This window comes from Poeciliopsis prolifica, unplaced genomic scaffold (genome assembly GCF_027474105.1).
Source record: "Poeciliopsis prolifica strain line A6 unplaced genomic scaffold, Auburn_PproV2 SCAFFOLD052, whole genome shotgun sequence".
Lineage (NCBI taxonomy): Eukaryota > Metazoa > Chordata > Actinopteri > Cyprinodontiformes > Poeciliidae > Poeciliopsis > Poeciliopsis prolifica.
Genome location: NW_026562427.1, coordinates 2,393,044 through 2,465,132, shown reverse-complemented (window position 1 = coordinate 2,465,132; position 72,089 = coordinate 2,393,044). Strand labels below are relative to the sequence as shown.

Here is a 72,089-nt window from a genome sequence, read left to right as displayed (position 1 = left end):
GAAAGTGAATACATTTCTTGGTCAGTATTGTGACCGGTGGGTCTAGTGTACACTAGACTTCAAATCTTTATTTGTAAAACTATTTAAAATGGCGATGCTCAATTTACAATGATGCACTGCTTTGATTTGGTTTACTACTTAAAATCACAATGAAACAGATTGAAGGTTTTGCTTGTAACATCAAAAACTGTGATGAATTTCAGAGGATATGAATCCTGAGTCAAGGCACTGCAAAAAGCAATGAGTTTTGCAACAACAACAAATAAAACTTTACTGCTGTTGACAGCTTATTTTGAAAATTGCAATTTACTATGAAATTCTAAACTATGTCAGAAGATCAAAAAAAAAAAAGGTCCACAGAGTTTGGTCCCAATTAGCAGAACAATGAAGTCTTAACATTCAAAATCAGCAACAAACACCCAGATAATGTTTGATAAAGGCGTTTGAAAAATTGGTTTCAACACATGAACTTGTTTCCAGAATTCGCGTTTCATCACTCGGAGAAGAAAGCAACAGTGTCCAGATAATTCCTGCATTTGCATACAATACTTTTGGGCTGAGGTCTAAACAAACCCCTGTCAAAATAAACTGTACAGCCGCTTGGGCTAGAGTGCTTCCTGTTTTTGAAAGTGTGGTTATCATAATATCCTGCTGGGGAACAGGCGCAAACAGCAAATTGGCCTTTTAATTACACCAACATCTGAGAGGGAAAAAGGCCCTCGGGTGAGAAACGGTGAGCCAAATGCATTTGTTAGTGAGGGTTGAGATAAGATGTGACTGCAAAACAAGAATTAAGAAAAATAAACCTAGTAATGAAGAAAAATCATAGAAATTCATTTAATTTGCAGGACAGTTCATCACATCTATGCAAATAACTTTTGTTTTGTTTTTTTAAGACATTGAATAGTGTAACTTCAAAAACAAATGTGGTTTGCTTTTATCATATTAGCAAAATGATTGATGAAAACATCACAAAGCAAGAAGGTAATACGGTTAAGATACTGCTCTTGCATGCAGCGCGTCGTCCGGTTCACACAAAGCAGCCAACAAAACTTGTTGCCTTGATACTCAAGAGTTGCTCCACTCTTCACAGCTGAAATGACATTATTTTTCATGGAATGTTGCATTTAATTTATGTCAAATATAACCTCCATTCTGAAAATATCAATTGTTTTCAATCACCCGTCCAAAAAACATTACTCCACAAGTGCAGGAGTGAAAATCGTTCACATGCACAAAACTGTGACTTAAACTATTTCGACATGATAGTTCAGATGTACGGATTGACCAGAAAAAAAATCTGTGCGCAGCCGCACAGATACCTAAGACGGGCGTACGCAAGTTACCGGTTATACACTCACTGAGGACGAACAGTGCGAATCCTGAGAAACTGCTAATGAAGTGAATTTTCTGGCTCACAGCAAAACTTATCATCAGCCACTTTCGGTTTCCTTCTGGAAAGGTGCATGGCCATCTGGAGGTTGGAACATGACACAATGGGAAGCCGTATTCCCCATCCGTTCAGCTGTAATGTTTTGTCTCTCACAATTGAGATGTGCTTGATGATGACGATTCCAGACCTCTCCAGCCTCTGTAAGTGGGAAAATGAGAACAGTCGGCAGTGTACCAAATGCTTACCTACAGCCTGTAAGAGATGTACAATAAACTTCAACCCACATTTTGGTTAAATCCTTAGTTTGACTCCTTTGCAGAGGTGAACACCAAAATAAAAGGCAAAGATGGTCACCCTGCAACGGGGTCTAATGTCAACCACTATGTCCCCAAAATGTTGTCAAGGCTAAATTAAAAGCCCACTCACAGCGAAGGACAAGCAAGGAGGATTGCAGGAAGTGAAGGTGGACTCGAACAAGCCAAAAAATACTGTGATTAATGGAGATGTAAATGAAAGAAACTCAATTCTGTTCTCTAATATCCTTAAAGCAACTGAGGTGTTTTCAATTTCAATTGAGCTTTTGACTGAAAGCAGAAGGTTTGCAGGAGAAAACCAGCAACGCGCGCAACAGCCTTAACATTCTCACACGTCCTTCAACTTTGCGGCTAAAGTTCCACCGTTAAATTTATCATCAAGAGCAGCAAGCGCCCCTGAAGCGGATCGACCCTGACCGTGTACGCACACAAACGCACAAAGACCGAAAGCGTGAGGGAGCTAATAAAGGAAATCAAAGCAGAGAGCCTCGCTTGGTGATGACAGGTTGCCCTGGGACATTGTCACACAACCCCTGAATGGACTGTCTGCTTCCATGGCAACCCACTCGCTCTGATCTCATCGCGCTCGAAAACAGCATCCGATACCTCAGTAAATACAAACATGACAGCCTGCATCCGTCATCCAGTGGCCAGAGTACAGTCTTGATTTACAGTTTACTGCTTTTGTGTGCGTATTTTCCTTGTTGTTCCCAGAGTTTTCCCAGTTCATTCGGTTTCGCATTCCTGTGCCGTGACCCCTCGCTGTGCTGAAAGTTTTGTGTGCGCTTGCGAGACAGTTCGTGACATTCATTGTGATGAATGCCCCAGCACCTGGGAGGGAGCAGCATAATGAAATGTAAAATTCACTGCGCTGTAAATGCTGGTCTGACCTGTGATGGAGCTTAATGGTGAATGTTTCTGAGGCCAGAAGTATGTTAACAACTACAAGGCGAACCGAACGCAAACTTTTACCTCATCAACCTTCAGATTAGACATGAAACAAATATAGAAAATTGTTTGCATAGAGAAAAAAAAATCTCGAGCATGGCCATTTAGAAGATATGTGCAATTTTAGGTTAGAGATTAGAGATTAAAAGTAATCAGAAGAATGAATCCAGAGGATTAAAATAACTAGAGTACAATATTCACACGAATTGAACTTTTTACAAGTTAAAATAAAACATATTTGTTTGTTGTACGATATATCATAGGCCGACCTTTAGCTGCAGCTACAGCTGCGAGGGTCTTAAAGTCTCTAGGGAGCGAATATTTTCTCCCATTCTTCTTTGCAAAACAGCTTGATTGGATGAAGAGTGTGTCTTAGCATAAATACTGAACTTTTTATAGGCCTCCACTTTGACTTAGTCATTCTGACACTTGAATGTTTTGATCTGCACCTTTTCATTGTTGGTCTAGCTGTAAGTTGAGGGTCATCCTGCTGGAAGATTAATCTTAATCCCAGTCGCAACCGTTGACACGACCACTGTGTCAACAATCGCTTCCCTCTTGCCACTCTTAGCAAATTTGAATCTTATTGTATTTTTTAGACTTTAAAACTATACATTTGTGCTGGCCAATCACATAGCAGCTATATAAAATGGCCTGGAGATTGTCGTGGTAACATGACAAAATGTGAGAAAGCTCCAGATGTAAGCATTTGTGTTGAAGGTACTGCAAATATATAAAAAAAAATAAATAAAAAAGTAGAAAAAATGGCAACTTTGAAAGAAGGAATACAGTTTAAGGGCTTTTTCCATAAAGGCAAAATTGACTCGCAAGAACCAGTGTGATGTACAGGGAAGCTGAGCCAAGTGTGTTTCTCAAGATACAGTATCCACAATTATTTTGTGCACTCTTGGCTCAAGATCCCTCCTCTCTTCATCGTTTTCCAGGACAGTGTGTGTGAAATTCTCACCGTTACATGCTGCAAGGGTGCAGAATACGCATTCCTGCCATCTTAAAAAACCGCACATCGCTCTGCTCCCCCGTCATTAATCACCAGTTTCTTTGGCATAAAACAGAAGGGATCATTTCAGGGAATTCACAGTGTTGTTTCCGCTGACCTTTGTCTCTTTCCTTCATATCCTTTGGCCGATTGTTTGTTTAGCCAAAAAGAGCAAGAAATGCTAGATCCTGGAATAACAGGCAATCTGACACGTTAGAAACAAGACAGATCTCCCAGAAACGCAGCTGCAAACATAAACTTTGTGAATACTTGATATTATATGCTCTCCTAAGTAGAAAGCCTCTGAGTCTGGAATATTTGCTTTCATTTCTGCTTAGTTTGGTGCATTCTCTCCTAATTAATCCCAGTGGTAACTGCATTCTTTATTTTTCCCCAAGTCAAAAAATTCTGAGTATGAATTCAAAAAAAGCGATGGAACAACATGACATTGCAGCTATGTTCAAATTTAAATTTGAAATTCAACTAAGTCTCTCTCTGAAATGAGAAAAGCGTTTCTCAAAAAATGACAAAAGGATATGAACTTCGAAATAATCAGAGGAAAAATATTACTTGCATCACAGAAAACACTTCCTATAATTGTTGACGAGCTTCATGCTTCATGTCTCTACTGGTATTTTCATCATTTATATTCGGTGATGAGCTCCAGGTCCTTAAAGTCAGAAGCCCTCTTTGCCATTGCCCTAATCTTCACGTCGCAGCACAGGTTTAAGTTGTGTCGTTTAAAACACATTCCTTAAAGAAACATGTGCAAAAAAATCTAAATATTACCACAGATCTAAATCGCTACATTTTTTTCTGAATCAGGAATATATTCCCAGGCAGCCATATCAGTCTCAAAAACACGAATAAAGACACAAATACAGCTCCGGTTTGATTGGATGACAAAAAAAAAGAAAAGAAAAATGGATCTAGAGAAGTCAGACGCAAGTTCAAGTACATCGGAAATACTCCTTCCCAACTTTCCCACAAGCTGAAAACATTCCCACATGGACATTTACTAGTATAAACCTGCTGCAGCTTTGTTTTTGTTCCCCATTTGTGCTTTCAGCACTAAAGGTCTGAGCGGGAGGCTGAGAAACGTATTCAAAAGGCAAACAGCGAAGTGGGAAAGTTAAGACAAATCACATCAAATCACGCACCGGTTGTGCAAAACATGTCACTAATTCAGCCAGGAAGTTTAAACATCTAAAATCAACCCTAGCAACCAGGCTATTTGTGTACGCACACGGATGAAATGGCCAATATTTTTAACTAAACACCAAATCAGGCCCCCCGAGTTTAAATTTTTGGGGAACAGACAATCACTTTATACATATTGTGCTACCGCAATTTTAAAGTTATGTCAACAAATCTGGACGATCATGAATAACACATGAACAAAGCAAATCATCTGGGTTCTGAGAGAGCAAACGCTTTTCTTGTGTCTCTCCGCATCATAAATATTTATACCATCACACAGGCAAAAAGTCAATCACCTGGCTCGGCTCTTACAGGTCTTCACGACTGCCAAAGACTCAAAGCTCGCATGAGAGGCTTAAGCTTGTAATCAGCACAAGGTCTGGTTCTTGTGCTAAAAATAAAAAGAGAAGTCGGTGTTTAAAATGCGCCCTTTGTGCTGGATGTGGTCGATTGCTCGGTAAAATTTCAGCCCTGCAAATTGTTGGGAGAGCCTGGCGTTTGCACAGGAGTATAAAAGCATCCACCTGTTCTGCATGCAAAATATACACACACCGACATTTTGCAAAGCTGAAAGCACAGATGGAAGGAGATGAAAGGCATCCATCTATTCGTTTCTAAATGGTTTATCCTGTTCAGGGTCATCTTATCTCCTATAGGACCCACACACACACGCACACATGCAAAATGCTGAAAACTAAACAGTGCAGACATCGCCTGAAGGATTGCTCAGCTGGAGCGCAGATGTGTTGACTAGTGAGACTAGACAAAGTACAACTTACACACATGAAAATATTCACACACACGTTTTTGACCGCAGAGATGAACCGGGAGGCTTCAGACGACAGACAAGTGTCGCGCAGAGATATTAAAGGTAGGCAGTCGGTGCGGAGGGAAGGTTAAAATCCAGGGAAATTCTTTGCTGAAGAAGAAAAATGACACTCCTGGGTCAAGACGAGACAGAAACAGGGAAGTCAGAATGAAAGCAGAACGGCAGCATATGAAAGGAAGCACACTGGATTCAGACAGTGATGCACAACAATGAAAATCTTAGTGGCAACCACTTATCGCTTCGAGAAAGCTGGCAAAATGTAGCTCCTGATATTCCAAAGAGGTTTGACTCTCAAGAAGCTCCAGGCCGCTTTGTAAGAGAAGGAATCCTCCACCAGACTTAACATGAGCTTTTCCATATATTTAGTTTATTTTCTTTTTTCTTTTCATACTTCATTAATTGTCTTCTGTGTCATATTTAACCCCCAGTGGAATGGACTTCATTTAGATCTCCATTCAGTTTCAGAAAAGCATTGATGTTATTTTTTTGTGTGTTAATTTTTTTAAGTTACATTTCACTGAAAGGGAATTTTAGTGGTAACAATAATTAGGTGATTTTGTTAAAAACATTGTTTAATATTAGATACTGCTTTAGACACTGAAATTGAAAGTTGGATTGAAAGCAAGTTTTTGCTGCTGCAATAAAATTCATTTCAACAAACCTTCACCAGTGACGTCAATGACAGAGCCATTGTAATCAAGTTATTGGATTTATTTTTTACCTTATCTCCTCACGTGGCCTCAGTTCTGTTCAGCTACGAAAGGACCGAGTTACTTCTCAAAGCATCATTCGTTTTTTTTTTATTGTGTTGCGTGAGGAAAGCATGGATGTTACTTAAAGGAAACTGCAATTCCTGGCTGTCATTAGAAAACGCAGTAAGCAAATCAGTCTGAAATTATTTGTAGTTTCAACATCCTAATCATCATTAATCAAGTGGGCTGGGGGTTCTGTGAGGTTTTGGAAAAGTTTTGTTCCTTTCAGGGTTTTTTTTTATATTTAGCTTAGACACATCTTGTTGAACAAATAATTCATGTTTTTTTTTGGGGGGGGGGGTTATTCCTGCGCTCCTTTTATGCCACGCACAATAAATAATTAGGCCACAGCTCTCATCTTGAACCAATTCAAAGTGAAGCAGCTTTTGAGTGTTTGCTTAATGGGGACCTGGGATGCGTGAAGGCTATTAAAGAGTCTGTTTCTGATTTCGAAGTAAACAAAACAAAAAGCACACAGAGAACGTCAAACGAACGGGAGGAATCATCCGCCCGTCCCTCATGATGAACTTTCTTTCTATTTACACAAAAGCAAAACGTAATTTGCGGCATTAACCACGCTGTGGCGTCTTTTGATAAAACAGCCGCTCCTCTCCTCATCATCATGCTGTGGGTACGCCTTCTGTCAGCAGCAACAGAAAAGCTCTTGGTGGCTAAGAGCTGAAAAATCCTTCCAGTTGCTCCAGACGACTTGAGAATGGAGACACATCTTCCGTTAGGGTCTTCTTTGTGTTAGAACGGCTCAGTTAAAGTTTGCATTGAAATTGTGAGCCAGTGGGGAGACTTGAAAATTGATATGCCCATGTGACTAGAAAGAAAAGGCAATACGAGTTTCTGTCTTTAGATGGGCATAGCCCAAACCACGTCCAGAGGTGGTAGCATTTATTATTGCCACAGAGGAAGTGAATACAACTCCACAAAATACTCTGAAAACCATGTTCACTTCCCCTCTATAACACTTCGATGTGTGTTCCTGAACACTTTAGCACGGTGGTGTAGTTTCCCTCTGGAGTTCAGATAAGCCTCCAAACGGCCATCCCTCCAGTCTGCAGCTTGCATCCACACCTGAGGAGTATTATGGACTCAGACAAATACTCCACGCACATTGGGATGGACCCCACCATCCCACAAATATAATCATCCCTGCATGAAGACTCTCCTCTAGTCTGGTTCCCATTTCAAACCTCACAGAATCCTATCCCTTAAAAGCACACAGGCGCTCACACACCGTGGCCTCCGGAGAGGGTTAGGGCATGCTTGCCGTATGTGTGTGTCAACTCAGTGGAAGATTTCAGAGCCACGGAAATGAAGCCGTTTGGACGACTTGTGAACAGGACCTTTGGGTTGTAAGTCATTTGTATTTGAACAAATACTTCTCATGCAGAGGTATTTTGGTGTCCTGAAGTAGGAAAGAGCTGAATAAATAAACGTAATAAAGAGTCTTGAGTCACGTTAAGTGACTTTTCCACTCAATGCTTTTTGATGCAAATATAAATCATGACAAAAGTCCAGGGACTTGATTTGAGTCAACATGTTATGTTAAAAATTTTTTGCAAAAATACAAAAATAAATAAGAAATCAGTTTGTTGCAGTATAGACAAAAATAAACTGCACCAAAAGTTAGCAGCGGTTGCGTTTGTGCTCTGCTCACTTGGGCACATCCAGGTATCCTCTGATCTTTCCTTTTCCATTTCGCAAATGACAAAAAAAAGGAAATTGTGTTTGCAGGATGTAACATTCGGTCATATGTGCTTGTTTCAAAAGAAGTCTTGGCCGGAGCCGTGTGTTTCCAATGTTGGTTCCGAGGATGAAAATGAAAACACATTGATGGGCCAGTACCGATCCAGCTCTCCTTCAGCTGTGTACATTCTTCACCGGCCCTGAGTGGTGCTGCTGAATCAGAAGAAGTTACGTAACACAGCGTTGCGAAACCAGAACTCTGAAGGCAACAAAATACTCCTTGTTGTCCCATTTGGGTTACAGCTTTAAGACCAGAAACGTCTGGATATTCTGCCTCCTTCAGCTGCGAGAAGATGGTCAGATCATTTAAACACTGAAATGATATTGTCCTCTGTAAAACTTTATTTTGGCGATGGCATATCATGTTGATCTGCAAAAGCCCAGCGCCGCCAGTGTGGCTCTGTGTGAGACTGGTGGGAATGACTATCATTAATGTGAGCCGCAGTTACAATCTGATCCAATTTCCAATCACAAGGTAAGGAGGTCAAATGGACCAGAAACCCATATGGACCACAAAGTAGGGCTGCAAAATAGTTTATGCTGATTGTGCCGAAAATCAAAACATCCACCATTTTTTATTTCTTTCTTTACTTTCATGCATGTTCACACTCTTTGTTCCTCTTTCTGTTATAACTTGGTAATATGGATTATTTCACTCTCTGAATCTTTCATTTCAAAATTTTGGAATTTCATGTTAAACGAGCAGAAGTGGCGTTCCAGTCTCTAATCTTTACTGTCTCTGTAGTAACTAACTGAGTTGTGCAATGTGCATGACTAATTATTTCTCAAGCTTTTTCCTTCATAATCTCATGACTTTTTTGTGAAGATTCTTCACCATCAGTCTCCTGAAACGCTTCTCGGTTATCTTCCTCAGTGCGATGCACAGACGTGTGATCAAATATTTACTGGAAAGATATCGGAACACCGGCGTTCAAATAACTTTGGTGCAGATAATTCCCTTGGAATCAACCACAATAATTTTGACAAAAGTTCATGCCATTATTCAAATACTATGTTACGAATAATTCTGGCTTGGTTTTGATGGTTTTGCTTATCATTTTGTTTGATCTATGAAGTTAAATCGTGTTTAGCTATCATTCAAGAATGTGCGTAAAAGTACAATGAGCATTAACTTTAATGTGGTGCAAATTTGCTTTGGTGCCAGTTTTCATCCACCTGTGAGTGATTAATGAGAAACTTTACAAAAACCCGTTGTTATTAGTCATGCGCATGCGTTTTGTCACTGGTATTTGCCAGGAAGCTGTCTAGCAAGAATGTGTCTTTAAAAGAAAAGTCTTCATCAAAACAAAACAGTGAATTAATATCTACATAATGTACTTAACACGTTTGACAGCCAGAACCTATAAAGTACATCTGCAATCAGGGAAAAATATGTGAATAGTTTCAAACTAGATCTGCCCAGATAAAATCTGAGCAGATCTAGTTTGCCAATGAGACAAATCTGGTGAACATGCCTTTAAAAAACGTTTTCGTCAATAGAAGCTTACACCCCGGCCGTGCTACACATACAGTGTGACATCTGCGTGCACTTGCACATAACGCATGTTGTGCCTCTTTAAGATGCTGTGGTCAGCGCTAGCTCAGCATTACAGAGGAGTTCAGCAGGTAGTGAGGATTGCCTTTAAGGCCCTGCCAATAAAATCTCCAGGGCTTTGCAGCACCTTGTTGGTCACATGCTTCAAAACACTGGCCGATTTTTTTGTTGTCATCACACTGAGAGGGAACATCTGCTGGCCGGAGCAGTATGTGTGTGTACCTGTCTGCCTGCATGCATGTACAAGCATGTGCTTGGTTAACTATCCTATTGAGAACAATTTGTGGTATATTTACTACCCTTCTTAATACTGATGAGTCAAAGCCCAGTTCTAATGTAGTGTAGCACCTTTGTTTAGAGGTTTGGTTTAGAGGCAAGTTGGGAATTGGGTTTCAATTAAGGATGAGGTGAGGAATCCACGAGTAATGGTTAGGGTTAAGGAAAATGTCAATACAAAGTCTTAACATGGGTAAAAATACAATCTTGAGTGTTTGTGTAGAGACACTACAGACTGAAGCTAGCTTGTAACGGTTTGATAGCCTTAACAAAAAAAAAAAATACAACAGTTTTAACATGTTTTAACACAAGGATTTAAACAAGCCACAGCTCACCAACTCTAGCTTTTGAAGCAGCAATACCTTAATATGAGTGGCGGTCGTAGCTCTTCCAGTTTCCACACTTTGACTGATAGTTTGTTCTTTTTTGTGTAAATATGAGAACAACTTTTTCAGCAAACTGAACAGCGGTGTTCAGCGACAGACAGAGGAAGGGAAGCACTGTGCTGCATGCAGCTGGAAAAAAATCAAGACATTTCGCCACTTTAAACAGTAGGAGCAGGATAATGGAAAACCGTAACTCTGAAAAATATTGTTCACTTTGAAATGCTTTCTCTCCTGATACATTGAATCGGGATGTGTTATTCATCTAAGGAGATTTGCGGTGTTATTTTCCTCATATGGATTTGATGCAATCTTTGCAAGTTTTTTTTAATCCAACAAGAAGCACCAAGTCTTACTTCAACATCATATTCAGGTTATGCTGAATATGTGCCCATTTATTGTCCGAGACAATTCCACCTCGGTGCAGTTTCTTCTCCAAATAAAGAATGTTCTAGACAGATTCTCAGTTTTAAAATGCTCTCATTAACATGCTTGTCAGCTCTAATTTTGTGCAAAGTGCCAAGTATGCTTGAAAACACATTCTGCGCTTGGACTGCAAGTTTGCGCTACATTGTACACAAAGAAAACCCCATATGGTCAAATTAAACACATGCTGACACACCGTAGATTCATTGCACATACACACCTCCCACACAGGTTGCACTTGCAGCCAAGAATAACTCTGACTGACAGCTTTAGCAGATTCAGTCAGTCTATCTGTTCCCATCAGGTGCGCTGGACTGCGGGGCTGAGAGGCTAAATCCGAAACTTCACTGTAAACACAAAAGGGGCGTACATTTAAGCCTGTCTCAGCCTACAGGCCAAGGAAAGCAGGACGCTGTAGCCACCTCAGCAAACAGCTCAATTAAAAAGATTTACCATTGATTTCTCAGCTAAAGTTACAGTGGAAATATTTGGACAATAGCTGCTATCAACATGAATTACCACTGACATGTTTGTACATTTAAAAAAGGGGGCAGAGGTGCAACACTGAGCTACACCAAAAGAAAACAAATAAGGAATCAGTGGGAAAAACATGGAGAAACACAGACATGCATCAGGAAGATGAAAGTGTTTTATGAGAGCGGCGTGGACGTTTGCGATGAGTGTTTCTCGATGGGAAAGTGGAGCCTCTTGTTTGTGGTTTTCCTGAGACTAAGTAGTCCCGGCCTAGCCTAGTTCGTTCTCACAGACACAGACCACTTCTCTGAGACAGGAGAGAGCCAGGGTTTTCCTTTTCATGTGGAAAAAAGGAGGGAAGGAGAAGGGGAGAATGAGTGGAGGTAACCCTAGCCATCGAGGTGGCCTTCTGGTCGGGCCCAAATCCCACAATCCTCCTTTCTGAATCTCCAGGCCCTTTCACTCAGACGCTTACAAGCAAGCTGAAAACATGAGGCGAGGCATTATGTGTGGACGTTGGTTGGTTGGGTGGAATACAAGCCTTGCCAAGGTCTCTCTCTGTTTGACCACACTTATCATTACATACCTGTAGATTTTCTAGTTAGGAAAATAAACTCCTGTCCAGACTCGTGCAGCTCATGACCCCAAACACAGGAATCCGAATTCAAAATAAGGGAATTAAGTTGAGCTCTTTGGCTTTGCTTCCCTTCGGCATGGACTTCTCACAGTCCAAAAAACGATTATCAATCTTCCAAATTGTTTAGGCAAGCAAGAGCAGAATGCTCAATCTGCTGAACTGCAGACTTTTAGATTTAGCTGTGACTGTCAGACAGAAATGTTTGTCTCTCTCATCACTGGTTTCCATTTTCATTTTGCTCTCCACATCTCTGACTCCCATTCAGTCTTTCTCTCTCTCCATATGTTTGCAGGTAAATATCTGGTGATATTTCCAAGAAATGGAAATAGATGATTCTAGAGATTTAATTTGGCATCCTGAGAAAACAAAGCTTGTTGTCACAAAGAATTTATGTTCTTACCGTGAGTGCATCTTGTGCTGACTCCATGGCTGCCTTTACACTTTAGATTGATCTATGATGATAATACACTCATGAAAGTGTTACTCGATCAGAGACATTCAGTTGCTGGCATGGTTGTCAGATTTTCTGAAAACAAAGTATAACTTTGTTTTGTCATCCATCCATCTGTCTATTCTTCCATCCTTCCCTCTTTCCTTCTTCCCTTTAGGACATCAACCAATCGGGAAAAAGTATTTTGATTGATCACAAGTCCGTACTCAAGAGATCATTAAAGATACTGTGCTTTCTTAGACTCCCGCTAATTCTTCACTTTCACCCATTTCAAAGAGCCTCTTTAAGCCAAGGGCTGCTGAACAAATGCACACACTTCTCTTATGGTAGTTACAGGCCGGCATGGGACTACTGTACGGTTATTAGCCTCACAAGTTAACCCTGACTGTAAATATGTTCCCAGAAGCAAAGAAGTTGGTTTCAGGTCTATGTCTCTGCCAGGGTCTTTCTGTGTGGATTTGGCAACTTTTCCATGTGGGTTTTCATTGGGTACTCCGGTTTCCACCCACAGTCCAACAATTTAATTCTGAACTAACCTTAGGTACAAGTGTGTGGACATGATTCCCTGCCTTGGCTGGCTCTGTGTCGGTTCTGTGAGCCTCAAGGAAGTTACTCTCAAAACCGTTGGATTCACTTAAAGTACGAGGTGACAAAGGGTATGGAAGAAAGATTGGACAGTGGAGAGGCGGTGTGTCGTAAGAAGAAACACAGCCTTAACTGAAATGCTGCTTTCTTGCATCTGATTAACTTGACCCTCCTGTGGATTTAGCAGATCACTGAGGAGAATGGCAGCAAATGTCACGGTCAGGCAGCAGGGAAGCGTGAGGGTATCCCACCAGACCGTCAATTCCCAAAACCATACAAAAAAAAAAAAAACACAACATTGTAAAAGGGAACGGGGGCTCAATGTAATCCCTCCTTTTGACCACAAGAGGGTTAAAACAAATTAAAGCAAAATGCAAACTTGTTCTTCAAACTACTTATCAGTGCAAGGGGAATAATAACTAAAAGAGATCTAAGATTTGACTAATCTGGCCTCCAGCATCCGGGCAAAAGTTTCCGAGAGTTTTACATTCAAAACAAGCCACCGATCAACTGAAGCCTTCATTTTTAACCCAGATTATACCTGGATGGTAAGAGACTTTAGCAGCCAATCGGAAGTAGATTTTAGTGCAGTTTCTGCAAAGAGCTGCAGAGGGAAACTGTTGTATATCCAGATCTCCTTTGCACCAAGAGGTGTCACTTGCTTCAGTATTTTGCATTGTTACTGACACGGCAAATCAACCAGACCCACAAACTGAAAGAGGTTGCTTTGCAAGTGGTAATACAACCAAAGTTGCGATTTTGTAATGCCATGATGAACTGCTGCAAATTCAAATGGAAACTGCATCATCAGTTCAGAATTTTTCTACTTTAGATGGAGAGAAGGGCAGATGTGGATTTGTTGAAAGGAAAAGAAGTGATAGATGAGGGACAGGGGTTTTATCTTTATTCAGACTAATATTCCTTAACCTTTAAACAAACTATAAATAATTAAGTGAACTCATCTTACAAAATATAACATTAGTGTCAGATTAAAGGCATTCACAGTGTTCTTTGCTGCGATTAAGAGTCAACTATAAATTTCACATGTCAACACATCTTTCTCAGCATTTAACCTTAGAAATAAAATTATTCAATTTCCTCAGTCACAACAACAGGCTTTTTAGAAGTCAAACATGTTCATTCTTAATGGATCCTGGCAGCACAGAACTCCAGCAGACGGCTCTCAGGTTACAGCTGCACTGTGCGTGGTTCAGTTCAGGAAACCAATTTGAAAAGACAGATCCAAGGTAAAGATGGGATTCAGTGGCTTTAACAACAGCCACACTGACAGTGATGAAAAAGAAAAACAAAGAAAAGCCAGAGGGAGCAGAATTTCAGAGGAAATGAATATCTTACGGTAACACATGGTGTTACAGAAAGAAATGTGTGTCTCGCTGGCCTCCTCTTGTTTTTCATTCCTACTCTCTCCACCTAGCCTCCCTGCCGTCCTTCTCCAGGCCCAACCTAACCTCCGTGCCGATTGAAATGTACAAACCTATTAGCCTGGGAAATGGGATCAGGAGTTTCAGGAAGGAAAATGTATCTGGGATGGGCCTACAAAGTTTCAACAGAACAGGCCTGGCCCAAATGCACATTCTGACAGATATCCCATTAAGATCATTTGAAACGATCAAATCAGCAAAGACTTAACTACAATTACGTCATCTAAAATTCACAAAAGGAATGTACAGAAAATTAAAGCGCAATCAATATACTCATACAGATCAATTGAGAGAGAATACTTTAAGGCCAGTTAAAGCAGGAAGCTAAGTGACCACTTCCACCTGTACCTTTTTCAAATCAAAATGTCTACAAAAGACATTAAATAGTGGATCTTGGTATGGATTTTGACTAACACTAGAATATGATTTAATCTAATTATTTCAGCTCTGCTGGTATATTTGGGTTTATTGCCCTTCTTGAAATGTGAGTGCCCACATGCTGCCCCATCTCAAGCCTCTATAAGGTTACTTTGCAGCTTTGCCTCGTGTTCAACATCCACCTCACCGTGTTGTGGAGGGTTAATTGTCTGCCATACATACAGCATACAGCGTTTCATTTCAGCCAAAAAGTAACAGCAAATGTTGCTCTCATGTGACCAGAGCATCTTGTCTCCATGTTTGCTTTTATCTCTTCTCTCCCCTTTGGCAAATTGTGAACAAATTCCATATAACTTTAAACATAGACTTTCTTTTGGACACTCCTGTGTAAAGGCCACGTTTATGGACTTCACAAGTAATGGCTGTCCTGCAAAAAACTGTCCAATGTAAGCCATGGACAGAGGCTGATACTGTTTTTATAGCACGACTCTAACCTTCTCCACATCTTAACCCCTGACCTGTCTGAGGTACTTCTTGTTATTCATAATATTGTTTGTTCTCTCATGTTCTCTTAAGTTGTTCACAAAACCGCACTCTTTAAAATAAAATTAAATTACACACGTGTGGCCTTAATTTACTATTAAAGGGAGTTCTCAAAACAATTGATCAGATTTTATTAAGGGATATCGGGGAGAACAAGTGTGAAAGCAAATGCACTCTACCCTGTCGAGATTTACGTTTGTAATAAAAGTTTAAAGACCATGTGCTGTTTTCGTTCTGCTTTATAATTAGAAACTGCTTTATTCGATCTGTTACGTAAAGGTTCAAAAAACCCTGAAGTTTATGGTCATAACCTGACAAAATGCGGCAAAGTTAATGCGGGAATGAGTACTTTTACGATGCACCGTGTGAGGTTTAGAAAAACAGGAGATTGTCGATGGCTTGCTTTAGATGTAACTCACTTTTGAGTTTATTTTCATCAATAAAAAGCCATACCCTGAAATCTAATAGTAGACAGATTTGCACATAAAATACATAAAGTAGTTGTTTGATCCCTAAATCTGACTTCTAACTCCTATAATCTCAATATTTCAGTTTATTTTCTTTAATTGAAGACCTGCCATCTGTCCTCACTTATCCAAGATGGCAACTATCTGGCTTCAATGATTTTATAGTCCTTTGTATTGATCCATGACATATTCCATGATCAATTCTAACGAAAGCCGATTGATGTGCTTGGCGGATTGGATGATACTCCTCTGAGGTAACTCTGAGGACCTACCCTGGAAGTGTCCTCCTGCCTCCAGTTGGATTTCCCTGCATCCGTTCACATGTTTCAAGTGCATCCGGCTTCCCTCTCCTACAGCAGCCTCGTCTGTCGTCTGTGACACACACAGCCCTCCTCCCTCCTGTGGTACCATAAAAGGAGTAACTGAAGAGTGAAAACACCATTGCACCATTCCTCCATCACAAAGTAGCCGATTGAAGATTGATTGTTAGGAGGTAAATTAATGCATTACATTTTGTAACGTTAAAATTTGTCGAATTGGCCATTTGAAGGAAAGGGGAACATAATGGGTCAGTTCTTTTGTTGACAGGCATGTGTGCAGTTCATTAAAAAGGACAAATTTATTTTATAGAATTTCTCAACAATTGCTTTAAACAGCTGCAAAAATATCTATTTTGTCAATGAAGGCTGTTAGCAGGGTTTTCCTTGTTTTTGAGATGTGAAAACCGGCACCATTTTTAAAACTGCACTCGCTATTATGCGTTTTCATACATGTGTTTTCTGATGTCCAATTCTCCTGTTAGTTAGCTTGTCAGTATTGATTTAACACATGTCTGATAATTGACATCATTCATGGTTTTAAGGCATATTTTGAACTTTTGTTCAAAATACTTAAAATTCAGTACAGGGCAGCCAAGTATGTCATCAGAAATTGGAGATTGGAGAATCAGTGAAAAGTTTAAATGACTCCATCTTAAATTAATCAAGTGACAGAATAATGTCTGTACACAGGCAACCATATCTCAAACTTTAAAGCACACAGGATCGGATTTATACCAGGTTTTACAGTTGTTCAAATCTAACCTTAAGTCCAAAAACACAGAGATTTCACTGTGTCTTCAGCCATTAAAGGGGTAGAACAAGGAGCTGCACCTAGAAGGCGGTGCTAGGTCCAATCGGGCGTTTTGGACAAAGGTATTTCTCAAACATGCATGACAGAATCAAGGCCACTCTCTGAGTATGTTTTTGATGAGGGAATAATAACATCACAACATGATGTAAAACTCTTGAAAGTCAGTTTCACATGAAACTGCCCCTTTAAACGATAAGAAAGTCAAAATAAGAACAAATTAAATCATACCATAAACATCGTTGTGTCTGGAGTTACATTCTCAGAATTGTAGAAAACAGTTATTTCATAATTGCCAGTAACTGGTTGTGTGAGATCCCAGTCCCACAGGCACAGCCTGGCCTTTGGGTGGTGTGGTCTTAACATATCAAAACACCAACGTTTAAAGCTTCACACAAGTCATCAAAATGTGAAAATGGAAATATCAAATGCTTTTTTCCAAGCATGACATTTTCACCTCTATTTTTAGCTGCTTTTTTCTGTTTTTTTAGAAAGAGCCTTGAGGTCTCCTGGTAAGTGCAGCAAGGTGCTTGTATTGACTCACACTTCACAGAGCTCTCCATGACGACTGTCAGTTTTTCCTTGCCGTGTCCACGCCTTGCACTAACGTCCTTTGACTACAGTTATTTTCTTTCCACAGTTGTCCGACGTCATGTTTGCTCGCTCAGGTTCGGATCTTAATTTGTAAATGACGGTCTTGTAACGCTTTAGACATATGTTTTATTTGGAGCGCTAGCACGTTCTCGCATCAATAAACAGACTAACACTTTCGCCTTTTGGTTATTTTTCTGACTTCTGCTTATTCAGCTGTCTATAACTGATATGGGCCTGGTTGAAATAATTTGAACATTAACTGGAATCTACAGTTTGTTTTTTCCGGTTCACTGATGCAATGAAGTAAAACGAAACTTTATTAATTATTTATGGGTCACGTCATTATCAAGACCTAAAATTTGAACATTTCGTCATGCCACAACAGAAAGCTTCATTGTATTATGCTGGATAGAGCAATAAACTGGTGCAAAACATTTGAATGGAAGGAAATATATGGGATGCACTTCCAGCCTGCTTTACTTTGACCCCTCTAAAAGGAATGAAGTACAATCAATTGTTTTCTAACAGCACCTACGAAAGAGTGGCAAGAAGACGACTTTGTTGAGAGAAAAGTTTAGGAGTAATGTTTACCACAAGCTGTTGCAGCTCTGCAGCTATTCAACAAGCTGCATAGCTTTTTGGCGTAGAGCCGAATCTCTATGTGTGGTGACTGATTACCATTGCTCATCATCCTGTAGCCACCAACTCGAAGGTGATGCAAAAATATTACAACGTTAGAATGACCCAGTCAAAGTGGAGACCCAAATCCACTTCAAGGTGTTCACAAATTTGATAGAATTCGAGATTTTACAAAGAACTGGGAAAATGCTTTGAAATAAATCTGTTTTACTGGTAAATGTGAAGTTTAATATGACAAAATTGCTCAAAAGTTCATGAAAAGGGACGTTACGGGTCGTAACGCCGTCAGTGTTTTGGGTGGTAAGGTAGGTCAGGGGTCAAGAAGGTGTAATGGAGAAAAAGTTACAGTGATCTATGGTGATTTTGTTGCTGTATAAATATGTCGTTATGTTTGACTCTGGTTTTCCTTTGACTCCACTAACTCCTGGATTATTATTTTGTCTCTCCACACAGTTTATGGGCCACTCTAAGTGAAAGCTTTACTGACAACGATTCTCTGACCTGTTGCTTTTAGCGGTGGAAAACCAAACAGCCGACGCCGCACTCCGTCTCCAGGCCTGTATGATGTCACCATTTCCCATCCAGATCCCAGTTGAGGGATTTTTCACAGGTGGGTGAGGGGTGGGACACGAGTTTGCATACGTGGTAATCAGTGACACTTTATGAAGGCCATTTAGAAGGCCTCCTCCACCTTACAGTGTAAATGCTTACCAGACCATGCTCCACCAGAGCTGGGTGTGAATACAGGGTTATTTGACTATGAACAGTTGCCTCATTGAGGTCCTATTGACACTTTTATTCCAACTGATCGGGCATTTAAGAAGGAGGTGTTTCCATCAGCCAGACTGGTGCCTGTGGTCTCTGGGGTTTGAGTAATTCTTGTGTAATTAGAGCAATTTGGGGGTTTTAAAATCACTTTATCTCTTTCATAAGCACATCCATTATTTAATCATGCTTATGCACGTCTTCCTGTCCAGAATAGCGATTAGCTTTCTATTTTTGGATGTGTGACTAACTATGTTCGCTGAAAACTGTTTCCATTAAACCTTTTGTGCTTTGAAATGAATCTCTTTTACTGGTCAGTTAAGCAAAAGGATTCAAATTATATGTAACTTCAGTTTTGGAATTTTCTTTTATGCTATGCTTGAACGACACTTATTTTTAGAGAAGGGAAAATAGAAAAATCGGAAAATAGAAATATGCTCTTGGGGAATACAGTACTTGATCAGTTTGGATGCACAGTGAACTGATCATACGATGCATTACGGCATAAATGTGCCCAATTATGGAAAAGATACAACTAGAACTCGCACTACAATCTTTGCTTCACTTGGTGTCACCACTTTGTCGGGTCTCGGAAGTGAAAAACCTGTGTTGCACAGAAGGGAAAACAAAGGCACTGCAACAGTATTCAGGTTATAAACAACCCCCTTTATACTCACCTGTCCTAGTATTACTACAATTGACATGTTTAGTCACAATGTTCAAATGTACATCTGGAGTAAATATATGACTTCTAAATCTTATTACACCACCCCAACTGAAAAAAGCAGGACTTTGACAGTATGTTGGAGAAGGGCTTTCCTCCAGGTGGGACTGGTGCACGTAAAAAAGCAGAGGTGACAGGAAAGTACTAAAGAAACATGACAAAACTTTAGCCATTAAGCTCAGGGTCCTTAACCTCTATGAACAATTGTCACAAATTTGACTTAAGTCACCACTCAACAAGGTTGGTGTGTTTATACCCAAATAAAAGGGTTAAGTGGCTTTAGGGCAACAAAATCGATGCTTCGGCATTGCCATCACCCTCATCTATGTCCAATAAAAAAATATTTGGTTTCATCTGTATATGGTACTGTAGCTTTACTCCTCAGACAAATAAGACAGTCTTATTTCTAATGTCTTCGTCTACTCGGGCCAGAAAAGTGAGCTGCTTAAAAGGAATTGTCAACACGTTGACCTCAGCCAATGCATGTCTTTGTGTTTTTCTCAGCATTTCATATTTGCACTTGTTTATTTGTGCCAAGAAAAAGGTAAAACACAGAGGGAAGAAAGGAGGGAAAGCTGGATCGTCCAACGTTCCCTCAAATCTCCAGCTATGCGTTCGTCTTCCAGATCACATCTCAAAGGACATCCAGGTCTCATTTACTTAACTTTACTGGCTTTTATGTCGGCTGAAAATGTCCCGATGGTATTTGCAGCATACCGACTGCAAGAAAAACCAAATGTGGTCTTCTGAGAACAGATTGCTTTCAGTCATGATGTTTCACTTTCCTTTGTTTCTATGGAAGACGTTGTTGGTTTAAATTAGCGTGGCTACATATTTCTGAATAAAAGACCCACTTTGATGGAATACAAAGAAGGAAAATAGGGGAAAAAATCGCACACTCGTACGATAAATTGACAACTAAATCAGTTAAATGCCGTGAAACACAATACAGCTGTGAAATCAGACTCCTGGAAATACTAACATTTGGACAATCTTTATTTGTGACAATCAGACTGGCAACAATAGACCTCTATTGTGCCTCAAAGCAAGCTTCTGATTTGTACACAAAGAAAGGCTGTTTTCAATGTGTCTACAGTCAATTTAAGCAGCGGTGTGTGCGTGAGAGTAGCGTGTCCACTGACAAATCAATATCCAGTTCATCAGTTGTTTAGTGTTGTATCTGCCACTAAACACCATTCATTTTCTTTTAATTAGCTACCCGTTGGTGGCGCTGACATTCAACAGGTCAGACCTCAACCAGCGGATGAACCCGGGAGTCACTGAGCAAACTGGAACACAGCTTCCTGAATGTTCTCTCTCTTCGCCTCCTCTGGAGCAGAGCATGGTGTGCTTTTAATGCGCAGCTGAACCCGACCAGGCGCGCTAAAACGAAAAGGTTTATGAAGCCCACAGAGAAAGCTTTCAGCACCTCCGCACAGAGTAAGTGAAGAACACGCCAAGGGAGGCACACAGGTGAAGCCGATGCACACACGTACAAGTGTTGAGGGATAAATTATCTAAAGCATACATGCCCAAGCACAAGAAAATATTATGCTCTTAAGGCTAATAAAACTAAGCGGTTTTTGTGCAGTGCTCTGGTTACTAAATGACTTCAATCAGGAAATGGGACATTTGAATGTTCAGCTAGAAAAGTTTGGCAATGGCCTTCAAGTTTGGGAATTCACTCTATGTATTAAACTCCTATGTGCAGGACTTTGATTTGAAGAATGTTTATTGCTTTATAAATGACAGGACCTTCATGTTAAACTGAACATAGAAATATATATCTTAGCTTCCACCTCCAAAGCTCCCTCAATCCTAACATAAATCACAAGTGTCTCAGATCTGGCTTAAAAGATTAAAAGAAAGCCCTCCTCCCCCTTCTAAAGCAAAGAATTTGTTCTAACTTAAGAGGTAGAGTATGACATCCCCATAAAGAAATGCAAGTTGAACCTCCACCCCAGTCTCAAGAAATTTTGTAGCTTCTAATTTATGGTTCTTTTCCATTGGCGCCCACTCAGCTCAAGTTGATTCCCATATTAATGTACGATTGAGTACCCCTTTCTTGTGTGTTGGGCTGTCATAGCAAGGTGGTCGAAAAGTAATGTCAAAGGATTTGAATGTCAAACCTTAGCTTAGAAAACGCTCATGCATCGCTGTGAGTTTTTAAAAATGCCATGTTTGATTCTCGTTATGGAGTAACTCTTGTAACTCAACCAGTACTGCCAAAGGTAATCTTCTGGTGTCGCATTCTCAGCTTGATATGGATTGCTTGGAACCTCGATTACTAAATAAGGACCTGGTACCAAATACCGGTCTCAATGGGAGAAGCCTAAAACCGAGTACATTCAAGATGGTGTAAAATGTGGATATGCTAACTTCTGGGACAACTGATATTTAGATTCACCCATCAGTCTTGTCCAGCTTCCACGTCTCAGGTGACTCTTTCAGAGTGGGGTGGATGAGTTCAGGATGAAATCACATTGGATCTGTTTTCGGCATATGATCTGACAGAAAATCTTGCTGGATGACGTGCCCAGCAATTTCAACACATTCAAGCAAGTCACTGCGACTGTGTCTCAGACTATCCAATCAAGATACACCTGAGATCTAGTTTCGTTGTGAAAAAAAAACTTGAAAGAAAAAGCAGAGCAGTTAGCCAATGATCTCACTAAGTCTGGTAGTTCACAGAGGTACTGTCATGTCCAAGCTTATGTGTCAGAAAGAAAATACATTGCGAAGATGCTCAAATATAGAAGAATGGCAGCTAAGCTTTGTCTTATCACTATTATGAGTTCCTTTAGATTAAGAATAAACATTCACCTGTTCAGAACTGCCATTGATTAGTCATAAGTGGAAAACTGATCAACATGTCTGAACTGTATTTGCTTGATGATGGCATTAAATAAAATGTAATCTTTGTTGTTTGCTTCATAACTGATTATGTTTTGGTTATACAAAGCACTTTGAGCTTGCTGCTGAAATGTGCTATTCAAATATATTTGACTTTACCTGTCTCCCATTTAGTCTCAGTCCTAAAGTGAACCGCACTGAGACGCAATGACGGTGTCTCAGAACTCCTCAGCAAATGATTCATTTTCATAAAATTATTATTTTCATAGCTTTTCTCTCAAATGTGACTGAGAAGGGGGAACGCTAGAAAATAAAGAAGCTGCATGAATAAATGAGAAGGTGAATCTTCAACCCTTGCAGTCATCTCCAGTACGTAGCATGATCTTGCCAAAGTCATGTTCCATTGTCAGGATGATGTGTTCAAGGTCCTTTCTTGACAACTTTTTCTCCCAAGTGCAACATCCTAATTTAAGAATGAGAAGCATTACATAAATGTAAGAATAACTGTGAGTTTGGGTCATTGAATCCTTATAGGGTTACATGACAACAATCCCCACCAAAGTATTAACTAATATCTTCTCTCATTTAATGTAGGCTTTCCCTCTGGTCTAAAACCTCCAGGGCATTAAACTGAAAAGCCACACTTGCAGAATTGACATGTTTAGTCCATATAAAAGAACATTCAGTGCTGTAATAGCCACACTGAGTTGTATGAGAGGTGCTTCAGGTGGGCGTATAATAAACGAGTTGTTGAAGACATAAAGCCTCAGACCTCGTGTTTAGATTTATGCCTTGATGTTAGGTAGGATATTGTGCTTTTCAAGTTTGATAGATGGCCTGCTGGGGAGACATGTATCACGAGAAGCAAGCTGCTCCAATCATTGTGTGATGTGTGCGTTTTGTCACTCCAAACTTTTATTGTAGTACATACACAGACATACACACGGTCAGTTCAGGCATGTCAGTGGTGAGCAGCCGTTCCCAGTGGAGAGTCGCTGCTGTGCAGCCATCAAGCAAATCTGGCTGCTCTGAAGGAGGCCCCGTTTGATTTTCCTCCAGGGTATCTTTACTTTTTGGTAGAGGTTAACATGTGAACACAAAAGCTAAAAAATAATCAACTTAAAAAAAAAAAACATGGGTTTGCAAGTTTTAATGTTAGGGAGAAATACCCTCACACAATAAATCTAAAGTCAAGAGCAGTCTTGGTAAGCCTGTGCAAAAATTCTGCGTAACACTTTTTCTCTCTTCCTCTGTTTCCCACTCACTCACCGCGCTCTGTCTTCATGTGAGGCCGTTCCAAGCTGGAAGGTTCTCTCAGTGTTACATAAAATCCAACTTGAGCAGCTGTAGGGTTAAAAAAAAAAAAAAAAAAAAAGGGGGGGGTGCAAAAAGAAGAGAGGAAAGCAAGGCAAGAAAACGCAAAACCGTGAGATAAAAAGGCCTGAAAAATAAGGTTCTTGAAAAGGAGTGTCTGCAAACCTCCTCCTGATCAGATCTTGGAAAGTAGGAAGAACAAAAGACCGGGAGGAAATTGAAAGCAGAGCGAAAGCAGCTTAGCAGCTCCCTTTCCAAAAGGCCTGGAAGAAAAGGGAGACAGAAAACTGAAAACAAGGCATTAAATGGCTCTGCATCACCCAGCCGGTGTCTGGATGTCTGAACCCCTCATGGGACCAGACAGATAACTGCTGGAGCAGAAGACCGACTCGGCCTTTGGACCACTTTTACCCTGACGAGAAACAGTTGATCCAAGATTAGCCGCACATTGTTTGTGTCACCTGACTCTGGCCCAGGTTTTGTTTTTCTGTGTTTCAGTGTATTCCACACCTGCAGAAACCCACATTTAGGAAAATGTGGGAAGTTTATACTCTCTTGTGCTTTGTTTGCATGTGGCCCAGACAAGTTTGACACTTTTTTTCCAAGTTTATTGATTCCTGAATGGCATCTGGCAAACTGAATTGAACTCCTTATTGTCTTACTTCTTTTTTCCAATAATAAGTAACCTCTTGCAACTCTTTCATACAAGCACTGTATGCAACTTTAGGTGGACACCCATGCCACATGTCATTTAAGTTTCAATTCAATACATAAGTACATTATTAATCCAAGAGGAAAATTAGATGTTGTTGTAACTCATATGCAAATGTCTTCAAGGACAAGGTTGCATATTCTGTTGGTTGTGGGAAGGACAGATATCCTATAGCTAATATTACAGCACTAGGAAGCTTCTGACTCAAGATCCTCTGCTGCATTTAGTGTCATGAAGTTGGATTTTTGAATTATCGACTGTACAATCAATAAATCTAATTTAATTTGTATAGCACATTTCAGCAACAAGGCATTTCAAAGTGCTTTACTTCATAAAACCACAAAAAAAAACAGTCATGCAACATAGAATCAACAATTGAAACAGTACAGGCGACTCCAAATAGGTGGGATTTTAGTCTAGATTTAAAGGCATGCAGTGTTTCAGCAGTTTTGCAGTTTTCTGTGAGTTTGTTCCAGAATGTTAGCAAGTGAATGGCGGGTCACCATGGCAACTGCATGACTTTTTATCATTTTTAGGGGAAGAAATATTTTCCCACATTCTTTGGGAGCTTGGTGTCCCTAATCGCACATCAATCGTACAATCTGAACAGGATGTGGGTTTGTTGCCTCTGGGCAACACTGTGCTGTAAGGAGTATAAAACACCAAGGTTTTCTACAGTGATTATGAGAAGTGTAATACAAATCAAACAAAAAAGTGACTAACGACTCTTAAAGAATAATATTGTCTGAACAAATATTTGTGCACAAAGTCGCCCTGAGGCAGCAAGCAAAAACACAGAGTTTTAGCATATAAATGATGACAAAAAAAATCTTAAAATTATCTACAATGTTTCTTTACCTGATCACAGACATAAAGATAATTTTTATTGAGAGTTGCCCAGAATTTAGACATGAAGAAAAGCGATCTTCAACTTACAAGTAAGGCGTGGCATGCAACTCTGCTTCATAAAAGGACTGCTCCTCTTCCAAGTCAAAGGTCACATAAACTTTAAAACCTCTTTCATTTGGACAAAATAACAACAACCTCTCCTTTTCACGTCTCCTCTTGGCTGCTCCTGAACTTACAAAATATGAAACGGCTTCAGAGATGAACCTCCAAGCTAAATAAAGCCAAACGACAGCTTGTGAGTTGTTGATGGTTTGAATATTATTTTACAACTTAAAATGACATCCATACTTCAAGCTTCTCCACATTATCCCTGACCTGTGTGCAAAGTTTGCTGAATTTACAATTGAATTCAAACGCTTTCACATAACAGCTGGATTTATACTGAGATCTGACGTTTCTGAAGGCAATTTTATAAAATTCTGATGAATTACATGCAAGATATTGGTTGTAATGCGACAAAATGTGAAAAAGCACTGTAGATGTCAAAGTGATCGTAAACAGAAGAGCAAAGCATGACAAATTAGATTTATAAGAAGTGCTCGACTGTTTGCAAGTGAATAATGACTCACAATCCAAATGGCTTGCAGACTGAATACCAAATAAACTCGTAATTATCTCTCAAAACCACATCCGTATTTGCTCACTGAGGTGCTCGTGAACATAAATCTAAGAAGTGCATCTAGTCAAACCACTGAAATCAAACAGTGTGTTTAAGTAGACGACTCTGGCGCTTGAGTTTGCATATTTTAGGTGTGCGACGTTGGCCGACTTAACACTTGTTCAATTACCTTCGCCTCGTGTTGCTGCACAACATTTTTACCACAGACACACACTTGTTTATTGGCTTGTTTCCTTCTCTTTATTCATCCAGGCCAAGTACCCCGCTGCCAAGGCGGCTTTTTCCGCTGACCAGAAGCAAAAACATACATTGCTGAAAACCGACGGAAGTCCTGGATGACTGAATCTCCAGTCATCCACTCAGAAGAGTAGAGCACATTTCCCATCAGATGCAGGACATTTCCCAACCTTCAGACAAATATTTTAAAAAAAGCAAATAGGGAAATAAAGTGATTTATCCAATGAGAAGATCTGAGAAAACAAAAAGGACACTGAGTAATGGTGGGTGAAAATAGATGAGGTGGAGGTAGAAGAAAGGGATGGGGTATTTATTTAATAAGCACAGGTCAAATCTGACTCTGCGTGCTCGGCTTTCGCTGTCACAGCGTGCCTTTCACCATTTGTTTTCCATAAACAGCACATGGAAACGTTTATCTGGCTTAAAGCAGATCAGCGCACGCTGTCTCAGGCCTTTAACATTTGCTACTTGTTTTCCAGATCTGTCCTAATAAAGTTTTCTGAAAAATATAGGCAGCGTTTATGAAAAGTATTAATAAAATTAGATATTTCAATAGAGAACAGCAGGCCTGCTGAATTCAGGCACTGATCAAGCTGTCTTAGATTGATTTAAACAAACGTGAAAGAGAGAAGGAAGGGGGGAAAAATATGATAACAGTATCTTCAAGTTGTTCCCTGTGGCTCAGCAAGACTTAGGTGTCTCGAAAAGCCCTTTTTTTTCCAAACCTTGAGTGTTTTTATTCTGCGACAACATCTGCAGTCTTGGGAAAGGGAATAGAAATCCCATCTGCCCGCTTATGAGGAGTGAAGTCATAATGGAGCATAAGCTTGAAGTCTTCAGACCTCTTGTTTAATGGGAAAAAACTGCTAAAACCATCAACAAAAACTCTCACAAGTCCCACAGAACCCTGGTTCTCAAAGTGGGGTTCACCTGCCGCTGGTGGTACTTGTCCTGACTTTAGTGAATTATTTTTTTTTATTTTTGCATTAATTGTAAGGTAAATGCAAACATAAGGTAGTGGATGAAAATGAACTAAGAAGTCAATGCTGCTGGTTAAAGGCGAACAGGCCCGCTTCTCCAAAATAGGACCCCGACTCATTTTTAACACAAATTGCAATTTACTGTCACAATATATCACAATGCTGATGACCGTTTTAAAAATTCCAAGAAAATAACAAGCAGTAAAATACCCACTTAAAACCCCGGTGTTCGTTGGCTAGCTCTATTTACTTAGGTGGTGCTTGTTATAGAATATGTGAGAATCCCAGTTATGGCTCTGAGGGCTGCAAAGCAAGATTGCGTGCTTGGAAAAGGTCATTTCAGTGTGCATTAACACCTGAGTGTGAGTGTAGGAATGGTAATAAATTCATCCTCGTTTTGGCCTCCGAGCACAGCATGTGTATTTGTCTGCATTTGTCAGGCTCTTGCGAGCATATGGTGAAGGGATTCAGGTTTTTCTCAAGCACACAAACTGAGCTGTCCATCCATTTCCAGGTAGACAGCTATACGCCTGCCAAGCAATCTACATCATGAAAAAAAAGGAGGTACCTGCCCCCGTTCAGGTCCAACATACACATTCCAGGCATTCAGGGTGCACTGATATGTTCGTAATGTTTTGAGAGCTTGCCTAATGACACAAAGAGTTTATTGCACAGTGCCGGGCCTCTTGGTGCTTCCACTTTTCAGAGGTGATCACTTTAAATAATCAACAGGGCAGACAGAGGCAATAATCAGACCCTCTGTCCCTAATACATCTTGCAAAGATCAAAGGTGGCATGATGTCATTCGCTCTCTGATCCTGAGCCAAATCAAAGCCAGAGTCTGTATTGGCATTGACCACTCTGCTCCGTCATAGTGGATCGTATTTCCATATTCCTCATCAAATCAAATACAATAAAAAAAAAGGGCTTGTTTATTTATGTTTTCTGGCAGCTCCGGGCGTTCCTCTTGCAAATAACGGAATGTGTTTTTGCAACAATACCTAGCTTTGGGCAAAAACAGCCAGTTTTATCCTCACACTCCGGAGCGACGAGGGTCTCAGGAAAGGAACATAATGTAAACAGCAACCTCTGGTGGCTGTTGGAGGAAGTCTACATCAGCTCCATGCTCCAGCAACACGAAGGCATGGCTTTACGTAACAGCAGCTATAAAATAAGTTGTGTAGAGCCTTGAGGTTTCCAGCAGCTATTAGCTGACAGAGTTTTTTCCAAGAGGAAATCCCTATCTGACAATCTCATCCTCGTAAGTGCTTTCAGCCGTCTCATGAGTTTGGTACAAGTGTTGCTCTGTTACAATGAAGAACAATAGGAAAAACATGTCTTAATGTTTTTATGGAAGCCATACCAGATTTTCTTTCCCTCTTTCTTTAAATGTGAAGGGAGAAATGATTTGTGTATGTGTGAGCACATTGGCAGTTGAAAAGCCATCTGTGTTTCTTGGGTTATTGACGAGGTGCGTGTTGGGACAAACTGGGGGGTTCAGCTCGTTACTTCTGGGTGATGTAAAACCATTCATAGGTGTGAAAACCACAAGTGAGCACTTGCAAGCTTTACTGGACACGCACACTCAAGACTCATTCAATGCACTGTGCACAAACACAGGCCTGGTAACAAATCCAGGACTGTTCGACTTCGCAAAGCACCTATGCTTTGGTGCGTCATAGAAATTACCTCAAGTAGAAACATGAGGCTTAAACCTTTTCATAGTTCATCAAAGTATATTCTCAATATTCAGGCCCTGAACTGTCATGTCCCTTCTCCTTTGCTAACTCTTTCTCTAGCCGGTTAAAGTCTGTTTCAGTTCTAGTAAGTTGGGCATCTGTTCTTCTCTGTGGGCATGAATATGAGGTAAGAACGCGAGCAGGAATTTGCGAACGTGGTTGACACTCTTATCACGTCATTTTAAACATGTTCCTTTGGACAACCAGTTTCTCCAAGATCTCTCATTATATTTCTGTTCATTACATGGTGCTGTATGCGTTCTTTCACAAGTAACACCTTCACTTGTCCAGTGTCGTAAATCCACAGCCCAATCAACACACAAATTTCAATACTCAGATTGGTCTGGCTTGTATCACCTTTGAGAAGGTTCCAAACAGCAGGAAGGAACCGCACTGAATTTGCAAATGGATAAGTACTTGTCGGGCTGACTGGGAAGAACCGGTTAAAGCCACGACTGTGAAGGCGGGCCTTTAGAAGACCGTGGTAACTCTGGAGCAGCTGCAGATATTTGGATGATTGTATTCTGGTCAGAAGACACCAAAGCCCTTCAGTGGACATGCTAAATTCTACGTGTTTTGGAAACCTAAGATTGCACATCACACTTAAGACATAGCCCACCATGAAATGTGGTGACTGCATCATGCTGCAGGAATGTTTTCCCCTTTGTGGGGACATTAAGCCTAGTCAGAGTGGATGAGAAATGGGTGGAGAGAAATACAGGGAAATCCTAGTATTAAAGACCTTTAAAGCTCCATAAGACTGGAGTAGAAGGACGCCTTTCAGCAAAGCAACACTAAATATACAGCCTAGTTAAATTTTAATGGCTTAAATCAAAGCATACAAATCTGTTGGAACAGCCTATTCATATAATCCAGTCCCAAATTAAACTGTGGTAAAAATGTTCTGAAATCTCCCAGTGAGAAAATGATCACATAACATACACTGATTAATGTCGATTTAATTGAGAAAAAATGATAGACATAAATTAAGAAACATGCCACGCAACTCAAAAAAAAAATACACCTAAAGAAAATAAAAGTGTCTTTGTTTTTCTGTCACTCCTCTCCGGCTGGGAGGTTTTCTTCAATCCTCTTGATGAACTTCATGCGGATTTCTGTAACGTTGTCCCCTCTGAGGCTGTCCTGGGCAAACTTCACATCCACTGCCATCTGGACCTAAATCAGATTCAGAATATCATATGCCTAGGTCTAAACGAGACTCAAGACACTTCAAGAAAAAACACTACTTTCAACAGACAAGTTTTAAATAACAAACTAAAAGTCTTAAGTGTTTTATAAAGCTTCAAAATACTTTAAATGAGTCTGTCTAAGAAAGAAATCTGCAGATTATATACATGCAAGACAGAAAAAAAATTATTTATTTTGCATATAAATGATTCATTTACAATACACTTGTAATATATATTTTTAATGATTTATTTTGCATATAATTTATTTTGCTGTATGTGTACAGCTGCATTCCTCAAGTCAAAAGACTACTAAACTGCCATTAGTTTAATCTTTTACTAGATATATTTACATTAATACTTTTATTATTTATTTATTTATTATTATTGGAGCCTTGCAATGAAATTTCTTTCAATTTGTACATTTTTAAACATACAATTGAATGACAATGAACTCTGTCTTTGTGACTTTATTAACTCATTAGGATTTTCAAGGACACTCTTGAACTTCCAGCTGCACATGCGTCAAATTCGGGATCTTAAACCATGGCAGCCATGTTATTTTATGAAATCTGACCAAGTCTTTCAAAATGGGGGAAACGAAGCAGTTGAATTTACCATCTCCAGGGCTCCTCTGAGGACACCACACAGTAGATTGGAGTAAATGAGCGTGCTGTGGTTATCTGGCAGCTCCACAAAGTCAGCCAGCGGGTTGTTCTCCAGAATGAGAGAAAATTCATCTCCTCCTGGACTCCAGTTGGTCACACTGGGGGTAATTCCCAGGTACGTCTTAAATGCAACCTAACGGACCACAACAATATTGAAGAGAAGGGTGAGGGGGGGGAAAGGGAAACAAATCAGGGTCTGGATAGGAAAGAAAATCTTTTATTTGTTGCACATTTATTCAGAAATTTTAGCTGGACATATTTTGCCTTTAGTTTCTTTCAACGTCAAACGTTGTTCAACAAACCCATTTAACTATTGGTGCTTTTTTAAAAGCATAATAAAGCATTCAATAGATCAGACATGAGGTCGATGTAATACTAACTAGTTACATTTACAAGAGTAATATTTTTGTCGAAGAACTATTTTTAGGGGAAGTTCTACTAAAGTGTACTTTTTACTTTTACTTGAATAATGTTATTTCAAAGCATGGCGACTATTACTTCAGCAAAATTTCTGAATTTTGCTCAAAAATGTTACTGCAAGTACCTGACTGAATAAATCACTTCTATGATATTTGAGGGGCCAAGTGATATCCCAAGGCAAGGCAATCATTAATTGTCGAGTCCAAACTACTGTTTTCTGAATAAGCGTTGTTCCATCTGTGCACTGAATCTCTTCAAGCACAAAATAATATCTGAACCAGCTGAAGCCTAAAAGCTGCTCTTCTGTTTTCTTGTCCGGGAAGTCATCAAGAAAATCGGGTTCCAGTCCAAAAAAGCCACAACGTGTCACCAAAGAAGAAAAGCAGGAGGAATGCAAATCAAATTAGGAGCACAGTGACTTTATTAACTCATAAGGACTTTCAAGAACATTTGAATACATTTATAAACTTCCCACGGCACATGCACCAAATTTATGTGCAGCCTACTAAACCTTAGCAGATTTAAATACAGCATTTTGGGTCAAAAAAGGCCATAACCACAGCAGGTGATCTGAGTTTAGCATTTAGAATCAATGCCAATAACTTTATCCTGTAAACTTTACAATTTTATCCTCCACTTGGCCTAAAGCATATGATCTCCCATCTGTACTGTTGCTCTTTCACCCATCATGTGTTGGGCTATTTTGATCTCTTTAATCTGAATTTTTAAGACCTCCTCCCACCCCCAATCTTGGGAGACGTCTGCAATCACACTCCAATTGATCTGGAGCCTTCCACTTACCTTAGCGATAATGTCGGCTGTTTCTCGGAAATCCTGACACCTGCCGATGCTGGAACGCGCCAAGAAGTCCTCAATCAGACGCACTCCGATGTTGTATCCCCTGTAAGGGACAGGGAGCCAGACAGAAAGGCAACGGATATCAATGTTCGCATCCATAGTAGGAGAGAGGTGTAAAAGGCAGAAATTATACAAAATTATACCCTTCAAGACATTTTTGCTTCACACACTTGAAGCCTTGAACTTGCTGCCAATTGTGACTTAAGTCGAGAAAACTTATCCTGACTGCAGTTGGAAGCCAATTAATGTGTCCCTATCCTAACATAGCCCATCTCTGACCAGTTGGGTGGAAAACTTGAGAGCAGAAAGAGAACATTTACTACCTTCTTTGGGCAGCTGAGACATGTCTAATCCTGCTCTAAGCTCAGGGTTGCCATACAACCGGGGAAACAAAGCACACTCAGTCCAAAGATTTGCCGGCTTGAAGGGATGTTTTGAATTTTTGGGGGCTACAAATCCACGGTTTTGTCCAAACTATTTTGCTGCAGGATTACTGTGTCCAGCTTGGCCGTCAAGAGATGTTTGGTCTGTCTTTAAAACTAGTCTCAACATTAGCTGCATCTAAAGCTTTTTTCCCTAAAAAAAAAACTGCTAACAACACATGGATGTGTGTGAGAAATTAAATCTTAACATAGGCCACAGTATTACTGATTGTACAGCAGGAGAATGGCCAAGCCACACTTAAGCTTTTGGGACTGGCAACCAATAGCACACAAAGTTCAGACAGTTTCTTTTTCACGTATTCAAAGATACATTTTCACATGACAGACAATGTAGTTTATATCACAGAAAGCGTTGTTATGGAATAACAAAATTAATATTGTAAAGTGCTAATCTTAGTGTTATACTATTAAATACCTGAAAGGCAATGTATTGCAGTGTTCACTAGAACACACAGATTAACTTAATAATGAATATGCATAATTTGGTAGTCGAGCATCCTGTCCATAGGTGACATTTGAGCACAAAGTATGTTCACAATCTTTCCCAAAGACACTCAAATATACAGTTTTGTTCTTTCTGGTCCAGAAATGCCTTCGCTTTCATTTACCAGTTCAAACATGTTTGTAGCAATTGCCAATGTAATAATGGTCAATAATGTAGCGCCAAGCCATGATATAATGACTGTAATAGTTTCAGTATAGCATTCAAATAACTGGTGGTTATATGGTCATGGTGCAGAAAATTAAAGCAATGCACACATTTTGCAATACCAGAACAGAAACAACAATAAAACAAATTTTCTTCCAACAATAGAAGCTAAACATACCAATTAACTTCAAAGATTCACACCATTTACAATCTGCAATGGATGTGACAAATGCTTCTTAAAGTTTACTTACATTTTGTCCAGCTGTTTATTGACTTCCTCATCATTTTCATAGTCTTTACAAAGCTGGGTCACCAGGGCCCCATAGGTCAATGTGAACAGCTCAGAGTTCTAAAGGAAAAAGCACAGTAATGTATTTAGTTTTTGCTGTTTCAATGCTTGGGGGTTGGTAAATTAATGTACACCAACATAGCTGGAAAAAGGTAAAATAAAAAGTTTACACAAAAAAAGATCCAAGATTGTATAAAACTGAAATTATTCATCTGTGACAGGAATTTTGACAGGAACAAACAAATAATCCAAATTTCTAAAATAACAAATCAGAACATTTTTGTGCTTAATAAAAGTATCAAGAAATATATTGTTAAATTTAAAACTATATGGCAAACTCCTATCATGCCACAAGATGAAATTATAAACCATCAACCGTAATAATGTGACTGGCAGCTACATATTGCTTTCATGTAGATTTTTACTTTTTAATAGCTTGATTCAATATTTCTTTTGGCACTGTATATGTTTTTGTTTTTTTTTTAACTATGCCTCAGCATGTAGTTACACAGTAATATAGATACCTGGTAGGCAACAATGGTAAAACACTAAGAAAAGATATATTATAAAGCCTTTACGAGCTGCAATCAAAACAAAATATTTCAGGTTTTTTTTTTTTTATTACCCCAGAATCCAAGAATGCAAAGCCCTTTATCTTTATCTGCTGAAAGATACTAATGTCAGGATGTGGTGCGACTTCAGTTACCAGAACATATTAAGATACTTGCTTTTTAAAAAAATGCAAATTAACATTAAAAATCGAAACATAAACACCCCAAAACTAAGGCAGCCGACTATGTCTGTAAGTAAGCCTCTATATTTTTAGCTTACATGCTATACGAGCTACACTTCCCCCAGAAACCAGCAATAACTGATACATAAACGTAGCAGGTTTTTGTGTTTTTAATACGTTTTGTCACAAGTACATAAACGACAAATCACGACTGTCAAGCATTTTTTTTGACGAAGATATGAAATAGTTTGTTCTAAAGTATGTATTTGTTCAAAGGTTAGCATTTTGCAACTTAGCTAGCTAGCTCCTATGGCGTAAATCCTACCATTTTTTTGCTGTCTGTCGTTCGATTGGATTGCCGAGACATCGTGGAAAGAGTTACAGGATTACACGAGAGGTAATTCGAGATTAATCCTTTATTTATTTGATTCTGGCTAAGCACCTAGTTCCGTAATCACTAGTTCAGTCACACACTTCCTGTTGTGCAAAGTTAGCCAAATAAAAGCATCAGCTTCCGGTTTACTTAACAGCTTAAAAGGGCGAGGATGTAAAATAGAAAGGCAACATAAAGAGTTAAAAAGTTAAAAGATTATTTTGACTAAATAAGAGAGCAACACAGCTTATGTTTCAGAACGCTACACAGGATGTGGTTTTCATAATTTGGGAAAAGACACACGGGGACATTTATTTTGAAGGCAACCCGTCTGTATTTCGTCTTTTTTCCCCCCGATAGTATGTAGAGTTACCGCCCTCTAGTGACCACTAGAAAAGGATTCACATCATATACCGGGCACAACAAAACAACCCAACACAAAATAGCTATTCCTTACTGTTACTTCATCAAAAAACAAAAAGTAATAATTAAAAGTGGTGTGTGTTGTTGTTTGGGGGAAATACAACCTTTTAAGAGCAAATTGCCAGTTACAACATGGCGATCGTGTCAAACTCCAGTCCCAAAGGGCCACTGTCCTGCAACTTTAAGATGTGCCTCTGCTGCACCACACCTGAATTTAATAATTAGGTCAATAGCAAGACTCTGGAGAAATTATCTACAAAAGAAGGAGTAAATTAAGCCATTTAGTTCCAGCATTTTGTGCCTGCTGCACGTCTAAAAACTGCAGCACACCGGCCATTGAGGACTGGAGCAGGACTCCCCCTCCGCGAATATCGGATGGAGTTATTTTTGCCTCAACAGTAGTGCCTTGGTTTCACCACTAGATGGCGGCATAGGCGTGCGTTCCTTCAGGCTCCAGAGACGGGCACTCCGAGGAGCGAGCAGCGGTCTCTCTCTGATAGGTTACAGATGTGCTTCAAAGTGAGCTGCTCGTTTTCAGTCCTGGAAATCACGTGGCTGTTTCTTCCTGTTGCGCTGGGCTCGGGGGGAGAGGCTCTGTCTCATCCTGCGATCGCGCTGAAGCGAACTCACTGCGCTGCACACATTTAGGAGGAAGACCGGGAGGAGGAGGAGGAGGTGGAGGTGGAGGAGGAGGAGGAGGAACTGAGCGCATCGCCCGAAAATCCGACCGCCTGGACCGCTTTTCATTTTCCTCCAGCTTCCCCCCATCTTTCCCCCAAAACCCCCTGACGAGAGCCGGCGCGGACGGGGAAGAAACATCGGGGGGTTCTTGTGTGGAAGGAGGAGTGGACCGAGACTCGGAGCGCAGCGATGACGGGCAAATCTGTGAAAGACGTTGACAGATACCAGGCGGTGCTCAACTCTCTGCTGGCGCTGGAGGAGAACAAATACTGCGCCGACTGCGACTCTAAAGGTGGGTCATCATCACCATCATCATCATTATCGCCTGGATCACATTTCCCCTCGACCTCGTCCCGTGTCTCATCACGCCTGCAGGCGGCCCATGCGCACGAATCTCTCTCCAGTTTATCCTATGTATGTTACACCGCGAGGTAAATGCGGCATTGCATGAATCTGCCCCCCCATCGGCCAAGTACGTTGTGGCGTGGCGCAAGAGATTCAGCCACATCCTCCCAGGTGCAGGATGCAGTTACATCATGTCAGAATACCTCAAGACATTCCCAGTTCGATTAGAGTTTTCATGTACACATAAAAACTAATTATCCGCGAGCCACAGTGACAAACCGGAGCGTCAAATAGAATGAGGGATATTGGGAGAAACTGAGACCTTGTTGGGGAAACACCTGTGCTGACTCTGGATCACCCCTGAACAGATTGTTCCTGCAGGCTGGGAGCACACAGGAAACCCTTTCTGCCATTAAAATGGCACTTTTATTTACTTATTTATTTTACTGCCCTGACAAAGTGAGGCTGCTCCTCTCAGATTACTTGTGCAGCCGTTGCAGTTCCTCTCATGGTGACTGCCTGCTGTGATTTCTGATCACGGCACCCAATTTCCACCGAACTGCTGTATGATTTTTGTAAACACACCGCGACATGCTGCCGGTCGTGTTTGTCTCCTGCAAGGCGTGTGTCCTCCAAGAGGCCTTGGACCGCATGTCAGCAGCTGTTTGCTGAACCTGTTTTGCCACCCTGTTGGGTTAACATGGATGTTGAGGTTGCAAATATGCAACGCCGAGGAACAAATCATCACTAAATTCTCTAACATGTATAGTGTCCTGCCAGGGTCATACCCTAAATATGTACGCTTGTGATCTTAAGGACATAAGACGAACATGGCAATGTTTTGGTCGGCATATTAGCTGATGATGTCGACGGCGTTTACATCGTACCACCTTTTAGCTGACTAAGCGTAAACGCTTATGTGATCAACCACGAGTCAGGATCACGGACTTTCTACATGTCTACATTTCTAGAAAAGTTCAGGAGCCACTACTCTTAACAGGTTAGCTCAATCAGTCTTCTTGTGAACTCTGACCAAGTTCAGATGCCTCTGCTAAAGAAAAGGATCTTCACAGCATGACGCCGCAACCACCATGCTTCATTGCACGAATGGTGTGATGATGTGCCACAGATAGCACTGAGCACAGACCAAAACGTTTGGCCAAATTTGGTGTCCTCTTCCACTGGTTTGCTGTTTGACCCTATATGGCTTATGAAGTTCTTTCCTTAATGGCTCTCTTAAGAGACGGTAGATTTTTAGATTTAACAACAAAGTGAACGGTCCTGAATAATGCACAGCACATTTTTCAATTTTTATTTGTAAAAAGAAATGAAGGATACCAAGAACTTTGTGGTGCTGGTTAAGAGTTGATGAGAAGATGGATGAAGCTAAATAAAGAGCAAATCTGGAAGAAAACCTGTTTGAAACTACACAGTTGCTGGCTTCCAGCCGGACAGCAACCACAATGGATACTCAGTATAGTAGATTTTATATTAGACATAAAAGACAACAACTTTTCTTCCATTTCACAATTGTGCTCTACTTGTAGCTCGCCTGCATCATAAAATCCCCATGAAATCCGTCAAAGTCTGTGTTTGCTACTTACGAAATGTGGAAAGATTTAAGCTGTGTGAACACTTCTGCAAAAGCAACACAAGCCAGACTTGCTGAAGGCTTGAAGGAGCAGTAACATCTGACTGTAATTAAACTTAGCCTGCAGGACAGTTGGGTGTTATTAGAAAAGGTGTGTACTCTGCCACCTCCGTCATCGCGAGCGTCATCAGAGCTCGCTCTTGGCGTTGAGTTGTCTGAGACGGCCTGGCGAGGCTGTGCCTTGTCAGTGAAATGCCTCGGCGGCGGAGAGGTCTGTCATTTAATGGAGACGCCTACATCGCGCACCCACAAGTCGGTAAATTACTGCGGGCTTTTAGACGGAGCCACTGAGTGATTGTTCAGGAAAACGTTCTGAACGACTCCAATCATTGCTCTGTTTTTCTTTCACGGAATATTCCGGGACGCCTAATGTCGCTGGTGTGCTGCAGAACATGCGGGGCAAACGGGACACATTGGGACAAAGCTCATTGTTTGTAGCTGTTAAATGTACGCTCTAAAAATCTGCCAAGGACTTGAAAAAACTTAAATAGAATCATCTGATATGTAAAACTAGAGCAAGCTTGTAATTTAGTTACATCTATTTGTGACGGTCCCAGAGGAGAAATGATCAAAATCAGTGAATCATGTAGTTTCATCCTGTAATCGGCGACTTCCTGTGACCCAGTCCCTCATCCACCCTTAAAAATAGGAAGGATAAGAGTATGTGCTTTTTACGTCATTCCGCTGGTTGTCGGTCTTCATGAATCAGCAGTTGGACGCAGTAAAGAAGTCATGGCGACCCTGTCTCTTAACAAAACCCACAGTAACCAGAGCCGATGCAGATGTCGAGACACTTCAGGCGAAGTCGGTTATATAACCCAAGCTGTGATCAGACTCTTCTGGTTCATCTGAAGAGTTGGCTCCTCCGAGACTCGATCAAAGACAAATAAAGAGGTGCAGGTTTTAAAATAATAATGAGGCTTGCAGTCAGCCCTTCCTGGAAGAGAAAGGCCTTTTAAGGCCATCTCTTGTTCTTATTATTTTTACTTTTTTTGCATGCTTGATTTTACATTCATGAAGCGTGCTTGTGCTCTTGCCCTTTTGATTGGCGTGACTGGTCACAATTTGCAGCAGACTGGCATAATTAGACTGTGGATGAGATTAAGCTGTAAGGGAAGAGCAGCAGCAGGAACACATACGTGGACATACAGAGGATTATTAGGCTCCAATTTAAAACTTAAATGAAAGTTGGTTTTCTCTAGTTTATGAAGGAAGGGCTTGAAAAGGTATTTGTGTCACTTGGAACTTTTTTTGCCTGTCATGCCTTTAGCAGATCTATTTCTCATGGGAAGAAGCTTATGAGAAGCTCCATTTATTGTTTGCCATATGACATTATGGAGACACAGCAATTTTGTAGATAAAGATTTCCTTGTCAGATAAGTTGGAAATTGATTGTTTTTGTAACACACTGACCTGTACTGCAGCGCTCAGTGAAAATGAGACATTAGAGTCTATAAAAGGCTTGAGACTGAGGCACAGGTTCACCTTGCACCTCATGTCGCTGAACAGACAAATGGAGCTAAAATGAAATGATATGAATTCGGGGCGCTCCAATTGCAGTTTTCTGGCTGACCATCGATTTTAAAAAACCCGGCTTGCCGATATCGATGTATTTTTTATTTATTTTTTTGTCTGACAGGTTGCTAATTATAGCAACAAAGTTGCTAAGTTCCCAACTATCGTTAACCGCGCACGTGGCCTGGTAGTGTCCCTGTCGGTCAACCCGCTCTCTCACAGCACAGCAGAAGCGAACAGTGACTGATTTTCGGTCCTCTGCGGCGGTAGATAAGATCGGTGGATAAGGTCAGCTCCTTGTGTGAGTACCAACCGATTTCCTAAATTGAGGAAATCACGGCTGATTTATCGGCGTACCCCTAATACAAATCACATGCATCAGAACAGTCCAGTCAAAGTCCAGGCCTAAATCTGAAAATGAGAATTTGTGGAAAGAATCCAAGACAAGTGTTCACAGCCGCTCTTTATTCAGTCACACTGAGCTGGAGCTGCGTTGTGAAGGAGGACGACCAAAGATGTGAGTCTCTGGAGATTCATCTGCTTTTCAGGGTTTTTATTTGAAAACCACATTTGGTTTTCTTTCCACTTCAGAATGATGCCCCGCTTTGGATTTTAAAATCAAATCCAAATAAAAAACACACTTAAGTTTGTGTTTGTGACAGGACACATTGTGAAAATGCATTTCTCAGTAACAACTTAAAGCTGATTTTCTCCTTTGCACTCATTAGTCTTGCATGCAATTATGGCTGCACACTGATTTAAAAGGTCACACATTAGGCTAATTCCCCACTTTGTAGGATGAAGCTCCTAATGAGTGTGCTGATGATATAATCCTGGTTGCAGTTTGCCTTCTGTCTGCCCGTCCGCACTCTTACCTTCAACCCCCCGCAACTCCCCAAGCACGAGCTGTAAAGTCGCGGTTTTAGCCATATGGCTCACAATGACGTTTGATGTAATCTCGTTTGCATTGACATGGACAGATTTACCTCCCACCCTTGTGGGTGATTGTACAGGAAGTGGTGTGAAAAAGCAAAACAACACTCCTGCCCAGCCGTCTCCCCCCCATGCAGTCTTACTATACAAACACAAGACCTCTGTTTGTTGAGTCGTATAGCTGAGCAAGCCAACTTCCTGCCAGTCCCATGCTCTCTTCTCCCTGACATTATGTAAGTTCATTTTTTATTTATTTTTTTTTCAAAACCACTTCCACACAAAGTGACACAGAGACTGTAAAACCTCCAGCACTGCCAGGAAATAGTGGCAAAGGAAAGCTGCAGGTGTTTAACGTAGTCAATATTTCAATGTTGGGTTTTCTCTCTCTCTCTCTCTCTCTCTCTCTCTCCCTCTCTCTCTCTCTCTGTCTCTCTCCCTCCCTCTCTCTCTCTCTCTTTCTCTGTCTCTCTCTCTGTCTCTTCAACGTGCTCGTGTTTACACGCAGGTGAGGCCCAGGTTGCTGTGGAGATATCACCTGGCTATGTCATGCTCCCCCACCCCCATCACCGCCTCCGCCACAAGCTCTTAGCACCCCCTCCCCCCACCCTTTGCAGCCTTTAATCTCATCCAATCAAAAGCCAGCAGGGATTTCCAGTCAAACAAGAAGGTTACCTATGCCCTCTGGAAGATGCAAAGGTATAGCACCATGGAGAGTCTGCATAGGCACAGTTGCAAAGAACGTTGTGTACAAATTTGTATGCAAAAACTCCAAACCAGACGTAATCCTTGTATTCAGTTTGAAGTTTGTTAATTAGCATTCCTGCCTTTCATGTTCTGCCCCAGGCTCTCAGTTTGCTGTTTTCATTACGGGTAAAATACTAAATAATTAAACATGTCTAGGGTGCCATATGTCATCATGGAGGCAATGGTTACCTTTTTCTGATCCATATTTTAAAGTTCAAAACTAAACTATAAGACGGAAAGAGCGAGCAATCAACCGTTCCTCATTTTGCAGTTTGTGTTATCTGTGAAAATCTTGTTCCCTCTTCCTCTCTGAAAGAACGGCGATCGTGTCTCAACGTTTTTATAGAAAACAGATGGTTTCTTACATCTGCCTCCTCTGTCTTCCTTTGAACTCCTTCCCAGTAATGGAAAGTTTCAAGTCTTCCTCACTCAGTCACAAGACCGACACCAAAGATATTCTTCTATTGATTTTGTCAGCACAGCCTGGTAGCACTCCATGTGTTGCGTATGCTGAAAGACAATGATATCAAACAATTCCAGGCCAACAATCCTTTTCTGGGGACATCTCTAATCGACTTTATTGCACTTAAAATCAGTTCTCATGTGCTATTTACAACCAGTTGGATGAAAACCAGAAGAGATTTTAGAATAAAACAAGCTAGTGGGTATTTTTCTTGCGTCGTTGAGTGTAGCCCTGTTCAGACACAATAACAAAACTTAACACAGATGGTGGGTGTGAGTTGGTCAATTTTAAATGCGAGCCCATCTGCCTTGCTCAGATTGAGATCGGGTTGAAGGATGGCTTAAGGGTTTCCGGTTGGGGTTTCACGCTAGAGGACATGAGGATGAAACAAGCGCGTCTATGTTTGCACGGAGGCGAAGGAGAAGAAAGGGAATGAGGAGGAGGAGGAGGAGGAGGAGGAAGAGAAGGAGGGTGCTCTACTCCCTGATAACCGAGGCTCTGCAGGATTAACTCGGTGCTTGCAGAGAGCACCATTTATCCTTGTGGGATGTAGGCTAATGAGGTATGTGCACCTGCTCGAGCAGTTTACCTGCAAGCTAAATGATGTGTGTCCAAAGGTACTTTCTAAAGCACACTCAGAACAGCATAAAACATTTAAAGATCTCATTATCTAGTCTGTATTTTAAATAGAAACTAGCCGAAGGATCAGGGGGGGGGGGGGGGTTGGAGGGGCACATATTCCCAACATGGCTGCTCACAAAATTGAATTATTTAGAACTTGTTGTGACGTGGCTTTGATTTTTAATCTCGGTTTGTGTTCACTTTGGTCCAAACTCCCTGTACACATTCAGGCACATCATCAAACAGCCAAAGTCCACCGTTTGATGACTAAGATAATCTTGTCCTGTTTGCCTTCACCTTCTCCGCTACTCGTGTGCTCGAGTTTAGATGTTTGACACACACGACCACATTCACTTTTTTTAAATTTTTGCCAGGATGATTCATCCACCAGCAACTTCAAACCATCTCTGCTTTTGGACACCTCACCTTTTCAGAACTTTAGTCGCATTTAATTTAATTGTCACATCTTCACCACTCCAGTATTCATGACCTTTGCATATACAGAAAACTGCCGCGCGCTCAGCATCGCCGCTTTGCTCCTTTTGAAGCGTTTGCTCAGTCTCTCCTTCCTTTTTTTAGATATCTGCTCCTCCTACACTCTTTCAGCCGTAGCTGTTAAAAGTACCTGGAGGTGTGTGTTTGCTGAACATACTTTATCATGAGTTCTTACTCAACCACTGCACTGATTCGAGCTAAAACAGGTGCTGCAACCCTGTGTGTGGCCATAGTTCACTTTAAAATGTTTGTGGTTGTTTCTTTTCTTTAAATCCTCTATTGATTATTGTAAATACTTGAAGTACAAATCATAACATCCATCAGGCTACAGTTCCAAAAATACAAATGTAGTAGCTGTGCTAGCCGTTAGCAAATTCATATAAGCATTCATCAACATGCTAGCATACCCTAACCTTGACTGAAAACAACAAGGTTTTATGCTACAAATAAAAACTGTTTACTCTGTCACTGTAGCACGCTGACACAAAGGCAGTTTGCAAGCTTCACAATAAAACTGTTAGCTTGTAATCTATTTTGTTTTTTGTTTCTTTTTCTTATCCAGAACAACTGTGTCGGGCCCACCCGACCCAAGTCTAATTAGAGCGATATCTGCTGAGAAACAGATTTGACAAACATGACAAAGCGATGTGATATGCATGTCGCCTTGAGTGAAAATGGCAACGTTTCATTGTGTCAAGGGTGGCAGTTTGAGATAGTCTAGTTAGCGAACGGTCAAACTGACACATGTCAGACCTCTCTGTCCACAGGAGGATCCAGTTCAAGAACTACTCCCTTTTGTGCATTGTAAGATACACGCACTGTAGGTAGACCCAAAATATCAAGATCTTTTAGCATTCCAAGATAAAATGCCACAAGATGTTGACACCATCGTCCAGAGTTCAGTAGTCATGTGCCATCTTCAGTTTGCTGCAAACTTTTCTGCGATCGTATACATTCTAGCTAAATCTCTCCTGGAGAATACTTCTTAATTTAACGCTCTCCTCCTGCTTATTGCATAAGTCCGAACACATAATCGTCAGCAGTGTTTTTTGGACAGTCCAGGATGATATCACTGTTACTGCTTAAGACACAATGGCTACGGCAATTTTGGAAAATGTTGTAATTTTCAAAACAAAACAGAATATGAGTACAACTCGGGGGTGGGGGGGAAGAAAAAGGGTGCAGATATTTATAGAAAATCATCAATTTGATTGTGTGAGAGAGAAGTTTATGTACGAAGAGGCAGCGGAGAATAAATGTGATAAAAATAAGATAAAGCAGTGGCCAGAAACTGAGGGGGTTGTGAACAAGAATGGAGGATTACCAAATTGCTCTCTTACAGGAAGCTCAATACAATTGACAGTGCCTCTGTGTCAGTGCCAGTGTTTACAGTGGTTAAGCAGGCTTTGCGGAGTAATTCTACTATTATTAGACGGCATGAGAGCTAATGCTGCAGCTTCGCTGTCAGGCTGACAGATAGGCTGTCCAGCTGATGATCCTGTGGTTTGCATTTACTGGTTTCCTCTCTGTGCTGATGTTAAACATTCAAAGTGATTCACCTGATTAGTCTCAGTAAAAGAATATTGTAGCCCTCTTGCGGTGGAGACAAAAGGCTATTCCTGGACCCTGACACTAGGTTTCCGCGGCTCCCACAAAGAGGAAGGCTTTGCAGGATTTTCATCCTGAAAATCAGCATCTACTTTCATTTGCATAGAATGGCCCTTTCCTCCACTCTGCACAGTGACTTCTCATTTGACAATAGGTAAGGATCCAAACCCAAAGCTGTTCCGCCACCTAGTGGGAAGGGGCCACAGTGCATCGACTTGTAGGGTGTAAGTCAAAATTCAACCTATCAGGCTTTATTTATGGAGCACAGGAAGCAATGAATATTGAAAATGCTTAATTCCAAAGGAATGATGATAAATACTGGAGAACTGGAAGAAAGCGTTGTTCAGGCTGTAGTGAGAAAAGATCAGAGACAGACATAAACTGTGTCAAATAATGGAAATTGTGTACATGTTTCTCTTTTTTTAGAAGAGAACAAAAATATGTGTCAATCTTAACCACAAGATCAGAAAAAATTGGAGAATAAATAAAAAATACACCAGGGCTGAAATGATTAATACAATTTTTATGCAATTAATCGATTATTGAAATAATCATCAACTAATTTAGTAATTTTTTAAATAATTAACTGGAGTACACAGGCTCTTTATGGAAAAAAGCTTAAGTGGTTAAATAAAACATCTACAAAATGTGTCATTCATATATCTGATTAATCGATGAATCATCAGAATAATCGAGAGAGTAGTTAGATTACTAAAACAATCGTTAGATGCAGCCGTAAATCACACATCAATTCATGATAAAAGCTAAAAAGAGGATCTACTCATGACTCATCATTATTTTTCATCCTCCTTGGTCAGAGGGCAGCCTTTAATACAATTTATCATGCCATTTTCTGAATAGATTTTGTTCTAAATTGGCATCTTAAATGTCCCTCTTGGCTGATTTCACTCTGAACTCAGATCTGACCTTTTCCACATTTCCTGTAGGTCACCCTTTTCTCTATCACTTCCCTATGTGTCATGAAAGATATTTTCATCCAGTTTGATGTTATTTTTCCTGATAACACCCATCTCCACTTTTCTATTGAAATAAATCAATTTCTCTCCTTCTCCGTTCACATTACCCGCTTATCTGAAATAAAGTCTTGGTTTAAAGTCTTGGTCCGACTTTCTGAGATCAGACTGTGATTAAACAGAAGTTATTCTTTTTGGAACTGAATCTAAATTTATTAAAGTGGCCAGTTCTTCCATCCCGATGAACTGTTGAACTCTTGACCTTCTCCCCAGGTCAAGAGTTTGAGTGCCATCTGTTACAGCCAAATGGAATTTCTATTTTCGCATTTTGTCTGCCGCTCTTTATTTTTATCTGTCCTCATCACAACACCTATCGACTATAGTAACTCTCTCTTCTGTGGTCTCTCTCAAAATGTCTCCATAAGCTTCAAATGGTCGAGGAATGCAGCTTCATTTTATCACCATGTCATTAAAGTTTTACAGCAATTGCACTGCGCATTAAATTCACAACAGGCATAAATCTCGTTGTGCACACGTTCAACACCATCCACAGACTTCCCGACTCGCTACACCCTGCACCCACCTTAGCACCCCGGGGAGCAGAGCTTTCAGCTCCTACGCTGCCCGACTCAGGCATTCACTCCCACCAGACAGTCCAAATATTGATTCTCTCCCTCTGTTCAGATCCAGACTCAAAACTCCTCCTGCTATAGGTAGCATGCTCTCTATAGTCACATTTTCCTGGTTTATTTTGTCATTTTTGCTCCGTAACTTTATTGCCTTGTAAAGTGTCCTTATGTGGTCACTGTCATGAAAAGTAGGTGTGAAAGTATATTAAAGGCATTAAGAGTACAATAGAATAGAAAAATGTAAAGCTTGCGACAAAAATATATAGATACAAATAAAATGTAATTACCAAAATTGAAGTGGAAACACCAAACCTGGAGTGACATCTTCTACACGTGTATGCAGCACAAATAGGGTGGTTTAAACATCAGATGGATCCGTTTAGATGCATATGGCAGTGTTGTGAACATAATGCCGTGTTCAGATAACATTGCTCCCACACATGCAGGCTCATGACCAAATGAGTAATCATCCCTGCAGGTATCCAGACGTAGAGTGTTTATGTGTGTGTGCTATTTGTTTTTTGTGCTCTCCCTGTCTTCTCAGTCATGCAGACAAGCGCATCTATTCAATGCTGTTGTGTATTAGCAAACCAGATGACTTGCAGAAGATTACTTGTTGTGTTCCCTGCTGAATTCAAACTCATAATTGAGCTTTCAGACTCGGCATGTATTATTGAACTCACTCCCACACGATCTAGCACTCTGCTATCCCACTAGATAGACTCATTACCCTCTCTCCTGGAGACGATGCTCTGTGTTCTTCATCCTCTTCCTCCGTCTGTCCCAGGTCCAAGATGGGCTTCCTGGAATTTAGGCATCTTCATTTGCATCCGCTGCGCTGGGATTCATCGAAACCTTGGGGTCCACATCTCAAAGGTCAAGTCTGTCAACTTGGATCAGTGGACACAGGAGCAGGTCCAGGTCAGAGGCCCGAACTCTCCGTATGCTAAAGTGATAGATTACCAAAGGCTTCAAAATACACAAGCATAGTCATGTCATAGCTTGCTTTGAAGATCAATAAAATAGCTTTTGTCTCTTTCAAAAGAGACAAACCATGCTAACCATGCTCTTTCAGGCATGGTTAGCATCTTCTTATTTTGAGGTTTTTTAATGTAACCTAATGGCATCATAGGTATTTTTAACATTTTTTAATTGGATTGCCAAAAACCATGTAAATAGAGATTTTTTTATTTAGTTATTTTTGTTTTAATCAAACAAAATATGTCTTGGGTGGGATAGCCGGGGCCTAAGCCAGCTCGAATACTCTGTTGGCTCCGCTCGCCATTAGTATCTCTACATAAGTGAGTCAAGACCTTGAAAATTCTGCTGTTCTGTTTGATCCAATCCAGTAATTGTGTTTGTTGTGCTCTGGCGACCCCAGTGCGTTCAAGAGATGGGAAACGCCAAGGCCAAGCGTCTCTACGAGGCCTTTTTACCTGAATGCTTCCAGAGGCCTGAGACAGACCAGGCTGCAGAGATCTTCATCAGGGACAAGTATGAGAAAAAGAAGTATATGGATAAGGTTATTGACATCCAGATGCTCAGGGTGAGCCAAGCAAAGAAAATGAATTGGACTTTTGCCTCAGGCCGAATCTTCACGATAAAGAACTCTGCTAAACATCTTGTCCAAATGTGTTTTCTGTTCACAGAAAGAAAAAAGTTGCGACAACATCCCGAAGGAGCCTGTTGTGTTTGAGAAAATGAAACTGGTAGGTTTTGCTTTTCTATTATTATTTTTGAACATTTTAAGTGCAGCATAGTTAAGTGTAGTCAGACGAAAGGTAAAATGAGCAAAGTTCTTTAAAGCGGACCAGTTCTAAGTCTGCATTGAGCGAGAGGGTCATTGACTGAGAAGACCATTGGATTCATGCCCATTTCTCAATTAGCAATAATGCTCCATTGATTGTATTGATTTTCTTAGAAAAAAGATGTGAGCCCGAAGACAAACTCCCAGGCCGTCACAGATCTACTTGGACTCGGTATTGTATCTTTTGAACTTCCTCACCTGCACTCACGCTTTACAGTGTGTACAGTGGACTTCCCACGCCGCTCTGCATATGCTTCTCTTTCAACCGGAGGGCTCTCTTAGGCAAAAATGATCACCACTTTGAGGTTTAAAATGAACGTTTTATGGGATAAATTGATTTAAAAACGGCTGACTCGTATCTTGAGGAGCTATAACGCTCTCCCTTTTTCCATCTGCCCTCCATTAGATGCACCTACTCCCAGTCCTGCGGTGTCTAATGGTGGAGGATGTGTTCCAGACGGTAACGAGAGCCCGGCCGCCTCTAATCCAGCTCAGGCACAATCTGCTCTGGATCTCTTTGGTTCTCTTCCAGTCCCATCCTCAGTGTCCTCTACGAAAACTACGGTAGCTTAAAAACACTCTCTGCCAAACTCCATGCTATATTTTTGCAGCATGCAGATAATTTACTAACTCAACACACATGTGAAGTTTTTGTTATTTAAAAAAAAAAAAGTAAGGTTTTTCCACATTTCCCCACATGTTGAAGAGATCAAATTGAAGGGTACATACCTTATTTTTTTTAACTTTTCTTTTGCGCTGTATTTTATTTACATACAATTGTTTTTCTAAATTCAATGTGCAAAGTGAAGAAAGAGCTCTGAAATAGATCCACCTTATTGAAAACAAGAGGACAATATGAGCCAAGCCAGTTTAAATGTGTTTTATTAATAAAGGCATATTTAGTAATGCACAGATTTAAACATCTTTATTGTCTACCACATCCATAATTAAATTGAACAGAACTTTTTCAGTGTAATGACACATTATAATGAAAATCTGTAATTATTATGCAGTCAAAGTGAAAAGTTCCTCAGTTTGATTGTTGGGGGATTCGTGAATATTATCTGTGTTCAATATGAAACAAGCATTTACTGTTGAAGAAGTAAATGTCTAGATTTGTATTCTAATTTCTTAATTAACTTTTACCTGGCAGAGCAGTTAATGTCAGAGGTTTTGATTATTATTATTATTGTTATTATTATGCTTCCATGATATGCATAATCAGTTCTCATAAACCTCCACTGGAATTTGACAACCATCCCACTAACAGAACTTGACCATTATTCCGATTTCAAATGTGGACTTTCGAGTAATATTGGAAAACGTTCATCAATTAAAAATCAACTTTTTTTTTCTTTTCTTTTTTTACCTATTAAGTTGGTTGTGTGCTCGGTCTATCTAAGGTTTGTGCTAAAATCAAATAAAAAAAATGCAATACATTAATGTTTCTGCATTGCGGAGTTCCCAATGTCAGTTCTTCTATTTTGCACTTGTGCATTCTGATGGCTTTTCTCTCTGTCCAGCCTGCGTCCAGCTCCTTGCCTCAAAGCAGAGTGACCGCCTCAGTGCCTGAAAACCTCAGTTTGTTCATGGATCCAAAACCCAAAGCAGAGGAAGGCGCCGTCAAGAAGCTGTCCAAGGACTCCATACTGTCTCTCTACGCCTCCACGCCTTCGCTGCACGCCAGTGGTATGGCCACACACGGTGAGATCTACATAGATTTCCCTCAGGTCTTGTAATACCTTCATAGTTAGCTTATTTTAATGAGAATTGTTTGTCCTTTCTGTTTGTTTTCAGCAGGCTTATATATGAACAGAATGGGATTCCCGACACATCCTTACGGCCCGTTCCATTCTTTAGCCCAGGTTGGGGGGATGGGAGGAGCCATGATGACGTCACAAATGGCCATGATGGGTCAGCAGCAGAGTGGTTTAATGGGGGTTCACCAGAACAGCATGATCGGAGCCCAGCAGAATTGCATGATGGGGCAGCAGAACGGATTGATGGGTGGTCAGGGTGTCATGGCTCAGCAGAGCGGCGTCGTGTCAACACCTTACATGACAGGAATGGGCCAGGGAATGATGGGACAGCAGCAGAGTGGAGTGTTGGCTCCGCAGCAGAGTGGGATGATGGGACAGCAGCAGGTTGGAGGCATGGCCCCGTTACCTCACCAGCAAATGTACGGAGTGCAACAAGGCCAGCAGCTTCAGTGGAACATGGCTCAGGTGTGTGTAATCGTTTTGGAGCGTTTTCAGTAGGAAAACAAAATGTAAAAATCCTCGTCGTTTCTAAAGTGCGTTTCGCTTTCTTTTAGATGACTCAGCAAGTAGCTGGCATGAATCTCTACAGCACCAACGGCATGGCAGGATACGGGAGCCAACACACAGGAAGCTCAGCAGCTCCGAGCTCGGCACACATGACGACCCACGTCTGGAAGTGATTTTATACACCTAAAAGCTGAAGGACCATCTTCAAGATGAGAGCAACGGACGGATTGGGAACAACGTGAAACATTGTGAAACCCAAGACAACAGGAGGAGGAGAAGACGGGCGTCAAGAAGATTTTGGAAATTGATTACTACCTCTTTCTCTCTCTCTCCTCTCTACCTAAGCCTCCTCTCGCTGTCCCATTCATAGCCATGTTCTGCAAATTTCCATGTTTGCCTTCAGGACATTTTGGTACCAAGACAACAGGGTTCGGAGATCATTGCTTAGGCATTCACATATTTATTTGTATCTAATCGTTATCTGAGAATATCTCCATATCCCCACATGTGTATTCAGTAGGTGTGAAGAAGCTGCTTTTGCTTTTGAAAAAATTCTTTTTTTTTTTTTTTAATTACCCTGAGGTTGAGCACAGAGATTTGCCTATCCTAAAAGTCAAATTTATTGAGACAAGACGAAGAAAATATTAGGCATCTTATGGAATTTGTTTGTAATCTATGCACCGTCAGGGTTTCCTGATGCAAGCTCATGCAAAAGGACAGCTGCTGCATATCGGCATGAACCAAAGCAGTGGCTACAATAGCAAACGGTTTGTTATCAATACTAAAACTGAGTGCAGAATCCAGCTTAAAGTACATTTTTTACAGGTGTTAGTAAACCGTTATAAACACATAAAATAACAAAAACTGACAAGGCTAATTTCCCTTCTCCAATGGCATTTGAGGAATCAAATAAACAGCGATGTAACATCCACCGTATTGTGAATGGTTAAACAAGCTAATTCAAGCTAGGCTAATTTTTCCCATTCTTGTAGCTAGCAAAAATATTCTTAGTCGAGATTTGTAAACTATCACAAATCACTCTGATGGAAACCCATGTCCATTTAATGTATGCTTTCTGGCAAGTAGAAGAATTACTCTACCTGAAAATCCATGTAAAATAATGAAGCTAATTTCCTTTTTTTAGCAGTATGCTAAGGTTTGCTCAAAATGTGTTTTTAGGTGCATAAGGCCACGCAATATATTCACGTAACTTCCAGAATAGCACAGACGACTGAAAAGCTCATTTCAATTACAGAATATTATCCATAGAAGAGAAATGGAATATGTTTTATAGGAACAGACAGAAATAAAGCTAAAATATGCTAGGCTAATCCTCCCTTTCCATTAGGATACTAAAATTTTGCTTTTTTTTTCTTTAGTGTGCAGGATAACAAATAAATAATAATATGTCCAAACGGTCACAAATGACTTTTTGTCAATAGTGAAAGAAACTGCTGCTAACTGTTTTATCTGATCAGCTAAAAGTAACGACAAAACAAACGATGCTGATCCTTTTTTAGGATTAGGATATCAAAATGCGTTTAGGGTTTCTCCTTTTTTTGTGCATAGGATCGAAAAAAAAAACAAACAAAAGAAACAGATTTTCCAAATGTTTGGCATATGTCCTCTCTTAAACAAATGGCAAGTAAAGAATATTATGATGTCCAGTTTACCACAAATTGCCAAATGTTTTGAGCAAAGTGTCACGTATAAAGTACATTCTTCTAAAACTGAGCTGAACCAAGCTTTGTGCCAGTGTGCCGCTAAAATTCACTCAATATATCTGTTGACATGCACAATGCAGTGAAATAAACAACTAGAATGTGGTGGCTCGTGGCCACTCATTTTGAGGAGAAAGTCCTATTTAAAGTGTATTTTCTAATCTCGTTTCCAATGTCCTTCCGTGACTTAAAGCAGGCTAGGCCAATTTTTCCTTTTCCAGTAGTAGCCTATGCTAAAATGAGCTATATTTGAGCAATTACATGATTTCCCAAGAGTTTAAAATCATCTGGATGGCTTTAATGCTCTTTATTTCTTTTGCTTCTGTAAAAGGAATAAAAGAAAAAGAGTCCCAAGTGAAAATATATATATTTTTTTGCTAAAAAGAAAATCCCTTTAAGCATCTGAGTTCCTAGAGCAATGTTGTTTTGAAACCTAGAACTGCAACAAAGCCTACCTAAACATTTCTATATGATGTCGGCTTTTCAAAATACTGAGGGCTTCATTTAAATTATTAATAAAGTGTCAAAAAAAAAAAGAAAAAAAGTCCTATACTGGATTTTTGCAGACCAAAGATTAGCACTAGCTTTACTAAAACTGTACAGTATTTTATTTTTTTTTTTCTTTTCTCAAATTGCCACCTAGCTAGTGACTAGTATGAAAATGACCGCAGCATTTGAGCTGTGTCTTCGGGAATACCTGCTGTTACACTTCACTGTGCTATTGCCTCAGAAAGGGTGGGACGCTCTCAAAAGATCGCATGTTTTTGTCGTCCTGTAACTGCTCAAACACCTTAAGCCGACTGTCCACCTTGTACAATCGTGGCCTCAAACAACGTTGAATGTCCCGAAAGCGAGCGTGAAACCAAGGAGGGGGTGATTATCAGTCACGTTTCAGATACTTCCACAGAACTGCATGAAATGAATGCTTACCCACCATCGACTGTGCGTACTGTATGTTTTCAGATTACCAGATGTTTCTATCTACTGTATATTCTAATCAGTCTGTGACCAAGACTAACAAAACTATCAATGAATGTGTGTCATGAATGTTCTCCTGATTGTAATGGGTATACAGACTTGACTATTGCTGCCATTGTTGTGGTTTTTATTTTATTTTTTCATTTTATTATGATTCGAATGCGTCCAACGGTGCGCACTTGTCTTTCGAATGTCCTGTAGTGGAATGCCTTTCCGTCAGGTTCTGTTGCGTCGTCATTTGGCCGCCATGTTGGGAGCAAACTGTGATCAGACTGATTTAGTCTTTTTGTTGTTGTTGTTTCCCAGGTGATTCAGGAACACTTACAGTCTGGCCAACGTACAATGTGAAGTGGAAAAGAGAATGTGCATACACAAATCTATCACCTCACAAAAACATCAGAGGACCTCGTCTCCGTCTCTGCCGTTTGCAGTCGCTCTTCCTTTGAAATGCATGACACCTTTGCTGAAAACTCTCGGTTTTTCCAAACTTGGTTATCATCTGTTTAACCGGTTTTGGTTCTTAAGTCACTGCTTTTGATGCCTAAAGTGAGAGGCTCACAGTAATATCTGCACACACTGCAACTTTCACAGCTCTGTTCTTCAAAGCTATATTCTTTACTCTCTCTTTTTTTTTTTTTCCAGTTGGGCTAAATTTGGGGGCCACGTGACTAAAATTGCTGCATCAGCAGAAACCGACATTTATCTGCTAAGATTGTACACTGTAATATTGAATTTTGTTGGAGAACGCTAAGGACTGATGGAAAACGTTCCTTTGGTTCCAGTCCTTTATCTTTTGTCTCTGTTACATTTGCTGGGAAATGAAAGAAAATGAAGGAATGTACCTTTTAGTCATGTCAATATGTAGTGAGGTTTCATTCTTTATTAGGATATCTGTACGTTACATTCATAAACAAGATCGATGGAGACGTTCTGTATATCAGCTCCGCATTTTTTTTCACATGCTTTGCCTCCTTTAGTTTTACGTCTTTATAAAATCAATCAATAAAAGTTTGATTAAAAACATATTGTCCCTGCTGTTGAGAGAAAAATAACATTGCCTAAATAAATTCTCTTTTCAAAATAGGTTCCTTAAACTTTTGCGTAAAGAAAACATGCATAAAATGAAATCATATTTTGCAAAAGAAACATTATGACCACAAACTTGTTGTGGTGTTTTTGCTGCCCTCTGGTGACCAGAAACGCCGACAACAATCTCCGCAGCAATGACTTACACAAACAGTGATTCAAATGAACTTTATTTATTTCAGCGTCCAGATGTCAAAGGGCATGCAAGTACAGGCTACAGAATCCCAAATTGTTTTCAGTTTTTTCCCCCTCAGTTTGGCTCTATTGTTTTTTTTTTTTTTTCCTTTTTTTTATTACAAAACTACGTGCACCTTAAGTAATCAATTTTGCAGCGTACAAACCACAAAAATACCAGTTTTACATTATCAAATACTGCACATAGAAAACATTTACAAAGCACAGGTATAAAATTACAGCTCCCTTTTTTTTGTTCCTCTCAACCGCAAACCCTCATCACACACGTCATTGCGGCCCTGTTGCGCTGCCAGCACTCCTCAGGACGGGAACCTGAAGACAACCACAAAAGAGTTGTTCAATCTTTATATGTTTTACATCTAGATCTGCTAGGAATAGTACAGATTCCGGCAAAAATAAATCTGAACACGGGTGTAATTTTGACTCTTGGAGCTGTAAGTTCAGGTTGCGTTCTGTGCTTTTAGGGGCTTGGCGAGATGAAGAGGCTGAGAGGCACCTGGGCCTTGTAATAGCCTGACAGATAAAGAAAAAAAAATGAGAAAATGTGACTAGTAAAGCTTGTGCTATGATAGCTGATGGTTATAGACAACAGATGAAAAGGATCCAGCACAAACTCTTAAACTTGCCCAAAAAAAAAAAAAAAGCTCAGCGGTGATGTCTGTCCTGTTCATGTTGATATTTGCTACTCAGGCACTTTCCACACATAATAGGACTCCTGCTGAAGATGTGCGAAATACCTGTCATTTGGAAGAGTTCAAAATAAAATAATTACGAAATGACAAAAATATGAGCGTGAACACAAACTACACGAGTTTATGAATGTGTTGGTGGGAAAGACAAGACTTTGTCGCTAATATGGAGGCTTTTTGACCCCAAAATGCAATTCCTTGTGGAAGTTTCGCTTTCTTTACATTCTTATCAAACCTATTGGTTATACTAGGAAATGGCCTCAGTGTCCTGGGATATTTATACCCCATGACGACAGAGACTACTAACTACAGGTTCCTCGAGACTCTGACCAGCTTAAAAATGTCTACTGTGGCATCTTGCGTCTGCCATTTAACAGGATTTTAATGAATTGAGTCATTTTACCACATCTTCACCAGTGGTGCCATTAGGTGTCAGCAGTACGTGCAATGCGTACTTTGCTCGAAGACAAAACGAACCTCGTTTTTCACAAAAGTCTTCCTAACGTGTATTCACAATGCAGAGCATGCTAGGTTGAGTATACTTAACTTTTAGTGCTCGGAAAGTGGTTCAAATGTATTTTATTCGTGGTGGCGTAGTAACCGCACGACCAGTTCTGATAACTGAGGAACAGGCTACAGCTAAATGGTTATTGCCTGAAGACGAGTCGAGGAAAACATCAGGCCGAAGCCTTGCTACGTCAAGGTGCAGCATTTAGACAACTCTCTTGCATATGTGCGAGTTGCCTAATGGAAACCCCTTCACTGCGCCTTGCAGAATCAGACCAAAAAAAGAACAAAAAGAAACTGTCATAAACACCGTGCAGCATACATCACCTCATTCAAAAGTATGACTTTGATAAAGTGGGGACATTGCAGGGACAGGAATGCAGAGGGTGTAAGGGGAGCAATCGTTTCAGCTCAACAGTCATTGTGGCGACTTATATGAATCAAAATGCCTTTTGCCAGACAGAATTCATGCTCCTTTCTCGTGATACAAATAATAAGACATACATAATACAGTACAGTAGATGAGAGGGGGCTGTAAAGTTCTTCGGATAAAGAATATAGCAAACAGGATGACAAAAAAAGTGCACAAATTAGAAATACATTCATAAAACTATACACATATAGAACTTCGGTACATTATTTCAAGCAAAATACTTTTTTATTTATTTAATTATATATATATATTTTTTCTTTTTACAAAAAACTTTCAGTTGTGTGTGCTACAACAGCAAAGCAACATCTCCCACACAAAATAAGGCCATTGTAAACTGATCAAGCCCTCGATTTTTTTTTTTGTCTTTTTGTTTTGCAAAAACCTAAAGGCAGGTTTTGCCCGACCTCGCCTTTCCAACTCCTGCTCTCAATAAAATCACTGTCCTTACAAAAATAAAATAAGTTTTAAACGCAGCACTCGACACGGGAGAAGATGAGCATGACACGCTTATATGCACATGAAGCAAGTGGATCTGACATTCTGAACATCCACGGATGTACAATCAATGTGAAATTCAAGCCAGAGGAACGAAAACGTACCGAGAGCGACGCGCTTCCCTCTATGACTCGACCTCTACAGCAAACTGAAAGGCCTTTCTAGATTTTAGCTCCACAAAACTCCCCCAGGGTTCACCGACACTTTTTAAAGAAAGTACAGTGCTATGAAAAGGTAATTTCCCCCAATTTAGCTTTTTTTTCGTCACATAAAAAAAAAAAAATTGGAAGTAAAAAAACTGTTTTTTATTAGATTTAAACTTACTTTTGTGCTTGGTGTCAAATTGCTTTGAATAGTTGTTTTTTTTGCAATGAATTCATTTATATATGCTCACATCGTCTTTTCACGTTTGAATTAGAAATCTGTATTACACAGTTTAAAATCTCTGGTAAGTGGACCATGAAAGCTGCGAAAAGTTTGGAGAAACCTCCTCGTCAGATTTCTAACAAGTCATCATCTAGATAAAGTCACTCACCGGACCGCCACACACGATGCAATACGCAGTGCATCTAATACACTTGTTCAATAAAGCTTATGCAAAGATGCTGCGCTTTAACCCTCTCAGGCTCAAATTACTTGCAAAGACTATCTAAGTAGCGTTTAGCTGTTGCAAATCTGCAACATTTGCCTGGAGAGGAAGGGCACACGCTAACCATTTCCTTTGGTTGCAGATATCCATTGTTTGCTGTTTTGACAGACATTTACAAAACCCATAGTTGCTTTCAATCAGTTGGCATGGCAGAGCAACACTTCGACACATATCTAAATCATGGAATTACTGCAAAAAATATGACCTTCATAAATATAAATAAGGAAGAGAGAGATCAGTTGTAGGTGTGGTTTTCTTCGTCACACTCAAAGCATGTGTGCAGATGGAGAGTACTCACATACGTTTTGTACATCATGCCAGCTATCCTGGAAAATCACATACAAACAACGTAAGATCCAGAAGATTACCTTAAAAACAGCACCGTAACCAGTTGCAATCTAACAAGAAACAGCTTGAAAATTGAGCCCTGATTTGAAGCTACTTCTAAAATAGAGGTGTAAGTACATGACTAGCAGGGTTAAAACATCCATGGGGTCTGAAAATATCAGAGATAAATGTATGTGAAGTTCAAAAAGGGCTAAAATAGGCGCTGAGACGACTCAGCTCATCAATTTTTCCCTTTTAAGGTGAAAGATGATAGAAAAAGAAGCTCTTTGGTAACAGACCACAACGGAACAAAAATGACAATTATCAACATACAGGCCTTAGAGGTTAACAATGTTAACGCTCAGGTGAAATCCATCTATATACAAGGTTGACTGAAGAATCTTTTTAATTATAACAAGCCAATAAAGTGACTCTGGTGACGACAAAGTGATGGTGAAAACTCAAACATTGCACGCTCAACTAGAACAGCTGATAGGTCCCATTTTCCCATTCCCTCCCCCAAATCTGCTCGATTCATAAAGTTTGATGTTGTATGAGGTGGTAGGTGGATTTCTGGTACCAAGGCATGACGAGTTTTTAAACAGGAAGTGACTCAAAATCACAGAAAAAAATGTTTAATTCCTCAAATTGTCTACACAGTTTGGAGTCGCTCTAAAGAGATGGCAGAGAGAGTACCAGAGTTTTTTTCTGGATGAATGAAACACAGAGTAGCAAAGCTCTGCCCCTCCCCCACCTAGTGCTCCAGGTCAGCTGACTGAAATGAAGCCACTGTGCTTCTATGCTTACTTAAAAAAAAAAAAATAAATAAGAGTTTTCTGTTACAATATGGAGCAAAGAGTAATGTAGTTATGCCCCTCTCCCACCTTTTGCTGCACACTGCTGGTCAGATGGCTGGAAAGAGGCTGCTACATATTTACAGAACAGACAAATTTGATGATCTAATTTCTTTTTGGTAATGCTATAGAAAACGACATTTAGAAAGCTACGGGCAACATATCCGGCCAACACAGGCTGTTCCAATAATATCTTGTTTTTGTCTATAAAGAGTGGAGAGAGAAAGAACTAAACTTATGGTTATGCAGTGAGAAAATTTGAATGATTTAATTATGCGATTTTTCTTTATGTTTTTAATCCCGGCCCATGCCTAGTACTGTGTTGCATAAAATGTAATATATTTTTGCAAAAATAAAAAATGTAAGCAATTTTAGGGTCGATGACTTTAGTGACAAATCTTCTAACTTTTGTTATGTACTGAATTTTTAATTTTTTTTATAGAGTCCAAGGTGAACAAAAAAATTATTTTGGTCTTAAATATTATAGATAAGTGCTTCGATGCAAGTCTAAAACCAGAACCAGTCTCAGTCGCTCCAGTGCGTCTCCATAATTTCAATTAAAAAATACACTCTGGTTTCATGTCTCTTCTGAAATTCAACGATTTAGAAATGTGCAATGAACTTCCGAGTATTTAAACTCCAGTACTTATGTGACAACATTGATAATAATATTACTAATAATAATTGTCATCATATTATACAGAAAAATAGAGGTGGTTCACCACCGCCTGGACTTAAAATAGAAAAATAACACAAAATATTGACAATAAAGTGCTATCCAAAAAACATAAACATACTGACAAACAGGAAATACAAAACCGGAATGCTGAAGGTTGAGTTAGTAACACATTGCACCTGAAACAAGTTCAACTACCAGAACAAGGCTGGTTACTGTAAGTGCTAGTAAAGTAAATGTTTGTGCCAGTACATTAGAATATCATCAAAAGAATATCATCAAAAAGTTTATGATTTTTATTAATTCACTTCAAAAGTGAAAATCATATATTGGATACTGTCGATTCATTACATTAATTGTGACAGTAATACTTTACAACTAATGAAAATCCAAAAATAAATAAATTCATTTATTCCATTTAAAGATAAATTAAAAAAAATGTTTAGTGTTATTAATGTCCCTAATTTAATATCTGAAATATAATGTTAAGAACTAATCTATCTTGGTTAACACTGGAGAAAAACTGTCAAGTCAGCTGAATATTAATGAAAGGTTTAGTGGAAGGAAAACGTGTGATAAAGAAATGTTTACACAATATATGACTTTCACTCTGAACTGAACTGAGGAAATATATTTACTTATCAATGTTATTTTAATATTTGTGGCTGCACCTATAATGCTATTGTAATGTCCCAAAAAAAGAAACAAGAGAAAAAAAAAGTCCTCTGAAATTATATACATATTTACAGCAGGTTCAGAGGGACAAACAAGTGGCCATGGCAAGCAAAGGGCTGCTGCTGATGCTTCCCATCTCATTGAGCAGGAAGAAGAATTCAGGACATCAGAACAAAGGAAATGAAGTGGCAGTCCAAACATGTGGGAACACTTCCACCCGAAACCCCAACCCCAGTGCAGAAGTGGTTCAAAAACACCTAAGGTGAAGGAAGGGACTGTAAAGTCGAGTGTGTGGCTAATTCATTTTTCTTCTTCTGCAAACAGCGATGACAGTCGCGTCCTTTGCTCTAACTCGGTGCTCCTTTTCGTCGGGACATATCGGCAAAACAAAAGCAGCGGCACTGTTTACGTTGGTCAAGGCAAGCTAAATAAAAAGACTTTGAAGCACTCCAAAATGTCTCGCAAGCAAACATGCAGAATGCAGCCGATACATATAGAAAGACAAATAAGTATTTAGCTATCTATTTCGTATATATTTAGATATTCATGTATAAACTCTGCCCTGTGAAAATCATAGAATATAGCAGTGTTGCTACCTCACATAACAGCCATTATGTGAACATCCGAGCCAGGTCTGTGTGTTTGACATCCCGCTCTTAACTTCTCTGTGTGTGTATGTAGAATATATCTTCTTTTTTTTTTTTCCTTTTTTTTTGCATTACATCTAAGTCATCGACTCTGCTACATATCCATACTTTATATTGTATACTAGTTTCACCTACTACTTATAGGAATAATAAGAACAACAATAACAATTGCTTTGGTTTTAAAAAATAAAGTTTTTTTTTCTGAGTTTGGCATAGAGAGATTAGAAACTGGGTTGGATCGGGATGGCCCCCGGGATGAGACGCGCCGCGGAGGTTTGACGACTTCGGAATGCGGGGCGTGGCGCCTGGCGTGGTGGCTGTGGTGAAATGACGATCGCTACATGTTCACGTCGCTTGTGTCTACGTCGGGTTAGGTTTGGCTGGTGAGTCGTGATGGGCGATGGAGGAAAGTGTGGCCGTCGATGCGTATGGAACCTGGGACGTGCCGCTGAGCGGTGTATGCCTAACTGCGACGCGCTTCAGGTACAGTCGTCGTGTATATACAGTACGCGTGCCGGTGTCTGCGCTCTGCGGGACGTCTGCTGGGTGTCTAGGTGCATGTGGGGCTGGTGGCGCTCTCCAGGGAAGACTGGGAGAGGCGTCTGGTGAGGGGTCCGATGCTGGGGTCTGCCAGAGAGGAGGTAGGGAACAGCTTGTACCAGCCGCCAACGGTGGCAGACAGGTCCAGGTCCTCCAGGAGGATCTGAGCCATTCCCATGAAGCACTTGTGGTCCATACGTCCGTAATCCCCCCACACTATTACCTGGAGGAGAAATAATGGTAAAACAAATTGGTGTCAGTGACATCTTCATGTGCACAAGAGCTATGGGAAATAGATGCAAGTAAACCTCATGTCCGCATATCTTTCATTGAAATAATGGTCCAAAGAGTTATATGTTATTAAAGAATAAAAATCCTTCATCAGGCATCTTACACAGATGGATTGGTTATGATAAGTTGATGACAATGTACTGATAATGTTGACACCCAGAAAACTCGAGACCAGTTACCTGCAGGACTTTGCCCTGAGGACTTTCATCAAACAACAAAGCCTGCTGGTAGGTGGGATCCAGAGTCTTCTTTACTACTTTGGTTTTCTTCTTGGCCAAGCACACGCCGTTCTCCAGGACATACACCTTCACGTAGGTTGCTAAGAGAGATGATTTGTGGTGAGCCTTCTGTATGGACACCTGTTGCACATTTAGCCGGTGGCGTCAGTACCTGGTATGTTCTTGGAGCCTGGTTTTGGGGTCAACCCTCTGGCCTGGTTCACTTCCACCTCCAGCTGCCCTCCTCTGTCTACCATGCCTACATGGACATCCCCTAAAGAGAGGGAACAAACCAGTAGCAAATAAATGGATGCACTTTAGACATGGAATTAAAATGTCATCTTAAAACTGCAGAAGACGGGTTTAACAGTAGAGGGCGACAAAGACCTGGTGGATTGTTTTAACCATCAAGTTAGAGGGAGCAGCCTGCTGTGTGTGTGTGTGTGTGTGTGTGTGTGTGTGTGTGTGTGGTGTGGGTGTGTGTGTGTGTGTGTGTGTGTGGGGGGGGGGGGTGTGGGGGTGTTGTGTGTGGGTGTGTGTGTGTGTGTGTGTGTGTGTGTGTGTGTGTTTTTCACATCAAAAACATTTGTGAGTATAGAGAAGCACATACATATTTGCAAATATGGCAAAAATTAACATGCATTTGTTTACATGTAATCTGTTGCGTCTTCAAAAAAACAAGAAGAGAAAAAAAGGCATGTTTTAAAAGTCAAATTTCACATTTTATTCAATCTCTGACCTGCAGATTTAACCAAGACCTATTTCTTCCAAAGAACTGTAACATAAGGAAGTACCTTTTTTAAACTGGGTTTAAAGTCAACTTTCTTCATAATAAAACATTTATCTAATTAAAATATACCCAAAACAGAACCAGGTTACTCTGCCTCTTCCTTCCACCATGCAAAAATTCTAAAAAAAACAAATAAATAAAATAATAATAATAATAATAATAAAAGATAGAGATATCTGGATCATTTAAGTCCAATAACATAGTCAAATGAAACAGCTCCATAACATCATTCCTAAACAAGATTATGCCTCCATTACTATAAAGATATTGCATGAAGAACATTTGTGCAACCCACCACAGTGGACATCTGCAAAATATGGTTTTTACTAGAGCCTTACCCATGGGGGGTGTGGCTAGTGTTTGCCGTCCTACAATCTGGGCAGGGCCAAGACCATCAAGAAAGTCACTGAACTGACTCTCAGGCCCCAGGCGAGTGGTAGGAAAGACAAACCTAAAGGAGAACAACAGAGATTACGATGGACTTTCAGACGATCGGAGATGGACGCATGTTGAGATCACCCCTCGGACACATACGTTCCTTCGGAGCTGTTGGAGTTGGTGCTGCCATCGGTGGAGTCTTTGCTGCCCTGCCGTGTCACCCGGTTCCTCATCTCCACTGCTATGCCAGTCTCTGTGCTCCTTCGGATTGTACTGCGGAGCTTCTTCATTCCACCATCTGAAGAAATAAAAACAAAACCCTTACACACACGTATCCCAAACCAATTGTGAATATGCGATCATAAAACTCTATTTTTTGCCTTTTCAAAACCAAATTCTTTCCACCGTGGAGGAATTTAAATTCACCTTGAGATCGGCCGTTTCTGTGCTATTTATTTTGAAGCAAGTGCACTCAGGCGAGGAGCCAATCTTACCTAATATCCTTTGGGATGTCCCTGCTCTGTTGAAAAGAGTTCTCTGCACTTTTCAGATATTACTACAGTCCATTTTAAACACACACACAGGTCATTTGGCAGCTGCTCTGGTGACTGGGGGCAATAAGTTTTCAAGCAGTGAAGAGGTTTTCACAGATAGTCCCACCAGTAACCGAGCACAATACAGAGCGTTTGGGGTGAGTGGCATAAACACGGCTTTCCGCCTAAACCCACAAGCTGAGCCGAAAGGCCATTAGTCAGTGGAGCCACTGTGACTTCAGAGGAACTGTAAATATCCACAGTTCAGGTGGAAACCTCAAGAGATAGAACAAGTCTTATTGATGCACTCAAGTCTGGCCTTTTTTGAATGAGTAAGGAGAAGGATGACAATAGAAATCGCACATTTGCATTTCAACTGCATCATGAAAAACTTACAACTTCCTTTCATTTCCTAGTAAACGGCTTCTCTGTGTAATTTAGAGGTGTGCGCATCTTACAAAGAACAGTAAAGCTGGAGCATCAGTCCAACACCCGGACTTCTTAAAACACCTTTACAATTCTATTTAGGTATGGTTCAGATTAGAAGAATCCCAAGAAGGATACTTCTTGACAAAGAATCGGTCAGCAGAAATATTTACTTTTTCAAAAGACTTATTGCTGCAGAGGAATAAGTCTCTTATTGCGGGATCTTCTGTCTGAGTTGACGTTTTAGCTCAAAGATTTTCTGCCCTTTTTCAACTTGCCAATACAGCGTCGAACCCACTTGTCATGACAGCATGAACAAAATGTGATCAACCGGACAAACACTGGCTCCGTGCAGCTCGTTGCAGCTTGCAGCCGTGGTAAAGGCAGCCGTGGTACTGGCAGCCGTGGTAAAGGCAGCCATGGTAATAGCATGACACCTAGACAAACTCCAAACTCCAAACTCCAAACACCTAGACAAACTCCTGTGGTACTGGCAGCCGTGGTAAAGGCAGCCATGGTAAAGGCAGCCGTGGTACAGGCAGCCGTGGTACAGGCAGCCGTGGTACAGGCAGCCGTGGTACAGGCAGCCGTGGTAAAGGCAGCCGTGGTACAGGCTCTATAGGAGCCCAGACGGCTCAGAAAACGCAGGAAATAAGGAAGGACCCTTAACAAGCCGCTTGCCCGTCGTGGCAGTCGAAGAACACACCCAGCCACCGCTGTCCCACCTCATTAGCCCGAGCAACTCCAGTCTCATTAAGCACCCCTGCAATCCCCGTCTCATCGCCATGACGACCACCGACACCCAGCATCGTCACTATCGCTATGGAGATAAACAAAGGCAAACAGAGCCCCCCTCAATGAGACTTCAGAGATCGGGGGGGCGGGGGTGATGAGGGTAGAAGGGGCTCGAGTCAGCGACGAGGAGTGGCACCGATGAGGAGAGGAGGAGGACGAAGATGAGAAGGATGGAGTCCCACGGGGGGCGACTGTCTTCTGATGCTTTCTATTTATAATCCTGCAGTCAAGAATATTTCCAACAGCCACGTGTATATACGTGTGTGTGTGTGTGTGTGTGTGTGTGTGTGTGTGTGTGTGTGTGTGTGTGTGTGTGTGTGTGTGTGTCTTAATAGCATGACACCTAGACAAACTCCATGCGCACTTCTGCTGCCATGACAACCTCGCCCTTGGATGTGGACCCAGACAACGCCACCCGAGACAACGGTGTCATGTCACTTTTTATTATTATTATTATTAGAATTATTATTATTATTATTATTATTATTATTATTATTATGTTATTGAGGCAACACTTATTTAGCTCCCTGGCACTTTAACTAGGCTCCTCACAGCAACGAGGCTCACAGTCAAATCACACATGTTTAATTTAGCGCTAAGAGTTGTTGTTAAAAACGTGGTTAGAAGGCAACAAGCCTTAGCATCTTATGTGAGTTGATAATGAAACCCCCAACATAAAAAAAAATGTTGGAGCATCATAATATATCAATTTATTTCACAACATGCAAATTGTTGCAAATGTATTGGCTACGTCAACAAACGTTGATAAATTTGATTAGTATTTTATGTTACGGACCAACACAAAGTGGAAGTGGGTGCCTTTGGGCACTTAAATAACTTAGAAACATCATAATATGTAGGAGAAAAAATAAAACACAAAGTGGAATAAAACATAAAGTGTGGAATGCATTTGTACTCAGCCCCTGGCACTTCGTTACTCCAAAATAAAGATTTCAAAAAACGTGCAACCTTAAATGGTATTGCTGGTAACTCAGTCTTAACATTTTAACCTTACACAGAGCACTATATGATCCGAAAACCAAAGAAATGTTCCACAGCTGCAAACCAACCAAGAGTCTCACAGTTATGAATCCCTCCGCCTGATGCCACCGTCGCCATGTTTTACTGTGTGAATGCAGTCCTACGAGAAGAACTGGGAAGACAAATTAAAACCAATGATGCAACTCCACGGGATTCTGCAGCACCTCTTTAGCCTCAGTCTGACCCTGGAGAAGATTGAAGTGTCTTCAGTCTGATTTATTTAGTGAGAAACACCACAAGACACAGGTGGATGTCTCTACAATCACCTGGCTCACTGATTGGTGATTACCCAACAAACAGTCCACCGTTTGTGAAACTTACAGGCTGCTTGCCAGCAGCACCAGAGCACCACGGATGATTGATGGATTGCACTCTCACAATCATCTTTTCTTGACTTTGACCTTAAAGTAGACAGGTCAAACACTGTTTCCATCATTGGAGGTGGAGGTGGCGGAGGAGTATAAATATCTTAGTGATTGCCTGAACAACAGTTTAGACTAAACACACAAGTTCAGACTTATGTACGTTTTGAAGTACTTACGTTTTTCAATGTTTACAGCAAGATGCCGAATATTTCCTGTAAATCTCTTTTGCTGTGTAATCTCCTCTATCATCATCTGTCGGGGCAGTTAGTGACTTACAAAAAGTTTAACAAGCAGATAAAGAAAGCTGGTTCTCTTCCTCTGAAGATGATTGTTGTAAGAGACTGCTCAGAGTTGTCCATAATATCCTTTGTTTTATGAAAAATCGTTCTTTGCACAGAGTGTCTTCCATTAGAGGCTTCTTCAGACCTGCTGCAATACCGACTGCTACATCACCATGTACAACAACCCATTGAGAAAAATTGAATTCAAAAACATTTGTTTTTCCTTAGGGTCCCATAAAGTATTGTTGAATTGAATTGAACTCTGAAGGAAAACATTATGTTGGTCTCTAGCCTAAAACCTTTACTCTACTAAACTTCACTGACATTTGTGGTTGTGATGTGTCAAAGTGTGAAAAAGTTCAAAGGGCATTAATGCTTTTAATGCTTTTCCAAGGCACTGAACCTATTAGAAACCTTTTCCAGATTTGTTTTGTTTTGTTTTCTCCAAAAAAGTTAAAAACAAACAAACAAACAAATAAACATGTTTTTGTATTCCAAAATATTTATTATGACCTATATTTTATTTTAATCTTTTACTTGAAGCTGGAGACTCTGAACTTGACTAGTAGTAAAATTTATTGGGAGAATCAACGTTAGTCTTTGTTGGCAGCAGCCGGTTGCTGAGGGGAAAGCAGTTTCACTCTGAAGTACTTTTGGGGTTAACTTTTCTCCATCTGCTGTAAGTTGATTTGCAAATCTGCTCCTTGCACGGTCTTCCTCTTTTGACTTTTACTCAACAACTTTCGTCTTCTTTCAGATCATGTAATGTAAACAGAAATATGTTATAAAACCTTTAACGTCATCTTGGTGAAACATGGTTGCATCGCCGACAGCTAAGAAGGAAGAATTCAGTCGTAAATAAACCATTTTACTGATTGATCATCGTCATCATCATCATAAAAGTCTGCTTTATGATTGCAGATGGACCCATCAAGTGTGTTTCTGATCGGACAAAGGACTGTTGAATATGAATTTATGCACCACTCTGAAACATTCTTCGTGGTAAAGCATTAAGAGGCTATTCCTCGAGACTTCATATCCCGATATTTGCCTGCATGCCCCTCCTTTCTCATCAGAGCCCCCTCGCTCCCAGCTTCAATAGTGTGAAGCAGTGATCTCTTCCTTCCTAGTTAATCCCCTCCTCCTCGCCTGCGCTTTCCCCCCATTCGTTTCCATGGCAATGCCTTCTGCAATGCACCAAGAGCCCTGGCCGGCATGTTCACTCATAAGCCTTTCCTCTCACTCCGTCTCTTTCTCTTAGGTTGTATTGTCCTCTCCACAACTCTTAATCTGCAGCCTGCCTTCTGCTTTCTATGTCTGTTCTAGCGACAAATTCTTCATTCTGCTTCCTTCCATTAAATGCTTCTTTTTTTTTTATCAGCTTCTCCATTGTGTCCTGTTTGTTTTTTTTCTTTTAGTTTTTCTGCTTCCATCCATCTTTACGACTGGGTTCCGATCTATATGTCATCTGCTCGCTTCTCGCCGTACATAATTCAACATATTTTCTCCTGCCCTGCATGTGAACCGACTCACTGGTATTAATATCAAACCCGCACAGACGCATCCTGGAGGAACGGAGGGTTCGATGTCTTTCGAGTGTCTAAGATTATCTGGAGAAGGGATTTTCTGGGTCTCTGTGTTCAGCAGAGCCCTCGATGTGTCCGGTCTTCATAATAATACCGAAAGAGACAAAAACAACAACAACAAAAAACTGTTAATTTGTAACTAGTGAACAGATGTGCAGAACTTTCTTTTCAAGTGGAAAAACAATTTTATTGTTTTCATTTTATTTTTTTATGGCGGCCATGAAAGTAACAAGATAAGGGAGATGCTGCATGAAGAAACAAATATATAATCATAGACCAGGAATAAAGATGGGTGGGATTACAGAGCCTCACACATTGAGATAGCATGCACACAGCTTCAGTGTGCATGTGTGTGCGTGTGTGTGTGTTTAGCAGATCATTAAAGCTGCTCTGACATTTGGAGAGAACACTGATGAAGCCTCTCTCATTATATGCTGTAATATAGAATGCTGTTTTTAGACACCCCCGACCGCGCCGACATGCCTATTGGATGCACCGGTGACGGCAACGAGCCGCCATGCATAGCAACAATAACCAAGGAAGGGTGTTGGACATGAAAGACCCACTGTGGTGTCTTTACCGCCGAGTCCTGTTAAATGTGGACCATTGGGAGACTGACCGTGGAAGTCTCTGAAAGACAGCAGTGTTCAGGGCTGTGTGCGTGGGTGTGTGTGTGTGTGTGTGTGTGTGTGTGTGTGTGGTGTGTGTGTGTGTGTGTGTGGTGTGTGTGTGTGTGTGTGTGTGTGTGTGTGTGTGTGATGCTGTCAGAGCCAGATGCACTCACCGCGCACCCAGAGTTGAAGAGTCAGCTTTAACTTCGGTTTCACTAAACTGGCTGAAAGGGGGGTGTTATTTTTATTTCACTTTATATCATGTTGGGTAAAAATAAACTTCCGTGCAAATCAATAACTTTTCTGGCTCTTTATAACTGTGCGTGGTCTATGACTGTAATTGACGCTAACGCAGATGGACCCATCAAAAGTTGTTGAAGGTGAAATTTTCTCTGATGCGTCGACTTCAAAGAAAGGAACGAATCCAAATGAAAATGAAAACGGTGAACAGGTGCATCCATCTTTTAGATTACAGTAAGCGTTTGTGAAGAAATACTTCTGTCAGGCGTAGATTTAAAGTGATCCCAACATGTGTGTTCTGACAGGAGGGATTATTGCCGCCTCCTGGTGGCCCGGCCAGCGTGCCGACATGAATCCGATGGAGGCTCTTAGCAGGGAGCTAACGATTAAGGCCATGGGTAGGAGACATTCCCACCTCAAAAACTTTGAGCTTATGGTTAAATAACAAAGACCAAATTATCATTGGGAACAAACAAAAAACAAAAAATGCAAAAATCTGTTCCTGTTTGGTTATGTATACTCCCTGAAGCATACGGAGAGCACAATGTGACAGACACTGAAGTATAATCCAATAATCCAAGTGTTGTTTTCTGTTTAATGATTATACAGAGGCATTAAACAAATCTAATCTCCTGCGCTGTCCCTGTGTGTTCAGCAGGCCGTTCTGTGAGGTAATAAAAGAGGATGCAGTAGAAGGTATTGGGTCTGGGAGAAGAAATTAGTGGTTTAGAGCCATAATCCATAGGAAATGGTTTCTTGAAATCGAAAGTCTTCATGTGTGGCAGGATGTCTGTCGATGCGTGAATATGCCCCACTGGCTCTAATCTAATGCCAATTAATTACAATGAGGAAAAGAGTAATCTAATTTAGATGTAATTTCCTCATGATTACTCAACTCAACGCCTGATGACCAAGTGAGCATTCGCAACATGGTAGAGCAATATGTAAAGATAAAAGAACAATGCTCGGAATTCAAAATCTTTCTTAAAAACGAAATGTCATGCAACACAGTTTCGACAGCCACACAAACCTTTACCAATTTGAACCTTACCAGCACAGACAACTCAGTTTCCCGCAAAGTTTCTCCTTATTTGTTCTTTAGAGCAAAATTTCCTTTAGATGGCATGGATTCATGTTCTCCTTCTGCCCTATGCCTGACCTCTGTGGTGTGTTTCTTTTCGGAGAAGTAGTTAGAACAGTGTGTCCAAATGCCTGGACTCGCTGTCCTCACTGACATAATGACCTGGGGGACGACCGCAAAGTGGCACAAAATTACAACATTTCCAGCCTTCATGTTGAGCGGGCACGGAAACAACAACTTCCTTGTTTGTGCTCGAACTCATGAACATGACCTCCACCTCAGCGTACCTCCACCGCATTTAAGGGTTAGGCAAGGTCTGACTGACGTCAAACCGTCAATGTGCAGCCGAGTGCTTTGGGGGAGGCTGTTTCACCACACACACACCTTTCTCAGTCCAAAAAGACACACCGAGCCGAATCCCCGATGCAGGAGACTTTGTGCCGTTTTGCCATATGTGTGGTATATAAAATTGTAATAAAGACAGCGATGACGGCAGAGAGGAAAGACTATTACAAGTCCGGAGAAGGAGGATTTAATAGCTATTGACATCTCATTTTATTTTCAATTTTGTTAGAGGAAAAAAAAAAAAAAAGAGCAGAAGGAGTTTGTGGGGCGTTCAGCCACTGCACCCGACCAGAAGCAACCAGGGGGAGTTTGATATGGCAGGATTAAACAAATTTACACAAAAATGTCACAATTTTTATAACAGTTGATACACAAAACGATAGTCATCAGTTGGCTTTGCTCCAGACATGCAACGTCAAAAAAGGACCTTATAGAGATGCAGCGTTGCACGTGCAGAATCTAGACACGGATCCCAGAGCAGCACCCTTAAAACCCCTCCGGAAAAAAAAAAAGTTGAATTGTTCAGACTGTCTGGCTAAGAATAGAAACACGGACGAGCTGGTGGGCATGATCAGGAAAACGTGACAGATGTCTGAGTGAAACTGGGAGCTCAGGAGACGGGGATTGACACAGAGAGATGAAGGAGAGAGGGGGGAAATGAAGGTTTCAGCAGCCAGATCAAACACAGACCGGGCAGCAAGGGAGAACGGTGAGTGGTGACATGACAGACGGGACGAGTCGGGGAAAGTGACCAGCAGCAGCCATCCTGGCAGAGGCCTGGTAGCTACGAACAGCCTCGGTGTGGAGAAGAAAGCTTTTAGAGACATGACTGAAGTTTCAGAGCATCTGCAGCAACAAAGCAAAAGCAAAAAAAAAAAAAAAAAAAAAAAAAATCCCAACAGGCTTGAAAGGAAAAGGGAGGTGGTAGAACAGGAGGAGATGCTGTGTACCTACAACAAAGCATTAGTCTCACCTGAAATAGCATCATTTTTTTCAGTGACTCACCCGGAGAATGAATAGCAATCGTGTGCACTCATCGAGAGAAATTACTATGATTGTAGAAAGGCAGTTAGAGCGCTACCACAACAACTTTCCTCATCATGACAATTCACTGCTTTTTATTCAGCGCCGCTCGCCTGGCTCGGTCTTTTCAAAGCGGCAGCAAAGTTCCAGTAGCTCTTTTCAGGAAGGATCTGATTACAGCGGGCGTTCCAAAACGTTGCCACAAAAATGACTTGAAATGCGTTTCCCAACTGTGACTCAGAGGCGAAGCTAAAAGTAGGCCACGAGCGAGTCGAGTCGAAACCACCACCGATTAAAAATGACTAAAAAAAGGAGATAATCATTGGAAAAGATTTCAGATTACCGAAAAATACATCTGCAAGGCGAAGCCATCTGAGTGTTGGGGAGAACTGTATTTCAAGTTCAAACATCTACAGAGATTTTTCCTTTTTTTTTTTTTCTTTTCTTTTTTATTATTTCTTTTTGTCTGCCACAGGTCTGGAAAAACAATCCCAGTACAATGAAGCCGTGGTTCTTGTTTTTCAACTGAGTGGAACATTTTTCCTTCAGTTGTCGACCAAAAGGAGGAAGACAGTCTGCAGCTGTCATCTCTGTTCCTGAAGCCTCAAACAGAACCTGAGGGAACAGTTTGTGTCGATAACTTTGTAATTTTTACGATTTTGACTCAACATTTCAGGGACTTTGTCATTTTATATTTACATTGGAGTTTTCATTGTTAGAATGGACAGTGAACAATTGTCAGTTAAATTTACATATTTACAAATGTACATATTTATAAGTCTACTGATTTCCTTCAAGAAAAAGAGAAATACTTTCAGGTTGGATCTACTCTGTTCGATATTTTTATTTTATTTTACGTATTCATTTCTTTTGGGTCAAAGAGGAAATGTCACGTTTAAAAGGTATTTCCTTTACCTATTGCCTAGTGTGCAATATACCTGTCTGAATATTGCTGTTATGAACAACTTTCCAGCTGAAGACAGTCAATCAATCAACTGAATGAGTCGGTCAATCTAAAAAGTGAACTTATTATGGCTTTCTTGTTTGTCCGGCTTCCTTTTCTTATCTACATTCTGATAGTTCTGGCATCAGCTACATCAGTATTTCCATCCACGTTTGGAAATATAACTTCAGAGAATGTTGATGGAAATGGCATACGTCAACCTTTCTCAGTTTTGCAAAAATTATTTTTACGCTCGGCTTTTGGCTTTTCCGAATAAGAGTTAACGCACTAAAGGGGAGATGGAAATATGTTTGTCAAATATGTTCGGACATTACCAATCATGCACTTCCTGTTTGTTTAAGCAATCTAATCAGCATTGCTGTATGAGAAAGCAAAGTTTACATCTAACAAAATCATGTTCTGCATAGCCTGGTTGAAACACAGTGAAGGGAAACACACACTACTCAACATTTTCTTTGTTTTTCCTTTTTGCAATGTTTTAAAAGTTCACTGAAAATTTGCATGACCAGTGGATGGTCAAGCATCCACTGGTCCATAGTTTTAGCATCCAGCTGTATTTATGCAAAGGTTAAATTACACACGCTCTATCTATTGCAAGACTTCTGAAGACGCAGAATTGCACTGCAGTTGATTTAACAGAAGCAAGGTACATGTGCATGTCATTGAGTTATTTTTTTTTAAGTTTAAACATTATTTTTCCTCCAGTTAACAATCATTCGCCACTAAATGCCAATCATAAATGTGAAAAAAAAAGAAGCTAAAAGTATTGGAAAATGGCAAATATTTGCAGCAGGTGCATAATGTGAAATTTTCTTTTGTCTTGTCCTCATGCTGAAAATGGCAGCATTCCAC

The 72,089-nt window shown here is 40.5% G+C and overlaps 3 protein-coding genes across 4 annotated transcripts in view; 1 reads left to right on the top strand and 2 right to left on the bottom strand.

Annotated features, from left to right (window-relative positions):
- Nucleotides 1-29,960: 29,960 nt before the first annotated feature.
- trappc3 (trafficking protein particle complex subunit 3) lies at nt 29,961-34,777 on the bottom strand. Its single transcript, XM_055058855.1, has 5 exons — nt 34,594-34,777; nt 33,498-33,595; nt 32,098-32,197; nt 30,827-31,009; nt 29,961-30,197 (listed from the first exon to the last, which is right to left on the bottom strand). The coding sequence occupies exons 1-5, from the start codon at nt 34,633-34,635 to the stop codon at nt 30,078-30,080; spliced, it is 543 nt and encodes a 180-aa protein (XP_054914830.1). The 5' UTR covers nt 34,636-34,777; the 3' UTR covers nt 29,961-30,077.
- A 928-nt stretch (nt 34,778-35,705) lies between these two features.
- smap2 (small ArfGAP2) lies at nt 35,706-53,796 on the top strand. 2 transcript variants are annotated; one of them, XM_055058790.1, is made up of 9 exons: nt 35,706-36,037; nt 46,511-46,644; nt 47,105-47,269; nt 47,373-47,432; nt 47,645-47,702; nt 47,937-48,094; nt 49,054-49,234; nt 49,331-49,755; nt 49,845-53,796. In XM_055058790.1, the coding sequence occupies exons 1-9, from the start codon at nt 35,935-35,937 to the stop codon at nt 49,968-49,970; spliced, it is 1,410 nt and encodes a 469-aa protein (XP_054914765.1). In that variant the 5' UTR covers nt 35,706-35,934; the 3' UTR covers nt 49,971-53,796. The 2 variants fall into 2 exon arrangements, with proteins under 2 accessions (XP_054914765.1, XP_054914764.1); XM_055058789.1 differs by having other exon boundaries at nt 49,328-49,755.
- Nucleotides 53,797-58,682: 4,886 nt separating this feature from the next.
- The window catches only part of rims3 (regulating synaptic membrane exocytosis 3), a 40,222-nt gene continuing 26,815 nt past the window's right edge, over nt 58,683-72,089 (bottom strand). The window contains exons 3-7 of the mRNA XM_055058791.1: nt 62,103-62,244; nt 61,907-62,019; nt 60,951-61,052; nt 60,740-60,879; nt 58,683-60,492 (exon numbers count right to left, since the gene is read on the bottom strand). Coding sequence (XP_054914766.1) covers nt 60,280-60,492; nt 60,740-60,879; nt 60,951-61,052; nt 61,907-62,019; nt 62,103-62,244 — 710 coding nt within the window. The 3' untranslated portion in view covers nt 58,683-60,279. The remainder of the gene's footprint in view (nt 60,493-60,739; nt 60,880-60,950; nt 61,053-61,906; nt 62,020-62,102; nt 62,245-72,089) is intronic.

Coding starts and splice junctions, on each gene's coding strand:
- trappc3 (XM_055058855.1), bottom strand. CDS start 34,635: ATGTCTCGGCAATCCAATCGAACGACAGACAGCAAAAAAATG. Junction 33,596..34,593: donor CGACAGACAGCAAAAAAATG/GTAGGATTTACG, acceptor TTTTTCCTTTAG/AACTCTGAGCTGTTCACATT. Junction 32,198..33,497: donor AATAAACAGCTGGACAAAAT/GTAAGTAAACTT, acceptor TGTCCCTTACAG/GGGATACAACATCGGAGTGC.
- smap2 (XM_055058789.1), top strand. CDS start 35,935: ATGACGGGCAAATCTGTGAAAGACGTTGACAGATACCAGGCGGTGCTC. Junction 47,433..47,644: donor TGTTTGAGAAAATGAAACTG/GTAGGTTTTGCT, acceptor TGATTTTCTTAG/AAAAAAGATGTGAGCCCGAA. Junction 49,235..49,327: donor CAGTGGTATGGCCACACACG/GTGAGATCTACA, acceptor GTTTGTTTTCAG/CAGGCTTATATATGAACAGA.